The sequence below is a fragment of the Cimex lectularius genome, unplaced genomic scaffold (genome assembly GCF_000648675.2).
Source record: "Cimex lectularius strain Harlan isolate CLEC.00 unplaced genomic scaffold, Clec_2.1 scaffold77, whole genome shotgun sequence".
NCBI lineage: Eukaryota > Metazoa > Arthropoda > Insecta > Hemiptera > Cimicidae > Cimex > Cimex lectularius.
Window position 1 is genome coordinate 764,690 of NW_019392836.1, and position 71,656 is coordinate 836,345.

The 71,656-nt window shown below is 35.3% G+C and overlaps 7 protein-coding genes and 1 non-coding gene across 10 annotated transcripts; 4 read left to right on the forward strand and 4 right to left on the reverse strand.

Moving 5' to 3' along the window:
* Positions 1 to 832: 832 nt before the first annotated feature.
* Positions 833 to 17,800, reverse strand: LOC106669536. Of its 2 annotated transcripts, none has more exons than XM_014399066.2 (3): positions 17,277 to 17,800; positions 2,078 to 2,259; positions 833 to 2,009 (listed from the first exon to the last, which is right to left on the reverse strand). In XM_014399066.2, exons 2-3 carry the CDS (start codon positions 2,153 to 2,155, stop codon positions 918 to 920), a joined length of 1,170 nt encoding a protein of 389 aa, XP_014254552.1. In that variant the 5' UTR covers positions 2,156 to 2,259; positions 17,277 to 17,800; the 3' UTR covers positions 833 to 917. The 2 variants fall into 2 exon arrangements, with proteins under 2 accessions (XP_014254552.1, XP_014254553.1); XM_014399067.2 differs by lacking the exon at positions 17,277 to 17,800 and adding an exon at positions 8,428 to 9,571.
* LOC106669538 lies at positions 12,003 to 13,324 on the forward strand. Its single transcript, XM_014399068.1, has 2 exons — positions 12,003 to 12,113; positions 12,182 to 13,324. Exons 1-2 carry the CDS (start codon positions 12,075 to 12,077, stop codon positions 13,241 to 13,243), a joined length of 1,101 nt encoding a protein of 366 aa, XP_014254554.1. The 5' UTR covers positions 12,003 to 12,074; the 3' UTR covers positions 13,244 to 13,324.
* A 560-nt stretch (positions 17,801 to 18,360) lies between the features above and the next one.
* LOC106669541 lies at positions 18,361 to 19,305 on the forward strand. The gene is made up of 2 exons (XM_014399072.2): positions 18,361 to 18,471; positions 18,537 to 19,305. Exons 1-2 carry the CDS (start codon positions 18,433 to 18,435, stop codon positions 19,245 to 19,247), a joined length of 750 nt encoding a protein of 249 aa, XP_014254558.1. The 5' UTR covers positions 18,361 to 18,432; the 3' UTR covers positions 19,248 to 19,305.
* Positions 19,306 to 19,666: 361 nt separating this feature from the next.
* On the forward strand, positions 19,667 to 20,517 carry LOC106669542. The gene is made up of 2 exons (XM_014399073.1): positions 19,667 to 19,777; positions 19,840 to 20,517. Exons 1-2 carry the CDS (start codon positions 19,739 to 19,741, stop codon positions 20,479 to 20,481), a joined length of 681 nt encoding a protein of 226 aa, XP_014254559.1. The 5' UTR covers positions 19,667 to 19,738; the 3' UTR covers positions 20,482 to 20,517.
* Positions 20,518 to 24,461: 3,944 nt separating this feature from the next.
* Positions 24,462 to 25,376, reverse strand: LOC106669540 (keratin-associated protein 9-1-like). The gene is made up of 2 exons (XM_014399070.1): positions 25,268 to 25,376; positions 24,462 to 25,209 (listed from the first exon to the last, which is right to left on the reverse strand). Exons 1-2 carry the CDS (start codon positions 25,313 to 25,315, stop codon positions 24,487 to 24,489), a joined length of 771 nt encoding a protein of 256 aa, XP_014254556.1. The 5' UTR covers positions 25,316 to 25,376; the 3' UTR covers positions 24,462 to 24,486.
* Positions 25,377 to 30,984: 5,608 nt separating this feature from the next.
* On the reverse strand, positions 30,985 to 40,266 carry LOC106669543 (polyadenylation factor subunit 2-like). Of its 2 annotated transcripts, none has more exons than XM_014399075.2 (4): positions 40,162 to 40,266; positions 33,036 to 33,497; positions 32,509 to 32,589; positions 30,985 to 32,258 (listed from the first exon to the last, which is right to left on the reverse strand). In XM_014399075.2, the coding sequence occupies exons 1-3, from the start codon at positions 40,198 to 40,200 to the stop codon at positions 32,554 to 32,556; spliced, it is 537 nt and encodes a 178-aa protein (XP_014254561.1). In that variant the 5' UTR covers positions 40,201 to 40,266; the 3' UTR covers positions 30,985 to 32,258; positions 32,509 to 32,553. The 2 variants fall into 2 exon arrangements, with proteins under 2 accessions (XP_014254561.1, XP_014254560.1); XM_014399074.2 differs by having other exon boundaries at positions 32,906 to 33,497.
* A 9,773-nt stretch (positions 40,267 to 50,039) lies between these two features.
* On the forward strand, positions 50,040 to 50,112 carry Trnak-uuu. Its single transcript has one exon. It is a non-coding gene; the product is annotated as a tRNA-Lys (tRNA).
* An 834-nt stretch (positions 50,113 to 50,946) lies between these two features.
* Positions 50,947 to 51,886, reverse strand: LOC106669529 (keratin-associated protein 5-10-like). The gene is made up of 2 exons (XM_014399059.2): positions 51,777 to 51,886; positions 50,947 to 51,371 (listed from the first exon to the last, which is right to left on the reverse strand). The coding sequence occupies exons 1-2, from the start codon at positions 51,828 to 51,830 to the stop codon at positions 50,976 to 50,978; spliced, it is 450 nt and encodes a 149-aa protein (XP_014254545.1). The 5' UTR covers positions 51,831 to 51,886; the 3' UTR covers positions 50,947 to 50,975.
* Between the last annotated feature and the right edge of the window lie 19,770 nt (positions 51,887 to 71,656).

Consider the following 71,656-nt stretch of genomic DNA (forward strand, 5'->3'; position numbering starts at 1 on the left):
GAAAAATAAAACAAAAATGCTAGGAAAAATTGGACATATCCATATTCATTTTTAAGCAGTTAATTTTAATTAATTATTCTTTTTACGTAAGGTTTTGGCCGAGATGCAAAGTTAGTGCCAACGAAGACATTAGATAAAAAGTATAATCAGTATTATTAACCTTAAATAAATATTATAAGAATATTATCAAATAAATGTTATTATTGATTCAAAAAATGTTGAACTGATGTTACATGGGAGAGTTAAGTCTATTATCATTTTGGAGCCAAATTTTATAAAATCTAATGATTTGTAGAACTTGAGAGGAGAAAAGATTCCACATTCTTTGAAGTACCTATTAATTTTGGCTACATTCCACTACCCGTGTTTCCAGCATTCATTTATAACTTATTATTCGCTTTGCTCTGGCCAAATTCAAATAATAAATTAAAAACACAATTGAAAATCGCAATGCAGCGTGTGTTTCCTTTGTCATTACAACTTTTTTTAGTATTTTAAGATCATGGTTGACGCAACCTGATTGAACCGGTCATAATCATGATCTGTTATGTTACCCTATTTTCAGAAAATAACACGCGGGCACGTTGCCATTTCGCACTTTCCTATTTTTGTTTTCGATTTCGAACTATTTGTTTATTTGGTTCACTTCGTTGTTTTGAACTTCCTCAATCCCCTTTGCCCTGTTTGTTTTAATTCTATGACAAACATCCACCTGGGTTTGTCCAGTAATAAATTCCTGAACTTTTTCCTGTTTTTAAATTCATAACTAAATCTTTCTATAGTTTACAACGCGTATGTTGTTTTTAATGGATCATATTAAAAAAGAAGACAATTTAAAAAATTATAAAAAATATTTATTAAATATAAAAAGGCCTATGTACACTAGTTAACAACATTTTGGGAGTTTTTTTTATAAGTTATTGCCCTGGTGCGAGCGCTAAAGTAGGTGCTTGGGCGGGTTGGGCGTCAGGAAGAGCACCGGATGGGGGAAGCGGAGCAGCGCCATTGGGAAGAGCGGGCATCTGCGGGGCTCCGGGAGGAAGGTAAGGCAAAGAAAGAGGGAGGCACGAAAGGCCCTGTAGGCCTTGGAGAAACTGTAGCGGCGGGAGTCCTAACAATTGGAGAAGCTGAGGCAGACACGGAAGCGGAGAGGGATGAGGAGGAACGCAAGGAAGATGCGCAGGAGCCGGAGCCGGCGAAAAGCCGAAAGTAGACGGCAATTGAGGGGCTGCCGATCCAGGGAGAAAAGCTGCTAAAGCACCCAAACTGGGAAATAAGCCTCCGGGAGGTAAGGCCGGGAGATGAAGTCCCGGCGGACAGAGACAGCACGGCCCTTGGACAGCTTTCACCCTCTGCTCGACTAGGTTCTTAAGGTACCGCGCCTTCACGGGTACGTGAACGATTTGCTGGTCCAAAACCGGCTTCAGCCGTTTTTCTAAAATTGGAAAATGACGGATCTGTTGGTGCATGACAGGCCTGGTGCGCTTTTCTATGATAGGGACGTTACGGACGATTGTCTCTTCGACGGGCCTCGTGAACTTCTCGGTGACGGGGACATGGCACGTGTAAGGCTCAATGACGGTTTTCGCCCTGTGTTTGATAATCGGCACGTGAACCGTAAGAGTCTCGACGACGGGCCGGGTGAACTTTTGCATTACGGGAACGTGTCGGAGGACGTTTTCTTCTTGCTGGGAGATGGTCTTCTCGAGATAGGGCACTTGACGGGCCACTTGCTCCTCCTCGTTACGGATGGTCTTTTTAACAACCGGTACGTTTTGGATGCACTCGTCGACCACGGGGCGGACGACGCTCTCCAACTTGTGCGTCAAGCAACCACAAGATGCCTGTGGTGGAGAAGGAAGTCCGAGAAGCGCCGGGGTGAGTCCTAAGGCCGCCAGATCGACCCCGCCGTACAACGGCAAAGGCACCTGTGCCGACGGCAATGCGTACTGTGGAAGCGAAGGGGAACACGGATGCCCACACGGGCATTGCGGTGTACAGGCGGTCACCTAAATTCAACAAAATTATCATAAATCCATGTAATAGAACGATAAAGACTGGAGCTCCTATCGGTTACCTTCAGGACGGCCGCTGCGAAAATTATCTCGATAAACATTCCGTTCCGAGAGATAAAGTAGATTGTGACTCGGCCCATTGTCTCCCAGTATATATATACGTGTCTGAATATCGGGAAAGATCACGCTCATCGTGCCCAAACATAAGGCGCTCGCCGGGCCGGCCGTGGCAGGATCGGCCATCCTGTCAACAATTTCCCAAGGTCCGTGAAAAGACAAACAATTCATCCCGCACGCGGGAAAATCTCTAAAACAACCTCCCCTTGTACCTAATATTTGAAAGGGGTTTTTACTATTAAATAAACCTCCGTCACGTTGTTTGTATTGTACGAGTAAATAAAAGGAATTTGATTATTTTTTATTGACTGTTTTTTTTAATTAGCATTCTTTCTCTTAAATTCTCTTGTTTCTAAATACCCCCCTCTCCGCTTTGTCAGTTTCTACTGTTATTTATTTAAATTTTGATTTAAATTTTATCTTGGAGCTTTCCTCTCGTGATGTACCACTCGATGCGTCCGTCGACGCCTCGACGCGTTATAACGCCGATTTTTTAATACAGACTCCTTTTATACCGAAATGTTATCGAAAATCCGTGTGTATAATCATTTAGCTGGATTGTTTAGTCTTTTGACTCACATAGTTCGGATAAGGGAGAAAGACGTGAGGTCATCGAAGAGGCCATCGACCATGCTACCTTCGCCTTTGCAAATAGTCGACGCTTTTTATACGCCAAATCGATTTTAAACGAGTATTTTCACGTCACAATAACATAACTTATTAGGATGAAATATAAAAGAGAACAATATGAAAAAACGACGTTTTTATTTACATAAGATGTTATAATAATAATATATTAATACAGGGCTTACCAAATAAATTTAAACATTCAAACCATCTTTAAAATATCAATTGAACCAGGTAAGTATGACAAAACAAGACTTTCATTATCTCAAACCTGGAAGAATTTTATAAGCAATAATCTTATGTTCTTTTCCTCACCAAACACATATATTAAACGAACTTGGACTTTATTCTTAAAACAGTGGAAAGTCAAGGGGAAAATACATTGACAATACATATCAAATAATGAAATCTAATCAAGGTAACAATAACAAAAAATTATTTTCGGCAATTAGTCGTGTTACTGTAAAAAATTAACTAGTACTGCTAAAAAAAGTACTTAGTACAAAATCTTTCATAAAACATCCATGATATAATAGTAACAGTTGATTACCATCGATATTCAATTGTTCGATCATATCTCATTAACGTTTATTTGTAGGTAGATATTCAGTAAAAAAACATCAACATAATCTTACAGTTATAAAGTAAGGCATTAAATGGACAAGGACGAACAAACTGACAAATCGTAACAACAGGCAGACAATTATTAAAAAGAAAAACAAATCATTGTTGATACAAACAATGTAATCAGAAATGGCAAACCGACGGAAAGCTACTGATTGAAAGGAATGAAGAAAAAAAATCGATGGATCAGGTTGGTCAGGGATGATCAGACTGCTGAGAAATATTCAAAACTGGCAGACGATATCGATTTATAAAAAAGGAAAAATGGAAAAGACGTCAAAGAGACATTCATTGAAGATGGCAAAACGATTAAATGTGCCGGACAGAACAGATGAAAGGGGAAATAGAAGTTAACGGATAGATCAAATGGTGGAAAAATTGACGGATCAGGTTGATCAATGAAGACGAAACTGCTGGGAAATTTTCAACAACTGTCAGAAAACACACGATCAAACAAAAAGTCAATATTCAAAAAAGAAACGACAGGCAGAGGTCCATTGATGGTGGTTGAATGCCGAAGTCCAATTGACTTAAAGAATAAAGAGATAATTGACAAATCAGATTAATCAGGGATGATCAGACTACTGAGAAATCTGTAAAAAATAGGAAGGCAATACACGACCCAACGAGCGATGTACAAAATAGAAAGAAAAATGCAAATAACTCGCGAAAATTCAAGCAAGAATAAAGACCACACACAGACATCCACTAAAGTTGGCAAAACACTAAAAAGTACTGACTGTAACAACGGAACAGAAAATATACGAATCAGGTATGATCATACTGCTCGAAATTTCCATAAAGCAGTCGATACACAACTGTTAAAATCTATCAATGTAGAAAAAGGAAGAATACAACAGACCTCCACTGCCATTGGTCCATCGCCGAAATTATATCCAGTGAAAATTGAAGAGACAATAAACGGATCGAATTGATTAAGGATAATCCAACAGCTTAAAATTAGTTAACGGTCTGCAGATAATTTTGATAAAAGGCTGCAAACCGTTTAGCTAAAGATAGCTTTTTAACAACGCGAGACAAGGAGGACGAGGATGATCAGGGAGGTTCGAACAGCTAGCAAGATATTGTAAAATTAAGGCTACAAACAAATAATTTAAAATTTATTTACTTTTACTGCAACTGAATCTCCAGGACCTAATCTCGACGTTTCAGAAAACTTATGGAAAGCACCTGCAAAAAGGCATCCAATGAAATTATCCAATTCGAAAATGGCACAACAAAGGCTGGGAATAATCTAGGTCGACAAACTGCTGACAAACATTAAACAACAAGTAAAAAAAAAATCGGGTTTAAGTTTAACGAATGACCTGTAAAAAAAGTGACTTGAGAGTAGTTGAAACTTATTTGATATGTACAGTGCATGAAATGGCGATAGACCGTAAGAAGTAACTATGAAAAATTGCAAAACTGGGCTTTTACCTAATCGTTTTAAGTATTAAAATTGTTTCTTTAAAGTGTTTATTTAATTTTCTTTCTCGCCGTTTGTTCATATTTTTACCAGTGTGGTAGCAAATCCACTTGTGTCCTCACGTCGTCCGTGACACTCCACGCTTTGTGGCATTGGAAGGACAACGAAAAGAACACAAAACACTCCATCAATGGGAGATTGCAAACATGACCGAACAACGACGGTTTGAGGTTATTTGGACAATTTTGGATTTGAGAAAAAAAAAGAAAAGAAACGCTACGTGTGAAATGTAAATAAAATGTGTAACCACATAAGGATTATTATTATTATGTTAGAAATTTTACTTAAATTAATAGAAAATAAAGAAAACTACCCCAAAAGGTTTACAGTATCACATTTTAGTGAAGAACTCGCTTTTCACCCAGGTCCGATTTCTCTCTTTGAGGCTAACATTTAAGGAAGAGATTATGTTAATAAAATTAAGAGTTGTTTCCTTAAAAAAATTTACTCACAAAAAGAATTTAATAAATATGCAAAGAAGAGGGTAAGTAAGAAAACATACATAGGAATTGATAAATTGGTACATACGTTCCAAACTATCAATACATTAAAAAAATTAGCCAATAAAATCAATTTACTCAACTATGAGAAAAAACGGATTGCAAAATTAAATAAAATTAAGCATAAATTTTATAAATTTAAATAGTTGTCATTACATGATAAATGATTATAATTCTAGTAGTTTTAAGTTTAATTTAAAAGGAGTGTTAATTGATTTTTATTTCGAGAAAAACTGCAAATTCCTTTCCTCGATACAGGGATTTAAATTTCACGTTGTTGATTCATATTTTTATTTAATTTTCAACTAGGTCTTTTTGTGCTCTTTTTAGGGAGATATGCTGAGTTGTAGCGCCTCGGAAAATAGGTGGTATTCGTCAAACGTGTGTGTGTGTGTGTTTGTGTGTGTGTGTGTGAGAGAGAGAGAGAGAGAGAGAGAGAGAGAGAGAGAGAGAGAGAGAGAGACACAGAAGCAGAGAGAGACAGAGAGAAAGACAAAGAGAGAGAGAGAGAGAGAGAGAGAGAGGGAGAGGGAGTGAGAGAGAGAGAGAGATAGCGATAGAGAGAATAATTTATTCAATGACTAAATTCCTCTTAGTATAACAAAAAGTTCACAATTTTTTTATAAATCTGGCACTTGAATTAATGAAGGACATTAACAATAAGTAAAATAAGTTGTACTAAATCATATAACACAAAATATAAAAAATAGAAATAATAGTAGAATAATAAAAATTTAGGGAAATGTACTAATAACAAAGAATTTTCGTCTTTTGCGAACATAATCGCAAACTGTAACTTTAAAAGTTGAGAAAAGTAAGGTAAAAGCTTTTTAATGTAGTAAAAGCACTTAATAATATTGTGAACTATTTTGTCGTTGTTTGGAGGGGGATGAGGTGTTGGTACAGGAGGGATTTAAAAGAGGTAAGGGAGGCAGCTTAGCGGATTGTCAAAGGAAGAGAATTCCAGAGATTTGTGAGCTAGGATGGATCCCTCCAACGTGCAGACGAGACGGCGAAAGCTGGGACGTCCTTCCGTCCAGACCGAACTACCGCGACCCGGCCGGTGACGCCTTGCGAGCTGCACAGAATGCTGTCAGAGAGCGTTGGCGGCGTCAGTGCACCTGGTCAAAGCACCTGCGAGCACGAATGAACGAAGACTCTCCGAAAGTATGAAACGAAAGGTTAAGATTCGTGCTAACCCGATTCAGGATCGGCCATACCCGTGTGAAACACGGACACCTTCATTTTCAAATTGATGTATTGGATCTTCTTGAGGTCAAGGTTTGAAGATCCAATACATCAATTTAAACTACGGAGGTCGATCAATATCAACTAGAATTCACCTTCACGGGAGCAAGTAGTCATGAGTCCTGACTTAAGATGGACTCGGGCGAGCGGGTCGCTGTATTGTTTCTGAGAGAAACAGGGGGTGTTTTCTCAAATATAGAAATTATATACTCCTTGTGTACGTGTATATGTTTATGTGTGTATTGTATATGTATATTTTATATAATGTGTAATTTGTAAATTTAAATTATTATGAGTTATTCAGATATCGTGAGATGCGGTCGGGTGTGATGTAGGTTTCAGAAAAACATTTTCTTTATCGTGCCAACGTTTCGATCTTTTATTGAGATCATCTTCAGGGCCTGGGATTTACAAACAATGTTTACATTTAACAAATACATTTAGGATGTGGATAAGTGAATTTATACAATGCAAAATATATTTTATATTCAAACAAAGTATATCTACTCACTCAAAGTGTTTGTCTTCTGTGTAATTGTGCCATCCTTGCGTTGAGAGGTGTTTTTCTGAAACCTACATCACACCCGACCGCATCTCACGATATCTGAATAACTATCGATTAACGGTCACTAATCTCTACACATTATTATGAGTGTGTGGGAGGGCCGTTGGCTGAATATCGAGTACGTCAGCGGTCATTCAGTGGATGGGGACTATAATGACTTCATTATTTAAACCCCCCCCCCCTTCAAAAGTATAAATAAAATTAAACGTTGAAATGTGACGGACAGAACAAGTGAAAAGGAAAATCAGGGATGCTCAATCAGCGTGCCGGAAAATCAACAACTACAGCTAATGTTGTACAAAGAATTGATGTATAAAAAGAATGCAACCATCCACCCATGATGGTTCATCTCTGAAGTACAATTGTCTGAAGAATGAATAGAAAATCGACGGATCAGATTGAGCTGGGAAGATCATACTGCTGAAAAATTAAAGATGGCAAAAACACTGAAAAATATACGGATTGAACTACTGAAGGGAAAATAGACGTATTTGATTGACCTAACTGCTGTTGAAAGCTTCAACAACTGGCATACAATTTATAATCATACTTTCAATAAACCATAAAAAATAACAAAAACAAGAATCGAATAAAAAACTCCAATTTTACATTTTTAAAACAAAAGAAAAAAGATCAACGTCAGAGAAAACAGACACAAAAGGCAGTAGTTTAAGGATAAAACTGCTGACAAAGGTTTTAAAATAATATCAGACCATCAAACCAAACTTTGTTTTTGCTTTAACGACTTACAGAATGCTCAGTTGTTGATCAAAACGGCGTTGGTGGTCAGGATGACTGGAAAAGCTAAAACCAAGTAATTAATTGAAAAAAGTAATAAACTATGGCCACATTAACGTCTAATTTACTAATTAATGCCTTAATTAATGCGAGATAAAAACACAGACATTCATTAAAGATAGTAAAACCGAACCATCGAACTAACGTGAATAATTTTAGATTTAAATACGATAAAGCTGGGAGAAATAAAGAGATATCAAATCTAAAAGCAAAAAGAATAAGATACATAAAAACATACAAAAAAATTTAACGTTACATTTAATAAGACAAATTTTCAAAGGGTTGCTCGTTTCTGAATCAATTTAGCCTGCCTATACATGATGTTCTGGCCTGTCAAAACGTCCAGAAATGACAGAAACTCGCAGAACCCAAGAAGACATTTACAAATTTCCAAAAGTTTTCTTCACTAGGAATAAAAAGGAGAAAGATTTTTGATCGACTTACGTTTATAAAAATGAATTTTTTCTTTCCAACAAATACAAAAAGAAACGGACAAGGCATGCTTTATTATCTCAGATAAGGGAATCGCGATTTCAGCTGTGAAGCGTCACGTTCGGCCTTAGGAGATGAAATGTAAATCCGTCGGTTTTGTGGACGTGTGGTCGGGGTGGGTTATAAGTGGGGAAAAGGCCAAAACATGCCTAATTGTACAAACAACCCTGTAAATAGAATAGGCCCCACTGTTTTATCGATTGACGATTGCCAAACAAATTCGAGAATATGTGATCTTTTCTTTTTCAAAATTGATTTGAGAATTTTTCCTTATTTGACAATACTTATGCGTATCGGTGATAATTAGGGGCATGATCGTGTTTTATCGAGGGTAGACCACAAGTTTGAAAATTTACGAAGAAATAAATAGAAGGAAAGAAACAAATAAAAACCATTACTTTATTTGTTTGCATAAAAAATATATTACCAATGTTAATGAATGTACAGGAGAGGCAAACACACATTTGTCCCGATGTTCTTCCTAAGTCCCATGAATTGTACTACATGGACACTCCACTGAACATATAGGGAATAGATGAAAAAAATGGCTGACATACCAGCAAGGCTAAGAGGACTAGTATGATGGTAAAGTGACAGGTGTGTCGCAAGGGTACTTTCTAAGTCCCACACTTTATCACTATGATATTGAAATACCACACATGAACGTACGTATCTTTAACCCTAAATCTCCAATTTACCTGGAGAAAAGTCTGACAGTCGAAACCAGCGAGGATAATGGAGCTAGGATGCCTGGAGTAGAGCCAAACTGCAGGTTCATCACACAGCAGACCCCAGACAACAATGTTGATTATACAATTACATTTTTGACATTCTACCTCTCAGATTGACTTAAAACGAAGAAAGGTAATGAGAACACCGAGCTTAGAAAAGTAAAATCGGGAGTGTCGCAAGGGTACTTTGTAGGTCTGAGACTTTATTAATCAAATTTTATCAAATTTAAATTACAATTGACCACATTTCCATAAATTTACCTCGTAACATTTGCTGCGGTTCTTAATACCAATGAAAATTGACATATCCCCTTCAATATTTTTTGGATTAAATGCCAAACCCTATATTGTTGATGAAGTGACCCATTTACTCTTACTTTAATAGTAAGCAATTTGCTTTCCAAACTTGGGCAAAGTTTAACCGGTAACATTTAAGCCTTTTATATCTAAATACTAACGAAGAGAGACATACCCTCGTTCTTATTTAATTTTTTAAAGGTAAAGCCCAGTGATGATGAACAATATCTCACACTTTACTAATAATCGGTAGGTTTTTGGCACTTGGAAAAATTTATGCCCGTAACTTTTGCACCTGCTGTATTTAAATAATAATGCCAAATAAAATCTATTCATTCCTATTTCATTTCTTAACAGGCAAAACCTAATAATGACGATATGACCCAATAACTCATACTTTACTTTTAAGCAATTGGCTTTCCAGACTTGGATAAAATTACTTCGTAACTTTCGCACTTTTGCACTTTCGCATGTCTCACTACTGAATGAAATACTTCATTTATATATATTTGTTATTTGGAACGCATACCTCAATAATGACGATATGACCCAATAATCCATACTTTACTAGTAAGCAATTGATTTTTCACGTTTAGAAAACTTTACCCCTCAACTTTTCCAGCTGGTATATTAAATACTAATTCATAATAATATATATTCATTCAACTTTAATTTTTGAAAAGGTAAAACCAAATGATGATGACGTGACCCAATAACTCATACTGTCAGCAATTGACTGTCCTGATTTGAAAAGTCACTCCGTAACTTTTGCAGCTGGTGTGTCTCACTACTGAATGAAAACTGATACCCTCATTTTATTTATTTTTTGAAACGCATATTTTTGGGGGTTATATGATATTAAATTACCCATGTAATTGTTTAGGTTTTGTTTATTCCACCTACTAGGAGGCACGTGACAAGAGACCCAAGCCGAGGAAGAGAAGCACCCACCCGTAGATCCCTCGCTCCATGAACTAAGTGACGGTCATATGTACCTCTCAATCATACCTCAATGCCACATTCCCTTATAAAACAATAAATTGGATAGCTCATGTTATTTCTACCAGCTGTAATCAACGTTTCTAAAAAAAAAGGTCGCTCCAATCAAGGATTCGATATCCCTGAAAAGATTTTGCCTAATTTCTTCATAATCTGGGCACTCCATAATTATATGGTTCGTATCCTCTGTGCAGTCAGAAGAAGCACAATAGGCACACTCCGTCAGACCAATTGTACATTTATAATTGCCTCATAAGCCATGGCTACTTCTGAACCGTTCATTTATGTTACAGAAATTGTCTAGACCAGTGTAACCATACGGAACCATTATGAAATGCCTGCCGATGAGACAGCCAATTCGCGTTAAGTACATACTTTATTAGTAAGCAATTAATTTGCCAGACCTGGACATAGTGTACCTTGCAACTTTCGCAGTTGGTATTAGTATGTAATGAATGTTATTAGTTGCATTGAAAAACTGGCATATTTTTGTACATATTATTTGTATGAAACGCACATCTGAATGATGTCCATGTGGTCCAAGGTCCAATGATGTTCAATAACTCATTCTTTACTAGTAAGCGATAGGATTTATGATTTCAAAGTAAGCTTAATTGTAACCCTTGCAGCTGATATGGTTAAATATTTAATCAAAACTGTCCTAATTCCATCTAAAGAACTTTATTACAAATATTTACAAGAGATAAACTGATAATAAAGATTATTTTTAATTGAGCCTAAAATTGAAAAAGTACATGAAATAAACACATTAAAATATGTTGTTAATGTGATGTTTGTCTTCACCTGTATATCCATGTCTTACTACCTAACTCATTCTTTTTTATCTTACTGTTCCCTATACATATGTACATCTAATGTTCTGTTTTTCGTCTCTGTCTTTCTATTAGTTTCCATTATTCTCTCCTTCTCCCTCTCACTCTCTCTCTCTCTCACTCTCTCTCTCTCTCTCATACAACCACAAACATTCACCCAACTTTCGTGTTCGTCTGCCGTAGTTGCTACAAGCCATAAAATACGAAATTCCTAGGCTAAAAACCACAAGAAAAATAATACAAAGAACAAACATTCAATGAAATTAAAAGTAATTATAAACATTCTATCATAATTATAGTTAAAATCCCTATGTCATGATCTTTTGAAAAGAGAAGCAGTAATTATCAATTGGCTTTCAATTATTTTATTTATTTATTGTTGTTTTTATTAACAATTGAATAGGAATATCAAGATTCAAACGGTCAGTTAACCATAAATGATATAAAAAACACTGATAATACAAGAATCCTACGGCTGCACGCCTTGGCAGTGACAGTTAACTATTAATTTTAATTAGAAAGATGGGACGAAGGTCAAAGTTATTATTCGAAATCGGCATGGCTCGAGGTGAGATGAATGACCTATGTTTATCCCAAGTAAAGAGTATCTATCTGAGCGCTCCTGTAAATATCAACATAATCTTCGCAAAGCGATCGTGACATTACATTAAAAATGGCTGTTTCGTTCGAATATATAAGCTAATTGGTTCAATTCAGAAGCAGAATCATCTCAAACGCCATGAACGGTATGATCATCTTCGCTCTTGCGGCCCTCCAGGTACAACAAATGAAATTTCACGACTTTTTTAAATTAGGGTGTAGACATTAAAAAAAATGAAATTTTAGCTCGCTGCTGGTTGCGTCTACCAAGGCACCGATGCCGGTTACGCCAACGACGCCACCTACTTCAACGGAGTCGCCAACGGCCTCAACACAGTCTCCAACGACTTCAACGGAGTAGCCACCGGATTCAACGGAGTAGCCACCGGATTCAACGGAGTAGCCACCGGATTCAACGGAGTTGCCACCGGATTCAACGGAGTTGCCACCGGATTCAACGGAGTTGCCACCGGCTTCGACGGAGTTGCCACCGACTTGAACGGAGTCTCTACTGGATTCGTTAACGCCGCTCCCGCCACCGACGCCGTCGACTACGTCGCAGGCAACAACCTCGATGGTGTTGCATCTGGTTTCGTCGACAACGCCGCCGGATACTACAACGCTCCCACCACTTGCCTTACCCACAGATTGGAACAGGTCGTCCGTCCCGTCGTCGACGAATGCGTCCGTCACGTTCCCGTCGTCAGGAAAACCGTCAGGCACCAAGAAGAGCAATTCACCCGCCACGTTCCCGTGGTTGAAAAGACTGTCTCCCAACAAGAAGAGAAATTCGTCCGTCACGTCCCAGTCGTCCAGAAATACACCCGCCCCGTCGTTGAGACCCGCACCCACCACGTTCCCGTAGTCAAGCACAGGACCAAGACCGTCGTCGAACCTTACACCGACCACGTCCCAGTCACTGAGAAATACACCAGGCCCGTCGAAGAAACCGTCGTCCGCACTGTCCCCGTCGTCGAAAGGAGGACCAAGCCCGTCGTCCATCAACACGTCCGTCACGTCCCCGTCACCGAGAGGAGGTCCAGGCCCGTCGTCGAATCCCACGTCACCACCGTCCCCGTCAAGCAACGCTTCGTCAAGAACCTCGTTGAACAACGCGTCCGTTCAAGCTCTAACCCTTGTGCTCCCTGCCCTCCCGGCTTCTACTCTGGAGTTGAAGGATACGCACCAGCTTCCTACGCCACCTCCTCTTTCGCCGCCCCCGCACTCGGAGACGTTTACACCGGATCTTTCGCCGGACACGCCACCGAGACCCTCCCCGCCACCTACAACACCCACGCCACTTGCTAAGCAGAAGAAAACGGACCAGAGAAGTTTTTATAATTTTTTATAGATGTTTTATATAATAAATTCCGCATATTTTAATTAAAACTAGGCTTATATATTTACCCGTACAATTTTTTATTGTCCTATAACCGACTTAAACCACTTGGCAAGAACTGACAAAACTATCTTAAATTTTCAAAAGGAATTCATCCCGAATAGATACCGCTAAAAACAAAACAAAACAAAAAGTAAACGAACTGCAAAAAACAATAAACAATTCCTAAATCCCGAGTCAAATTGGTACTATCAGTCATTAAATGAATAAAACGCCTAAAGCAAAACAATATCTGATTATTAATGCCATATTAATGATTGGTTGATAATTTTATTTACAAAACCACTAAAAGATTTATTCATGGGTATGTTTATTATTATTTATGGTAGTGTTGTACACCATGCAATATCTAGACTGTTAAGTAATCTTATACGAAGAGGTGATAACATTACTAGACCAACCGATGTATTGTAATTTCAATAAGTAAGCATTGTCATGGCTGATTTTGGCAATGAGATCAATGATGAAGTAATTGTCAACATTTGCGGATTGTTCTACAAGAAATTTATTTATGATTACTCTTCGGTGACCTGAACCTGGTTCTACCATGAAAAAAATGGCAGTAAAGAAATACTATAAACAAAAAGAAATATAATAATTGCTACATTTAACAAAAAGTGACATTGTAGTGTCAATTAAAGAACGAATCTAGATTAACAAACAAATACAAGAAAAAACTTGTAAAATAACACATAAATAAAGAAGAAGGCAAGCATGACATACGAATCCACAAGAAAGACCACTAATAGACAATAATAAACGTAAAACATGAACAGGTACCGAACAAAAAATGATATTACAATAAATCAGTACATTATACAGCAAAGACATTGAACAAAGTCATGTCCAGATAAAGGGACAAATTGTCAGAAAATAGTCGAAATAAAAATAATAACATAAGAACAAGAAAATGTCCAATTAAATCTACACAAAACAAAAAACTCACCACAAAAGAGAAGAACCAGTACATCTTTATAAGAAAAAGGCAAAAAAAAAAAGCGTTCAAACAAGTACAACAAAAAGTATCAAAATGCTGCTGCTTAAGTAATAAACCTTACATACAACCATACATAAGAAAATAAACATAAAATTTCATTTACAAGGGTTTGCTGAAATGAAATATAAATTTGAATACCACGAAAAACCAAACCAAAGGAAGATGAAGATCATGCAAAATGCCAAAACAGAAAATTGTAAAACAAAAAAAGGTAAAAAAGTAAAACGTAAATGACTATATATAGTACACAATTCAACAAAATGTAAGAAGTCTACACAAAATAAAGGAAAGAACACGTTAACAAAACACTTTCCCTAGAAAGGAAAAAGGTGTATAATACTCATCATAAGAAATAAACAGAATAAAAATACAAAGAGATATAGCGACATGTAGAACATAAAACAAAAGACAGACAATGAAGCTTCTGCGCAAGAGAAGACGACATAAAACGGAACATACAAGTGAACACAAGAAAAGATACCAACGGGTTAATATAAAAAATAGGTATAAAACCGCAAATAACAAGTATATGTTAATGAAACTATAAGAAATCAAAATAAACAAAGAAACACCAACGTAGGACGACGACAGATCAAGATTATAACAATAAAGTCAACAGACAAAATACGAAAATAAAACACCGAAATGAATATGCAAAGAAACAGAAGGGGGCAAAATAAGAGGAAACAGTCAAATAAACGGTTATAAAAAATTATAAAACATTATCGATAATATATAGAACAAAGATCAGCAAATTCTTGCACAACAGTGTAAACAAATAAACAGGACCCATCCCGCACAAAGGAAAAGAGGCAAACAACACACAGCATCAAAATATCAACAGGTACCTGGAGCATAAAACAAAGAGCATATACCATAAAACCACCATAAAAGAGAATGCAACGAAAAATGGTACGACTAATATTAATCGTAATATTAGTAGAAACAAGACAAGAGACAAGCAAGGTAAACAAAAAAAGAAAAATATAAAAACAAAAATAACTAACTATATAAGAAACTAGAAGACAAACAGTCACGATAAGACAACGACAGACAGACGTTATCACAATAAAGCCACCAAACAAAACATTTTTCGTAGAACAGAAGAGGACAAATAATGTAATATACATAAAAAAGTGGTACATAAACGGGCTAATATAAAAGAAGGGTATCAAATCGAATGTAGGAAAACTGGCTCATAAATTTGCAAGACCCAAGTTTAAAAGCAACCACACACGCAAAATATTAAAACGGAAAATTATAAAATGAATACAAGAAAGAGAGAGAGAGAGAGAGAGAGAGAGAGAGAGAGAGAGAGAGAGAGAGAGAGAGAGAGAGAGAGAGAGAGAGAGAGAGAGAGAGACAGAGAGAAAGAAAGAGAGAGAGAGAGACAGAGAGAGAGAGAGAGAGACAGACAGACATACAGACAGAGTAGAACAAACAGTTACAACAAACAAAGAACATTCTCCAGGGGCACATTCTCTACAAAGGAAAAGAGACATACACTACACAGTGTAAAAAATAACACCGTCAAAATATGAACAAATACAGCGACCAAGTAGAGCGCAAAGCAAAAGGCATTCATAATAAAGCTACCACAAAAGAGAAGACGATATCAATCAATATACATGTAAACGTAAGATAAGAGGCAAACGAGCAAGCATAGAAGAAAGGTATAAAAGCGAAATTAACAAAAACACGCTCATAAACTAAAAGACACATAAAAATTACACAATACGACTACAGTAGATCATTTGTATTACACAATAAATCTAATAAAGATTAAGAAAGAAATACAGACAAGGTAATAATTGCTGTAGTAGATAAAAGACGAAAATACTTTATCTAAAAGATTTAAATTATAAAAACCCCAATAAATACACATGTTAAGAACACATCAGACCAATAGTGTTATTTCATTAAGGAACATTCAAACATGTTACTTAAAAGAATATTCTTGTAGAGCTAGATTTATGTAATTGCTTATGGATCTACGAGGACGAAAGCATGAGATAAGCAAATATGCATCCATACCAACTAAGAGAAGAATATTCTCATTGATACTCATAGATTACGGTCAAGCTGATCAAGGAAAAGCAGTAATCTAAAAGCAGGAAGGGACAATGGGACAAAGTGTCAATTTGTAGAACAATCTTGTAAACATTCTCCGGTTAAAATTACTATAAGATATATTGGGGTGTTTTACATGATCCGGCCGTTTTTATTAATTGAAAAAAATAAGTGAAGAAGTTTCCTGCTGTGTACTACCAAAACGTATATACACTAAAATAAGCAGTTATTACTTATCGATGCTGTTCTCATGCTGACTATGGAAGAAATCCTTATCAAACTGTTAGGTGACTCTAAATAATTGAATTCAAGTTCACTAATCGTTTCAAGAAAAAAAAACTATGGGAATAGTAAACAAAGGTCGATTTTTGAGTGGTTAACTCACTGGCTTGGAACAGTTGAAAGAGAAATGAGTTTCGTCGATTTTAGTCAGTGGTTAAAAGTAGACGAAATGTCAAGTTATAAGTCATTACCAAATTTACGCACGAAACAAATAAACAATGGCTGGTGGTGTACGAATGAGGTGAGTCCACCTTGTAAGACCACGACTACAGCTTATTGCAATGTAATTGAACAAATCTATCAAAAATTTTGCAAAAACCAAACAAACCTCATTGTCTTGTCTCTAACCCTACTTAACTATAACATTTTTTGATATTTCATATAAAACAACCCGATATATTCTTCTTCATTATAGTCTAATAAAACATATCTTTCAAGAGGGGTTATGAGCTTTCAGGTTTCAAGATAATACTTCATAATTGAACAAAAGTTGGTAGTATCGATAATTCTTTAAGTGGATTCTAAAAGATTCGATTTTTTGTTTTTTAAATTAAAGTTTAGGTATATATAAACAACTAATAAATGGTTCTTACAAAGATGTCAGTTTCGTTCAAGTATGGCCCATTCTCTGAAGCGATCACAGCAAAGGGCTCAACAGGTCATCCGTTTAAAAGCAATATTTCTTCCGGAAAAGACTTCCAGTTAAATTTATAACCGTTTTCCTTCCGTTTGTAAACATTTTACTCACTCAACGACACCGGCACACTTCTGAAGAAACTGTTTTGAGGACAAACGAGGCCCCACCATTTTTGTCTGTCCCCTCTCAGGTGGCGTTCGGCCTACACCGCGCTCCCTCTCATTGAGATCAATTGTCAACATAAATCTCATAATAAATAAATATCACAAAAACGGTATAAACAACGAAAGTAACTTTTACCTATCTTTCAATTGTTTGACGTGACTTGTTCGTAATAGAAACTAAAACTTTGCAGTAAATTCAACGATAGTACGTTGTATACACAAGATAATATGTCTGATTTATCGATTTCTTGTTTTGTTTATTTTTTAATTTCCATTTAGACAAACAAAAATTCTAATAACAGATTATAAATATTTCGTATTTAAATTACACGGCTTTATTTAAATCTCCTGGATATAAGGTTTTAAATTTAAATCTCTGAATCATTTCAACCTAAAAATCATTTCGACCAAAATGTCGACCTTCCAATTCTTTATTCCAGCAGAAATGGAAAACAATGCGTCGTTATCGGTCGAGTGTTATGTTTGTTAAATGTAATGCGTTTTGCGCATAACACAGGTTATTACTATTAGTTCCCACGTCATCAGAAAACTATTTCTGCTGTTTTCAACGTCTGTTTACACGTCATCTACGCTTATCAGATTTTGTGAGCTGTTTAGAAACAATTTTATCCATTTTTCCTCTAAAGGTCCTTGCAATGTCAGCGAGATGGGTCTTATCGAGCAGGTCGGAAGCAGTAGCCCCCACCATCTGTAGATAAGTGTAGGAGAAGCCTGGTCGTGGCACGAGGCGTTAAGTAAACAGAGGGTCCTACGTGAATTTTCAATTTTGGTTACGCGGGCTAAATTAAAAACAACGGAGGATAACGACCGGTCTTGGAAAGAATTCGATTTGTTTACCTCGATGAATCGTGATTAAAACCCTTAAGAAATTTCTATATAACTGCATGCTCGATGGATTGTTCACTTAGTCCTTAATAACCGTTTGCCATGTTCGTCAAGGTCCTTTGCCTTTTTGTGGCCGTCCAGGTAAATTTTCATTAAGATGTACTATTCAATATAAAAGATGGATAATTTACTGTTTTTGAATGAAGTGCGCCTATTGCTGTGATACGTTATGCGGAGTCTCTCAATTTGACCGATTGCCCACTCCCTGTTGCGAACCAGTCTCGTGCAGCGCCCCCAGTTGCGTCACTCACCACCTCGAGAGTTGCGTCCGCCCAGTGGTCCAAGAGTGCGTCCGTCATGTCCCCGTAGTCAGGAACACGGTCAGGCACCAAGAAGAGTGCCTCACCCGTCACGTCCCCGTCGTGGAGAAGACCGTCTGCCAGCAAGAAGAGAAATACGTCCGCCACGTGCCGGTCGTAGAGAAGTACTGCCGTCCTGTTGTCGAATGCCAGACGCGCCATGTCCCCGTGGTCAGGCACAGGACGAAGACCGTCGTCGAACCCTACACATGCCACGTCCCTGTCACTGAGAAATACACCAGGCCCGTCGAAGAGACCGTCGTCCGTAACGTCCCTGTCGTCGAAAGGAGATGCACACCCGTCGTCCACACCAATGTGCGTCACGTGCCCGTCACCGAAACAAGATGCAGGCCCGTCGTCGAATCTCACGTCTCACACGTCCCAGTCAAGCAACGCTTCGTTAAGAACCTCGTCGAACAGCGAGTCCGCGCTGTCTGCGAACCCGCTACTCCCTGCTGTGACCAACCCGCTTCCTATAACGGATGCGGATGTGGTTGTGGATGCGGCGGATACACCAACTACCAAACTCCATTTTACCAAGGCACTGGATGCTGTTAACCCCATCATTCTAATCTGTTTACATACCAAATATAAATAAAACATTTTTATTCCAATAGTCTATCTCTCTATATAATACAATTAATTAAGGCTTTTAGTTGAGATGAAAAAAAGCTAATGGCACGAGCGGGATCCTCTATATAATCTTACTAACTTACTTGAATTAGGCTGTGTAAAATATCGAATTAATAGAAAACTACTCTTAGAACATCACAATTATAAAGTAACATTTGTGAGTGCTTTGCCCCATGCGCGTGGTGAGCGTTATCTCGGCTCTCCGTTATGATATTTCCTTGTAGTAGATAGCTTAGGGAACCTGCCGAATCGTCCGTTGTCTGCAATTTTTTTCCCGTTATCCGGTGCACGCACGGAAATACAAGGGCTATCATTGTCGGGAGAAAAGGATAACCGAGATGGTGAACGACAACTGTATTTAAACCTCCACGCGAGAAATTTTACCCACATCTCACTGGACTCTGAAAGAGGAAACGATGAAAGTCATCGCAGTTGTTCTCGCTTTGTGCGCTAATGTAAGTCCTAGATATCACTTAACTCGTGTAATATCACGTTCAATTTCTTATCCGAATTTCAGGCCGCTTACGGCTGTACCTACGGCCTCCCCGTAGTCGGACACCATGTCGACCAATGTGTCCGCCCTGTATGTGAAGAAAGTCTAACAGCCGTGCCCGTCGTCCGCAACGCCGTGGCCCACCAACAGGAATACTACACCCATTCTGTTCCCGTCGTACAAAACCATGTGGGCCAAGTTTGCCACGACCACGTCACAAACGTACCTGTTGTTTCCAAGCGTTGCCAACCCGTCGTCGAGACCAGGATGACCCAAGTGCCCGTTGTGAAGCAGATGGTCCGTCCAGTCGTCGAGCACCTCGTCGAAAACGTACCCATGGCTGAGAACCACGTCCGTCACGTAGAACAGACCTTCGTCAAGAACGTCCCCGTCGTCGAGAGGCTATGCAGGCCCGTTGTTCACCACTCTGTCCATCACATGCCCGTCACCGAAACAAGGAACAGGCCCGTCGTACATCAGCACGTCGACCTTTTACCTGTACGCCAAAGCCACTGCAGGCCCGTCGTCGACACCTACGTTCAACCCGTTGCCGGCGTTCAGTGCTACAACCATGACGTCGGATGTGGATACGGAGGTGGATATGGAAGTGGATACGGAAGTGGATTCGGAAATGGATACGGATGTCCATCAAACTGCTTCTGCTAAATTCACTCAAGGGAATAAATTGTCTTTAATATTTTACATTCTCTTTTCTTTTTATCCCTCTTTCCAAGAGAGTTCACACCACCTATAATTAGTTTTTTGGAATTTTATGACAATCGACTTAAGACAACACTCTTTCAAAAATGTCATTGGACATAGTTGACTCTAGTTCAAGATAGTTTCAATTTATGCTTTATACCAAATTAAGTGTATGCATCGACAATCACACTGAATAAGGGGACACAAAAAAATTGAAATGCACTGGGCAATGCACACTTGTTCCACAATAGAGATGAAAACCCCACTCGATCTCCCACTCTTATACATATAAGATCAAAAGCTGGCTTCCGTGAGTGTCAACGGACTCAACAGATTCAAAGAAATATAGCCCAATCTAAGGAGAAGCCATCAAAAAAGGTGTGAGCAAATTTATATAAATTAGATGGTTATAACCTAACAAAATGAGGGGAAAACTCAAGTATGTTGAGAATGACCTTAAGTTGATAATTCATCAAATTCCAAAGAAAGGAACACTCAACTTTGACAGACCATTACAGATGGTCATGGATAAAAGGGATGCTTAAAAAAAGTCAACCCAAGTTTCGGTAAAAGTCCCTGATATACTGATGGATCAAAGATAGAGCAGGGAGAAGTTGTTAAGGTTTAAAAGAGCCAAAATACAGTTTAACGAAATCCCTGAGAGCTGAGGACTCTGGACCTCTGTCAGGAATATAATAAAGAATTTTAAGAAAGGAGATCTACATACTTTCGGACAGCCAGGCAGCTATAATGGCATTAAATATTATCTTTTTAGATCCAAACATTTTTAGGAATGCCTAACTTGCTTATTGGCACTTAAGGGTGATTTAGGGCAGATGTTCCCATCTTTACTCGTGGGTGTTGAGACCCATGAGGATCTTTAACTTCCGGACTTATCCCCGAGGGGATGCTCAGAATGTTCTCAAAGAGATCACCAGGAAGATTTCACATGCATGGACTTGTCACATTCCTTGGCTAGAGAGGTGGTGCAGTGCTAACCAAGTTCAGAAGTGCCCTGAAAAGGGCGCATCCATACATGTGCCTTGAAAAATGCAGTTTTGTGGTTTCTGGCACGACCTTTCAGCCGTGCCTTTCGCCACCCCCGGAGAGATAGAGAAGGCAGTCTAACTCCGGCTCCGATTGGCCTCCAGCTAAGGTACGATTTGTTTACAAACCACGACCACCACGAGTCCAACCTCAATTAGTAGAGCCGCTTGGATACTCTACTCCCGTGGTTCAGTATTATTTTTAATGTGGGACTGATCGCCCACCCGGGAGTTCATACGCACCCGTTGCCTGAGGAGTGTGGGTTCAGTAACCCAGGAAGCCTCTACCAAAGCAGCGAGGGGAGGGGGAGCGAAGAGGAAAGGGGTAAGGAAGGATAGGGACGGTAAAAGGGAATTTTGCCTCCATCATTGGTTACCCCCAGGCACCAGGGTTGATGGTCGAACTTTGCCCTGGCCCATAAGGAAGGTATCCCTTTGGGTAGAGTGATTTAGGGCATTCCAAAAGACCAACTAGGTAAAGAAGAGAAACTTGGGGCTGGAAAGAAAAAGAACACAAGCAGTGGTTTGCGAAAGAAAAACTCAGCCACTGGGCAAAATACTATATGATGCAAGCTAAGGCATTTATAAATCTCTTAAAAAATAAGGTATAGGAACTTCTCTAACAAGCAAGTTTTTTTGGAAAATTATCGGCCCCTATACCCGCCACTATCCTGTTACAACGTAAAGAAAATGGACATACCAGTGATATAAACCTGCCGATTCTGTCCGGAAAAGCTAGACAGCGGTATCCTTTTGGAACGTGATGCACTAGCCAGTAAATAGTATAGCTTTTTGGTAACGAAATTCCCAAACCAAGAGTGTTTAATTTTGTCGGAAAAGTGCACATTCCAAAGTATAGTCTTGATCATAACGTTATAATCCTTACTTGGCCCCTCTTTCTGTCATACAGGAGGTCTAGACGTCTTAACTACCCGCTGGGTGTTACTGGAGAGTCAAATCACTTTACAATACTTTTTCATATTATTCTCAATTAAAAAGCCATGAGCTTTGCCGAGATTCGAGTCCAGAATCATTAATGCGGCCAACACTGATTCTATTCGGTCATGGCGGTCCTCAAAATTCACGGCATTTTATTGAACAGCCGCCATAAATATTATCATTTAATAGCTCGTACAAATATAGTTGCAAATTCCAAAAATGCAGTTTTGAAATTATGCAAAGATTTCACGTAGTTAATTGCCATAATGTTTGAAAGTTTTTGTTTGTTCAATGAGGGAACTTTTATTCTTTTAGTCTGAATTAGTCTTCAAATCTAGCGCAGAAAAAAAGGACGTAAGCGAGATAAAACACGCAGAAAAAGAACATGAAAACTGCTGACAAACAGTCTTTGTAATAATTAAATATTCTAAAAAATGCAAAAATTATAGGAAAGTTTTCGTTTTCGTTATTATCTTACAATCTGATTTTTTAATCTTCTCTGTATCGAGTTATACTGGTATGTTATGAAATGTAAAAAAGATCACATTGAAGGAGGAACATGACCATGTAAACATGAAAAGCAGAAAATTTTCTGAAATATTTTTCATTTTCCATTTCATTCAAGAATGAATTTCTTGGTTCACAAGCTAATCTCCTAATGTAGGTTTATGTAGGAAAATTGATCTTATATTAATTTTCTTTTCCTCCTTTCAGTTGACATTTTTACTTTATTTATTTTTTAGTTATCAACATTTAACTACATTGTAACTAAATGTTATAAAAACGATACATGATGGTTTGGGTTGATGGTTGATTACTTATATATAAGTCTCCAGCTGTCCAAAATTAAAAAAAAAAAATTGTTGTGCACCGAATGATACCTAAGGCTAAATGTATCCCGTGTAATAGGTTTATCTGCTACCTCGTGGCATACCAAAATGATCCAAATTTATTTGAGCTCTTATTTTTATATGGCTCCAAATTTTTTCCTTCGTAACGGATTTATTACGTTTAACGATAAAAATCACGCTAATTGGTTTACAAAATTGTTAAATTAAAACACCCTGGTATTGCTAGCAGACTGATTAGCTAAGGACGTCTGTAAATGAATATTGATTTCAAGGGATGTCCCCGATCATGAATCATCAATTGATTTCGGAAGCATGGAATCATCAAGTCTCAAGATGGTTGAGAAGTTCTTCATCGCTTATCAGCCTTATCTAGTATTAGATATTAAATTTATTATAATATAATAACGACAAGTCTAAAAAGCGTAACAAGAAAGTTTAACGATTGTTTAAAAATATTTTTACAATATTGCTGAATCGGCGCTTCTCGTATCTCTTTTAAAACAAGACAAACTAAATCATTTCCGCCTTTATAACTCCAAAATGATTAAGCATGCAATAAAGTTGTTATTATTATTATATTTGACATGACGGTAAAAAAACTTTTTTTTTAAATCTGTCAAAAAAGAAAAATTTTGAGAATATTTCATCGACATTTATTCTTATATTTCCTTGCGGTTTAAAATGATCGACAAATATAATAAATAATCAATGTATTGTATGGTGTACGAGTGAAGATTTGTCAGTTTGTTCGTTTCGTTCATAGTGGTCCGCCTGTTTTCGCTAAATATCGAATCGCCTACATCCTTTGTCAGTTTAAGTCTTTTGACATGGAAAATTAATTGGTATTGAAATTGTTCACATGGGAATCTGAAAAAATCAGGAGAATATTGATTTTCCTTGTGAGCCTAAAATATTTTTTTTAAAGTGTTTTCCCTGTAAGCTGCGTTGTAAACAAGAATTGCTTTCTTTTGTTTAAAGGATGTTATGCCATGTGGCATTTGTTTTGTGTTTAAGTATTATAAATAATATGAAAAAGTGAGTTAAAAGATTACAAATTGAATTGTCCTACGTTTGTCATTGAGCGGGAAAGGTAAAAGAAATAAATTAATTATAAAAAAATAATTTATTTAAAATTAACACCATCCGTTGCATCCGCATCCACATCCGTTGCCGCAGACAAGACCACTGCCGCAGTTGAAGAGAGGGCAGGAACATTGTTTCAAACATACGTTGGGTACGGTAGTGCAGCAAGTCTTTCCGCAGCAAGGGAAACATGTATCACAGGGGTTGGGAAGGGTGGTGCAAGTGGTGGTTTTACCGCAGCAAGGGTTCACAGCGGGGAGAGTGGCGCAGCACAGCGTCTTGACAGGGTGAGGCATAGTCGTACAAGTCGTGGTCTTGCCGACGTTATGAGGGACAGTGGTGCACGTGGTGGTTTTAGCGACGGGGAATCCGCAACCACAGCAGCCGCAGCCGTTGTCGAAGCAACCGCACGCGAGGGGAGAACAAGCGGGAAAGGAAGTGCAGCAAGTCTTGCCGCAGTTGCATCCAAATCCGCACACTCCGGGCAGACCGGCGAAGCAGGTCTTTCCGCAGCAGAGTCCGTAAGCTCCGGGAAGACTGGTGCAGCAGGTGGTCTTACCGCAGCAAAGTCCGCAAACGCCTGGATAAGAAGTACAACAGGTTTTGCCGCATCCGCAGAGTCCGCATGTGTTTGGATAAGTGTTACAGCACGTCTTAGTACAGCCTAACGCGCAAGGTCCTGGATAACTCGTACAACATGTTGTTTTACCATCGCAGTTGAACAAGGAGGGTTTCAATACTCCAAATCCACAGTCGCACTCAAAAGCTTCAGACTAAACGAAAACACATCAGTTTTGCTACTGTCATCCATTAAGAAAAATAAATTTTTACCTGAATGGCCAAAACGGCCAAAGCCAGTACGATGAATGTACATTTCATGATGTTCAATGTATCCAGGACTGGAAATGCAATTGATCCATGGGAAGCAAGTGGGTGGTGTTATATAGAACCAGGAAGTGGTCAAAGTTTTTCCCGGGTGGACACGTTCTTCCTGTGCCATCACGTAATCCATACGCACGTCGGCAAGCACTGCTGGGAGAAATAGCATTTGCCCAATTTCATTTCTAAACAATTTCAGGTTTGTGGAATTGTTTTCCAACCTCGCCCGTGATGTTTGCCCGACGTCCGGCACTCCTTCGCCTTTTCGCATTTTACTCCCCTTCTCTCCAAAATTGATGACAGTTGGTGCCGTTTTTGCATTTGACCTACGTCCTTTGTTAACACAATTTATTTAAATGATTGATCAATTTAAAAAATTATTAAAACGAAATCAGTACAGGTAATTTATTCAGTAAAAACAATAAATTCATAAAAAAACTGAAACGTACATATTAAATAGCAACGTAAATAAATCTGTAATAATTGTGAAATAAAATAACTCATAGATATTGTATATATTTATAGTACTTAGAATATATAATAATTTTTAAGAATATTTATTTATTTTAAACGTTATTAATGACTTAAATTAAAAATAATCAGTACAGTTCAATTTACTGTTGTCATAAACATTACGTACGTTCAAGGGTGTTGATTTCAAAATAATGTTTTTGTTTTAACATTTCCTTGACAGAGAAGTTGAAACAAAAAATTCCAATATTTCTGAAAAGTAGCAGCTCAAAACCTGATCAAATAAGGCATGAAATGTTAAACTACATGAAATACATATAAGCCACAGTCTTTTAGTTATGGTTCAAATGCGTACACGCATGGCTGTAGCCTACAAGCTGAATAAAGAAATCTGATTTTGCAATTATTTTTAAAAAAATTGGGAAAACGAATTGGTTAATCTTATTAGCAAAAAGACTGATCGCACTAAACAACCTGTAATTGACTGCCTCCGCAGAGGCAATCTTGGCGTCTCCCTCTCAATTGATTTTTCGATAAGAACTACAAAAGGGACGATTGGACGAGATGGCACATAACCATCTACAGAATGTGCTGAAAATATCAGCAAGTCAGGCTTGGATCATCTGGGATCGAACTGTTCAACAACAAAACAAGCAGAAACATTTTTATGTATTTTAACCGTATTTTGTACGAATGTTTGTTCAGTGAGAAAATATTCTTCACGTCTTCCTTTACAATTCTGTTGTATTTTAGATAATTTGCCATTTTGTCTTTTTCTTTCCGTTGGATATTAGTTTCTATTTGTTTTACAACTTTTGTTATATTATTTTATTTGTACTTTTGTGTTTTCTGCCTGTCCTTGCTGCTGCGATCTGTCAGATGCATTAAGGTTTTTTGCCAACAGTCATATTATTATGTTATTGTTTGTGATGTTTATGCATAGTTTATGCATTGCGGAAGGCGTCCAGACACTTTTTTTAACTTCATAAAGTGTTTTATTTTATCAGATTTCAGTAAAACGAGTATAATTTACAAAAAGGACACCAGATTGTACTAAAAAATTATTAGAATGGGAGTTTAAATAAAAAAATCTTTATAGTATGTGCATATCAAAATACTTGTACAATGCGTTATACAATAAACTATTGCTAGTTAGAGTTAGACAGGTTAACAAACCAGTCAACGCTGGAATTAATCTGAGGGATAAAGGGGTGTGGTTTTAAGGCTGTAAGGCTAGGATGGGTTGAGGGATTAGTATGAAACTTTTATAAGTGGGATCAGATGAGTCTGTTGACATAATAGTGAAGTTAGTGGCATAACTTTGAAATCCTATAGTCCGTAAGTCCAAAAAGGTCCAAAATTATTGTCGCTGATTCGTTATTCCAATCGCAAACCACACTCTTCAGATTAGAAAGATTTCACCTTTTAGCTGTTCATCTTTTATCCAATAACATATATTTTCAGAAATTATGCATAATACAAGTACGCCTTTGAATCAAGATTTTTGGCTGATGTGGTACGAGAACCAATCAACAGGAAATACAAATTTATTAAGTTAGTTACATCAGTGAAGGGGAAATAAATACAAACCCAACTCTCTACATTTTGAGCCGACTCCATTTTGAATTTTTAAGGCAATAAATTTAATTATCTAGTTTGATGATCAGATGAAGTACATCAATTATGACATTTACAACCTGCTAAAAATAATTATTATCATGTTAAAATGAGAATGTTAAATGATATTTCATTTTATTATCAGGTTTGGATGTTTCTATGCATTTTTATTGGTCTGTACATACTGTTTTGGTCTGTCAGATGTGCACTGGTCTTTATATGAAAATGATCGGAAATGTACAAACTACAGGTATATCACCTTGAAGTGCTCCAAGAGAAGAATTTCCCATTGAAATTTGATGATCATGAAATTGCAAATCGTTATATTTATTAGTTTAGCTTAGAAGTTGTAACCTACGTTACAATTATAATGTACAATGTCCCGTCCATTTTACTAAGCTAAATTCATGATTTAAGTCATAATTTTTAATATTGTAAGTAGACATTTTATCAAACGTTTGTAAAAGATGTTCGGTCAGGTATACAAAATAGATATTTTAAAAATATATATTAAAGAATAAATATTAATAGATTTTTATTAACCGAGTAAATCATTAGAAATAGTCCTGATGAACGAATTGAGTGTTTTTCTTTCTTCAAAATATACCGGGTTCGAATGCAGGGCTGCTGGATTCGAACCCTGGACCTTTATCTTACAGTGATGAGCACCGTGTCAACGCCTAAACTTTTGAGACCAACGAGGCCCCCTGTAATTGTAATTAAAAATTTTTAAATTAGGAATCTTAATTAATAAGTCAGTCTCTCTCTCTCTCTCTCTCTCTCTCTCTCTCTCTCTCTCTCTCTCTCTCTCTGTCTTTCCATCTCTCTGATTAATTAAAATTAAAAGTTTTGCAAGTTCTTTAACTGGATCATAATCACTTATTATTCTAGTATTTATTAATTGTAGTAATATTTATTACTAATATTTACAATAATGGAAGTAAGTAGTAATCTAATAAATGATATTAATAAAAATGAGAGAGTGAAATTGAGGAAAATACAGAATAAAAATGAAAAGATATACTTTCTTGGTATGAAATTATTTATTTATTTGTCGAATTATTGGAAAAAATATAAACAAATTTTTGTTTGTAATAAAAATACCACGTACGATAAAAACAGTGCTGAGAGAAATTAGTTCCTTTTATATTACACAGGTAGCATTCCAAGTGGTACACTGAGTAAGGCAATTTGTGCTACATACTAAAAGTTTTAAAACGATTAAAAAAATTATTTAGCATATTGATTACTATTTAAAATTGAATATCAATGGAATTGGAAATAAGCGTAAAAGTATATTACGATTTTTTAGCCAGTTTGCAAAAATATTGTACTATTATATTTTATCTTAAATTTTAATTTTTTAAAAATAGTTATCCTTAAAGATAGAAGTAATCATTTAATAGCCTTTTTTGTCTTTTGCATACTTCTTTAAAAAATGAATTAAAAGGAAGGAAAATTTCTCAAACGGGAAATGGGCTAGGATTTAAATTTTTCACTGTTCCATTGGGAATCATAGGGTATTTTTTTTAAATATTATTGACTTAGCCATGGTAATCAAATTTCACAATAAAATTATGACTATCAATTATAATTTTATTGTAAAATTTTTGGTAGATGACGACTGTCAAGATTCAATTTGAATGACAGTGATCATGAGTCGACGATATTTGAAGTCAATGTTCCAATTTTCTTCGATTTTCTTCTGTTGTTCAAAGTATTATCTGTAAGCGCTGTTTTTGATGTTTTATGCTTTGGCTATATGGCCNCACCGTGTCAACGCCTAAACTTTTGAGACCAACGAGGCCCCCTGTAATTGTAATTAAAAATTTTTAAATTAGGAATCTTAATTAATAAGTCAGTCTCTCTCTCTCTCTCTCTCTCTCTCTCTCTCTCTCTCTCTCTCTCTCTCTCTCTCTTTCCATCTCTCTGATTAATTAAAATTAAAAGTTTTGCAAGTTCTTTAACTGGATCATAATCACTTATTATTCTAGTATTTATTAATTGTAGTAATATTTATTACTAATATTTACAATAATGGAAGTAAGTAGTAATCTAATAAATGATATTAATAAAAATGAGAGAGTGAAATTGAGGAAAATACAGAATAAAAATGAAAAGATATACTTTCTTGGTATGAAATTATTTATTTATTTGTCGAATTATTGGAAAAAATATAAACAAATTTTTGTTTGTAATAAAAATACCACGTACGATAAAAACAGTGCTGAGAGAAATTAGTTCCTTTTATATTACACAGGTAGCATTCCAAGTGGTACACTGAGTAAGGCAATTTGTGCTACATACTAAAAGTTTTAAAACGATTAAAAAAATTATTTAGCATATTGATTACTATTTAAAATTGAATATCAATGGAATTGGAAATAAGCGTAAAAGTATATTACGATTTTTTAGCCAGTTTGCAAAAATATTGTACTATTATATTTTATCTTAAATTTTAATTTTTTAAAAATAGTTATCCTTAAAGATAGAAGTAATCATTTAATAGCCTTTTTTGTCTTTTGCATACTTCTTTAAAAAATGAATTAAAAGGAAGGAAAATTTCTCAAACGGGAAATGGGCTAGGATTTAAATTTTTCACTGTTCCATTGGGAATCATAGGGTATTTTTTTTAAATATTATTGACTTAGCCATGGTAATCAAATTTCACAATAAAATTATGACTATCAATTATAATTTTATTGTAAAATTTTTGGTAGATGACGACTGTCAAGATTCAATTTGAATGACAGTGATCATGAGTCGACGATATTTGAAGTCAATGTTCCAATTTTCTTCGATTTTCTTCTGTTGTTCAAAGTATTATCTGTAAGCGCTGTTTTTGATGTTTTATGCTTTGGCTATATGGCCACCATGAGTTTTTGTTGGATGCAATTGATTTGAAAATTTTTTTTAAAGGTTTTGATGAGATCTTGCTTCTCTCTACGAACTTAATGATTTGTTCAATTTCGGAATTTAATTTGGACGAAGTTTTTACAATAGTTATTCTTAAAGATAAAAATAATCATTTAATAAACTTTTTTTTGTTTGCATCCTTCTTTAAAAAATGAATTGAAAGGAACGAATATTTATCAATCGGGAAATGGACTAGGGTTTGATTTTTTCACAAATAATATAATATTAGTGACTTAGTTATGGTAATCAAATTTCACAATAAAATTCTAATTACTATGTGAATAAAAAAAAAGAGAGGGAATTTTTGATTGATGATGAAGATTCAATTTGAATGACAGTGATCATGAGTCGATGACATTTGAATGTTCCAAGTTTCTTCGACGCGATTTGGGAAGAATGTTGATCCAACTGTGAGCACTGTTTTTGAAGTTTTGTGCTATGACCATATGGCCATCATGAGTTTTCGATGTATTTAGTGAGAAATGTTGAGGCGAAAGACCATGTTTATTGGATAAAAATTTCACTGTTTTGATGAAATCTTGTCTCTCTCTACGATCTGTGACGTCGGTCCTTCGACGGCACGACAAACAAACATCCAACACTTCTTAACCGGGGATAATGATGGGTACTGGGGAATTAAAATGAAACAAATAAAACACACTCGCTAAAATAAACCAACTAAAACATAATGTATTTACAAGACATAAATATATATATACAATTTAAACCAAAGTTATTACAAATGAAACCAAGACGTTCCCTAATTCCAGTCTACAACCACGTTACAGTGTAATCGCCCAACTCACCCTGTGGTAACTCAATTAAGGTATTTTACGCTTAAGCAAACGTTGACGAGTCTGGAACACACCTGACCTCTCTTCTCCAGCTCCAGTCCAACATCTCCCCTCCTTCGACCATCCCCCACCCAGCATTCCAATGCGCCCCATTACACAAACAGTGACATCCTCAAAAAGTGAGGGTGACAGATCTTAAAGATTTGTTGAGACTTAGCTATGGATTAATTTCTTAGAGGTTTTGGTTTAATGTTTTTGTACTTTTTCTATAAGTTCAATGTCTTTTTGTAAGTACGGGCTCCAAACCTACAAACTTTAGTATGGATCGAGCATAGGTAACATAATTTTCAAGAGGTGATGGAGATATTCAATTAACTTTGTATGCAAGAATGCTTCCTTTTTTGATGGTGCAGAACATGTTACTTTATGACTTCTGATATTGTTATCCTTAAGTCTTGTTGAAACAATGTAGAGGTCAAAGCCAATAGAACAAGTTGACTGGCTCGATGGAATTAATGCGATGGGTAGCAATGGGAAATCGGGGAGATATTGGGCTTCGTGGGCAAGGTCCGATCGAGACCAAAAGTGATGGTGGGACGGAAGAAAATAGGATGATTATTAATAATAAATGCAGAGATAAAAGGTCATGAAGGAGGGAGCTGGATCTAGCAAAGTAGCCTGTGTTTATTCTACGTTCAAGTCTATTTTCAGTAGCAGATTGAGTTTAAGTCGTTTTGAATTCTTACAATTACATCTTGCAAGTCAGGAAGGTGGGAAGGAAAAGCAAATATGAGAGTCATCGCACACAGAATGTATTATTGTATGATTGTAGAAGGATTTTATTAATTTAGATCATTCATGTAACCCAAAATAGGTAAGAGATTCGATTGAGCATTTAGAAATAAAGGATTAGTACTACTTTATTGATGATTTAAATTTAATTAACCAAGCTTGGCACTGAATGTTTTAACATAAATTTAGTAAAAAAGGTTATCTCAAAAGAGGAGAAGGTCGTTGAGTGGAAAAACCATTTTCAAATTACATTGTTGTAAAGTTTTCTTTTATTAAAAAAACACAGAATCATTGGAAACACTGCATGATCTGCAAAATGAATTTCCTGTTATCAACGAGGATGGTTGGATAGCCTGCAACGTCAACAAACAAATACAAAACAATTGTTAATAATACGTATTGTTATTAAAATTATATGTGACTGAATTTTTATTTTATTTTAGAAAAGGAGGAGTTATTTCCAAAGCAAAACAGGACGGTGGCGATTGCAGAAAAACGCAAGATCGCTACTTCTTCCTTGTTTTGAAGGAGTCAGCAGATTAAGTTATCTTGAATAAGAGTTCTTTAACCATTTAAACAAAAAAATGTTTTTCTTTTATTTACCTTAGAAAACCAATTAACAAAAAAGAAGAATCTCGTGTTGTTAACTTAATCAGAAGGCTTTACCCTCACAGCATTGGCAACCTGAAAATAATTATAACTTTGTAAAATATTTATTAAAATGCAATTGATATTTTTTGAATTTAATTATACAGGATGATTAGTTTTGAAATATTAGGCAAAATAGTTCAAAATTTAACCAAACGTATTGGGCATTTGGGTTGTTTTTTTATTGCTGGTATCTATTCGAAATTTTCTTTAATTTTAGCTGATTAGAAATATTAAAAGTTTGATAGATATCGCCAATGTATCTTTATTTTTAACTTTTAAATTTAATGTTATTCAGTATGAAATTGAAATCTTACATCCCTTGAATAATATAAACTAAAATGGCCCTTACATCTTTGCTGAGGTAAGTGGAAATTATTGCACTTATTTGCACAACAAGATCCAGATCTATCGCTAGTACGATCAAGCGTCAAATCCCCTGTTGCCTTTTGATATGGACCATTTGGTGTGTTAAAGCATACCCTGGTTGCAGGGTAGACGCATGAAGGACATCCATAGCAGCCACAGAAGCCTCCTGTACTGCCGTAGTTTAAACCTCCGTAAGTCTTCTCGTTACCTCCCGTGAAGCCTCCGTTGTACATGTCATAGTTGGGGCTGGAAGGCCTGCTTACCAAGAAGTACCTGGGCCCGGTGGGCTGGGCTGGTTGGACAGGAACCCTGTTCATTGATTGGTAGTAGTTATCAGGCATAGCGTTGGGATTTTGAACCAGCGGCCTGTCATAATAGTTGTCAGAGCTGGGAAAGTTTGGTAGCATCGGGTAATTGTTGCCATAGTTGCTGGGGTAATTCACCATATTGGGTAGATAATTATTGCCATAGTTGCTTCCTTGATTGTTCATGGGTACGGTAGGCAAGTTTCCACCTGGACTCCCTGGCCCATACGTTCCAAACGGTTGGTATGGAACATGATGCGCATCAATTAGCTAAAATTACAAAAATTTGTACTTTATTAATAAATTTAAACCATAATTAGATTCACTTATATTTACTTATGTAATGTAGAACAGTCATCTGACTCAGAATTGACTCTAACTATAAAAGAGGGCCAAGAGAATTAAATTTCGAATGTAACACCCACAGTTTTTATCTTAACTGATTAAAAACAATTTGATTGTCACTTTCTTGGTTTCACGACCTAACATAGTGTGCATTTTGATGTATATTTCTGGGATTTTTCTCGGGGTCGCTGGTGGCCAAAGGCCGTTTCTTCCCTAAGCGACCTAAAAGATCCCTTGTGGAATTAACCCTTCTTTATTTCGAAAATTGTCCAACACTTAAGACATTTTCCAAACTTCGTCTTCGCTTATTTCTTTACGTCACTTTTCGCCTTTCCAAACTGTATTGTTTACGGGCCAAAGTTTTGCAGTCACAAGAACATACTCTGCCTCTTGTGTCTCAGTTTAATAATTTTTTATAGGCGGTAATTAAATAGGCTGTGGCCAGTATAAAGACTTGTTATCTTCCTTAATTCCTGTCAACGAGAGGTAGATTTTTGTTTTGAGTTAAGATATTAATCAACTTCTTTGATTTTTTATGCATCCAGTGTACTGTCATTACTTTCTCCTCCATTTGCTAGTTCTGCACTTTTTTGCAGTTTCGAGCCCATGGGTATGAGGGCAATTCCTACATTTGCTAGGTTGTAAGCCACGATCTGGCAACCACATTATCTGATTATGTTTTACCAGGACCTGAAGATATCTTAGGAATTCCCAGAATAGATTTGAATTGAAGGTAAGGGAGGGTAATGATGATATCTTGGGTGCCAGGGCACAGGGGAATTCTGGGTAACGAAGAAGCAGACAAACTGGCCAGAAGAGGATCTGCAAGACCATACATAGGCCCCGAACCTATCCTTGGGATAACAAAAACAAACATAGAATCCTCCATCGCAGAATGGATCCAAACAAAACAAAGAGAGAAGTGGATAAACTCTAGCGGTGCTAGACATAGTAAACTTATGCTGAAACAACCCTCACCAAAATTGGCAAAAACACTGCTGCAATTGGAGAGGGCAAAACTCAGAGGAGTGGTGGGACTACTAACCGGTCACTGGTATCTGAGAAAACATCTACACAACATGGGTATATACAGCGATGACCCCATTTGCAGATTATGTAATGAGGAGGAGGAAACAGCCACTCATATCATCTTCGAATGCGAAGCAACAGCTCAATGGAGGTTTAACCTAGCGTACGAAAAAGACACAGGGAACCAAATTGCAGCAATAACAGTCAATGACTGATACTTCTGGGAAGAAGGATTGAGTCTATTGACTAAACTAGGAAACTCGGAAGGTACAATAAGCCAGAAGGCTGCAGTGCATGGGGAATACAAGCCCCGCTTCCCAGCATCCCTTCCACCATACCATACCATACCAAGGGAGTGAAATGTCTTCAGTGCTGCTTCGCACTTTACATCCTTTTTTAAATATTACTTGTGCACAAAGTTCTATTTCATAATTTTTTATTTTCACCTTGGAAAATTGATGGTATGGCGCCTGGAGGTTTCGCTACGTTGTAATTTCAGCCTGTACGTCCTACTTGTATGCCATAGGAAAAGTTCCTTGTACAATCCAAGCTATACAGTCGTTAGAACATTCAAATCGACTAAATCTGAGCATCAACAAACACAGTGCGTAGAGATTTGGAAGAAGCAGAAGAGACCCCAATATTAACAGACTGTGGTGCTAAAGTTATCCGCAGGATAATATACTTTTAGACTTTGGTTTAATAATGTATTTGGTTTAATAATCAAATTGAAGATTGGAGACTCATCGATATACTATAAGCACAGAACGGGATATATAGCTCGCAGGGTCATTATGTCAGATTCTACCTGAATTTACACCTACATCTCTATATTTAAAATGAGCAAGTTTGCATTGAAATAATCATAAAATGTATTTAACATATTTATGAGACTAGAAATAACATAGCACTTATAAAACTTAAGTCGTCTACAAGCTGTTAGTCACATAATGTGCCTTTCACACACATTTAAAAGGCTTTGCCTATGTAATAAATAAATAATATTTCTACACAGTGTTGTACTATATTGCTTAGATATAAAAAATAATGGTACTAATACTGGCCCCTGAGGTAAACCCAATATCACATTTTTGATTTATTCATTAATTTGTATGATGAATAATGTCAAATGACAAGGAAATCTGAAGTAACTTTGCAGCTAGAAATTTTTATTTTTTATTTTTTTATTTATTTTATATGTATATATTAATGAGGGTTTATTAACTAAGAGATTATAGGATCTGTGGGTACTGCTGTTAAAAAAAGCTTATTTAACATCTAAGGCTTTCCCTTTCCCTCTTAAGAATTTTGATTAATTTGTATGATTCATTAATTTGTATGATCAATAATGTCAAATGACAAGGAAAACTGAAGCAACTTTGCAGCTAGAAATTTTTATATTTTATTTTTTTATCTATTTGATATGTATATATTAATGAGGGTTTATCAACTACGAGTTTATAGGATCTGTGGGTAATGGGTACTGTTGTTAAAAAAAGACTATTTCCATGCCGGTTTCAAATATAGGGCCAATGGATTCGAACCCTGGCCTTTTACTTTACAGTGATACCAATGCCTAAATCATAGCAACCACCGACGCCCCGCAGCTAAATTTAATTGCTTTGATAATTCTTCTTCATGTGAAAATAATCTGAATTAATTCAGCGTAGTAATAATTAAAAAGGGAGAGACAGGAAACAGCTTGTATAAAAGAGAGAAAGGAAGAGAGAGAGAGAGAGAGAGAGAGAGAGAGAGAGAGAGAGAGAGAGAGAGAGAGAGAGAATGAGAGAGAGGGAGGATAATTTTGAAATTTGAGGCAAATCATTGAATTTAATTACATCTTATTTAAACATAAGCTCTCAAATTGTAAACATTCTGCAAGTGAATCGGTTGGAATAAAATGTGTTCCTCAGGGAATGGTATTAGGACCATCCCTTTTTTTAATGTATATTAACTCATCGAAGTTTCAAATGAATTTTATAGAATAAGTAATTTCTTTCTGATTACTGTTAGTATAATTTCTGTACTTCCTTTTTTTTTTAATGGATAGAGGAACAGTATTGGTTTGAATTGTTCTGAAGACATCTCATAGCATAAAACGTTGATGTAGATTGATTTATCCCAAATTTTAAAAATTTCTGATTATTGCCAATATTTACGTGTATGCTTTGACTGCAATTTAAAATTTAAGTTCCGTGCTGTGAAGTTGATGAACAGTGTTAGATTACTTTTTTAAAATGTAATAATCACTAGAAAGATTCTTGATAATGGCCTGTTAAATTTATTATGCCCTGTGCCAGTCGATTAAAAAAAAAAAAGGTATTATTGTATGGAGTAATGCAGATTAAAAAAAGAGTAATTATACACATATAAGGTAAACAAACATCCTCATTTTAGTACTGGTTAAAACCCATAGATATGATACCAGGTCGTTTAAAATTAATGTTTCTTTCTTGGCTGTAAAGGAGTTTCATGGGATTTTTTGAATTTATTTATATCTTTAATTTATGTACCTCACTGTGTGAGCATGTTTTAGCCATATCAAATCAATACTTCTGCTAGATAATAATGAAACGCTATGGATGTATTTAGATAAGATATTTCAGCAATGTGGGTCGTGAAAAATAATTATTTCTGTTCTCTTATTTAGTTTTTATTAAGTGCTCATATTGGAATTTAAAAATTGAATGCTTCTCAAATAAATACAATTAATTGGTAATATGTTGATCATCCCGCTAATCCCAATTTAATACCGTTAAACTGTAACTTAATTTTTTGTTTTGACTATGTTTTGCCGTCAAGTCAAAATTATTGTTTTCTGTTGTTCCCCGAGGCCTTTGTTTGTACAAACACGAGTCTGTTATTTTAAATCCGACCGATTTTCTTTTTCTGCTAATCCGGTCAATTTTCTAGTTAACTGGGTTAAATCGGCCAGGTGCCCTAATTATCAGCTCACCATGATGAGTCGCCAGTTGTGAAACCATTTTAAACATTTATTTCATGGCTACAAAACATTTCTCGAAAAGATAAAAATGAGGAATAAAAACAGTCATTGACACCGAAAAAGAGCGATTAATTATATTTGTTATTATTTTAATTGTTAAAATGAAAAAATGAGAATTTTCCCCCTTTAAGTGAGAGAAATGAATTTTATATTATTGAAATGAAATTTATATTATTATGAGATATCATAATTAATTCTTCCTTAATAGTATAACATAACAAAAATTTAGTTATTCTTTCTTGGCTAAGAGAAAATAATAATGCATGTATGAAATGCAGTGAATGGAAAACTCTGTCACACCTATAATATTTATGCTTGAGTGCATTTAAAAAACCGAATTGTGAAAACTAGGCTTATTTCTAAAACAATGACCACAGTTTAAATTTCAACATTTTTTAAATTTCCTTTTTTGTTTGAATGCTGTATTTATTCTGAACCTGATAACTGAAGATTTTCAGTTTTGTGTAATATTTCTAACACGATTCTTTTCTACCTCGCATTGCGTTAGTTTTTGAAAAACCTGTCTCTTTTTTCCAAAAGCCAAGAGGCACGTAGATATCAGATCGGCGGAGGTGTTGTTAAAAGAAAAGCGAAAAGCAATTTTTGCACATTTTAGAAAAGTGTTCCAGAGCAATTTAATCCAAAAAATATATAATTATTTGTTGTTATGTAGGCCAGTTTGTAGAAACGATTTGTTCTTTCTATGAGTAAATGATTATCATTAGAATAAAATGAAAAAGCAACTTTGAATCTGAAATTGTTTTTATAAATTAAAAACAGATCGAAGGGAATTAATGAATGGAAGCTAACACGGAATCATCTGCTCTCAAAATTCTCGGAGAATCACAATAAAATTTTTAGGAGGCATGAACGCCTCCAAGTCCTCAATGCGCGCCTCCGCGGTTCGTGGTATCATAACTAGTTCTTGTAGTTTTATCAGATCAATTGTCATATTTTTGATCCGAATTGTAGATATCACTTCACTGACAATTGCAGGAAATAAGAAAAAGTTACTAGAGTGAGAGAAAAACATGCAGACATCGAGTGGCTTGTTTGGTTTACGTTGGCAAAGACTAATGCGAGAATAAGCGCCAGTAAATATAACTTTCGTGCATAAAATATCAGTCACTATTTAAATTTTATGTGTGGTGTTTAGTGACCGTTAGTAGTGGGCACTCTCAACACGACGCACAAGAATGACACATCTACACGGAACACAAACATTTCGAGCTCTGAAGGTGATCTCAATAAAGATCGAAACGTTGGCACGATAAAAAAAAGTTTTTCTAAAACCTACGTCACACCAGACCGCATCTCACGATTTCCGTTTAAATTTTATTTTCCAACAATCCACTTAACTGCTCTCATTTCAGTTTTGACAGGGACTAATGAGAGGTAAGACATGAAGACATGTCAGGCCCAGGCCGTAACCCCCATAACAGTCAGGCAGGATGTTGTGGCCAACGACTTCGACGCGGTGACTTTCCTGGAGGTATGAGTCGGGAGGCGCCCTAGACCGGGTGGCAGACGGAAAGTGGCGAAGTATAAGGTATTACAAAAAACCCTCATGACGGCATATCAGAAGCCCTATTTTATGGTGGAAGCTGCCGTCGTGGGCAACGTACAATCAAAACGCTCAGGTCAATGGGGTCAATAGCTCCCCGAGATGTTCCTCACCCTGTCCTTAATGGCACTCCGTTTGTCACTGAGGATTGCGTGCGACGCCATGGATCGGGAGACAGCTCATAGGCGTGGAATTGGACCATAAGACCTGACGGCGAAGAAATGGTCCCACGATTGACCTGATGGGTGGTCGAAAGTAAGGGCCGGGAGACCCGCACCATCTGTATTTTAAGCTTAACCAGATTTTAAGTATTTCTAGTCAGTCTATCCCCCAAATAATTAATTATTTAAATAGTTAAATATTAAAGAATAGAGGTGTGGAAATAGAAAATAATGGGACAAAAGAACAGTCATGGTGGAAAATTTATAATGAAGAAGTTTTCAGCTTAAAATTATTTAACTGCTTTAATTTTGCAATGATTTAATCATGCCAATTCTAAAATTTTATCAAAGAAACATGTATTTTATTTTATGTAGAAATAGTTCAAATTTGATTTTAATTTTACAGTCCAATTTTTGTAATATTTAGAGTTAAAAAGTGTAGGAGTGAATGTGTCACCCTGTAATACTCCTATTTCAACTGAAAGTCACATTGTCATTTTATTCAGACATATCTGTGACATTTTGTAAGAATAATAAGAGAAATATAATCAGCAACAGGAATTTTATTATTTAAATTTTAAAAAACACATGCAGAAAACACATGCAGACGGACAAACAGTTTCAATTTCTGAAGTTTTATCGAGTCTTGCAAAGGTTGAAAAGAAAAATAAAGGCGCGGTTGATATTTTCCAGACTTTTCCAATTTTCTGGAGAAAAAGTTCGAAAGGCAAAACAGCAAATAATTTCATACTTGTTCTGCTCATTTGGTGTAACACACATCCTCAATCTTCAAGAATATACTCAATGTAACGTATTTGTTTATTTACTTACTTGGCTCACTGCGAGGATGGAGACTATGACTATGAACATTTTGGCAACTGAGAGTCTTCTACTTCCGAAACGACGTTAAATGGAAAACCGCGGATGGAAAGATAGGAAAATCACGTCCTTTTGTATCTCGTTGAGTACCGTTTGGCGTTTCTTTCTAATCTCAACACCACGCCAATTACGTTTCGGTCTTTTTATTTTATCGCATTACTTATTTTTTAAATCACGATTGCGCTTAAAAGAAAAAAACAAAACGGGTAATTTCATCTTCAACGACTTACCTGTTACCCAAAATTTAGCGACAGTTTTTTTTGTGATCTTGCAAAAGCTAAAGAATTAAGATCATTTAAAAACCGTCAGTGGTTGTCCGCATTTGTTCCCTCAAAACAGCGCCTTTAAAATTCTAAAGGTTACGCTAGATTTGAGACATCACACAAAAATTCACGTAAGAAGGGGAAGAAAACTTCACAAATTAATAAATTTTCTTTTTTAAAAAATAAAATATCATTTTAAATTCTAAGTTTCTCATCGCCTGGGCAGGATGGGCTGATGTCTGCATGTTTTCCCGTGTCTAGCATTTTGGAAGAATGTCTACGTTTCAGAAGTAGAAGGAAGGCATGAACAAAATACTTCATGCTGACCAGAGAAAAGTCAAAGAAAATAATTAAAATCAGATACTTTTCAATATTAAATAGCCTCAGTGGATGTCCTCATGTGTTCTCACGAGGTAGTCCAGGGGAAAACAGACGGCGCGATTGGCCACACGCACAAAAATTTACAGAATAAAAGAACAGAAGAAAGCATGAAACTCTTTTTTTTTTTTAAATAAAATATTATATTAAGTTCTACGTCTAGTGGGCTGGGCTGGATTACTGGAGGTCTGCATGTTTTCCCTTGATTTGTATTTTCCAAGGTATGGATAATGGCAGGTAGATAATTGATAAATACTGATCAGTAAAAAGCTAAAATAATAATATTAATTAAATCAGGTAATATTTTGTCTAAAGTAGTACAGTCCATGCTATGGAACTCCATAATAGAGAATCTGTGTTTGAACAAAATTTCTTTTAATTCCAGCAACAGTGCTGGAACTAAAAGAAGTTTTATTCAAAACAGATTCTCTTAAATCAGGTACTTTTCAATATTAAATAAACCTTGTGTTCTCACATTTGATCGAGGGGAAAATTCAAATGATCGGGTTTTTGTGGTTTTTCATCTATTTAAAGAAATACCAGAACTGATTTGATCCAAATTGTAGAACTAGTTACTTTTAGAATTTAATAAGTGCCAGTGGATGTCCGCATTACTCTCTGCACACTTACTAACTGTATTACCGCTAGTTACTCTCAAGGAAAACTCATATTGTGACAAAAGAAAAAATCGATGGTTATTCTTATGGTATTCATGATTGCTAATGGTCGGCCTATATTGCCGAAGTCCTTTGACATATTTTCTAGATGCCATGTTTTATCTCTTTCTAGAATCTAGTTCTGAATTAGTTTGAATTTATCAAGGAACTTGTATCGTCGATTCGGGATAAATATAAAAAATGACCGGTCAACAATGATCAGTTAGCTTATAGAACTTAACCATTATCAGTGGAAGTCCGCATGTATTACCACTAATTAGACTCTGTCAAAACTGAAATGAGAAGAGTTAAATGGATTGTTGACAAATAAAATTTCACTAGTGACACATATTTTATTCACGAAAGTTATGTTTACTGTTGGTTCGCTTATTCTCTTATCTTTAGCCATATTCACTGGATGTCTGCATATTTTTTCTCAAATATTACAATTGATCTGATACATTGCAAGAACTAGTTACGATTTAGAATTAAACAAATGTTCATTGGATGTCCGCATGTATTCTCCCAAGGTAGTCCAGAGGAAAACGCAAATGGAAAGAATTTTCTTTCTTATCGAAGCACTTTTACACTCTTTTATTATATCGAATTGGGATTTCTATATTAATTAATTTATGTTATAGATGGTCTTATTCCCGCCGTAATCATTTGCCATATCCACTAGATGTCTGTAAGTTTTCTCTCGGTTTACATTTTCTTTGTAAATTCGATTAAATATATCTAAGAAATTGTATACTTGGTTTTGAATAAATATATTGTAACAAATTATCTGATGAAATAGAAGAACCAGCTACTTTTAGAATGTGATAATTGATAATGTATGTCCGCATTTGTTACCACTCGTTGGTTCCTGTCAAAACTGAAATGAGAGGTTCCGTTCCCGAGAACTCATCGTCAACAAGACAAGAGGATCTTGAGCGTCCGCACCTGGCCTTTTCGGCCTTATCGGACGTTTTGATTCTCAAGATGAGAGCTGACGCACCTCCGCATACGACGGAAAAGGTGTAGAGGCGCCCCAGGCCCTAAGGGCCGAGGCAATCTCGCTCTCCGCTTGTCCACTCCGAATGGTCGGGCCCGCATTGTGCATCGGGTCGTATGCCGCACTCAAAGGGCTAACAGGCCGAAATACATCAGCCTGTTCTCCCGCGTACTCCCTAGATAGAGAAGGCCACTCTGTCTCCCTGAGTATAGGGGCTCCCCTAGCGTAGAAACTTCCGGGAACGCCCCGGCAGCGGTTTAGTTTAAAATGGAATTGCTAACCACACCCTAGATGAGCACCGCCTACGGTAAAGTCACTTATCGAGCTCAGCCTACACCTGCCATGCGCATTCGAGGGACGCCTAGGCTCAGCCTAGGTGGTTCGATCCTTCACTTTCCCAAGGGTACCACGCCGGTCATACGCACAACAAGCATACTCGAGTCAGAGACACCGATTCACTACCCGTTTCCGTTCGCTTACTCACGCATTCGAGGGCCTATTCAGCATGATCATCGCGTCCTCAACGCTTACACGAAGTCGTCCGGTCGCAACGTCTTCCGTGAGGCCGCGGGTAATTACGCTGGCCATACGCAAGCTTCACGAAGGTCACAGATAGGAGACAGCCTCTGTCTAAGTTCCCGCCAGGACGTGGACGCCACCACGAATCCGTTCCCAGTGTAACTAGAGCTGAATTTGGAAGGTTTAGTTACCCCGTGGTACAGATGGCCATACACCCTCCCCCGTCTATGCAGACAGGATCTAGTGCACTGGCCCTCGTGTGAATCTGCTAAGGCACCGCCGCCCATGCCGACACGAGTACAGCTTGTGCTTTAGAGAGGTTGCCACGCCCTCTGGGTTGCACCTTTATTTTGTGCCCGGATACCCCCCTAACAACCAAGGGTTGGGAGGGGTCACAGGATAGAATGAAGGAACTCGGATTGAGAAAAAAGGGCCGTGGGTGAGAACACGAGGTGAGCCGTTTCGGGGTCTCGAGTCTCAAACCACACTATACCACCTGTCGTAGTCGTAGTTCCACACATAGTGGGTCACGACTCCCAGGGTGGGTTGAAATGAGATGTATGTACTTGATTAAATTTTTTAAATTTAATTAATGATTGATGTTTTAATAACGACAGGTTTGTTACTCATTGTCTGTTTATTCACGCCGTAGTGTTTTGCCATATCTCTGCTAGATATCTACAAGTTTTCTCTTGATTTAGTGTTTTTTGTCATTTCTTTTGAATATCATACTAGAATTAGAATAAATATTTCAACTGATCTGATAAAATTTCAAAAACTAGTTACGATTTAGAATATCAAATGATCTTTGGATGGCCGCATGTCTTCCCGAAAGGTAGTCCAGAGGAAAACTCAAACGGAAATAATTTTCTTTGTTTTATAACATAATTGAATTGGGATTGATATATTAATTAATTAATTTATGTTACTTATGGTCTTATTCTCGCCATAATCTTTTATCGTATCCACTATATGTCTGTATGTTTTTCTCAGTCTAGTGTCTTCTTGTCGTTTCTTGTAAATACCAGAGATGTATTCTATATTTGGATTAAATATTATAACCGATATGGCAAAACATTCTGGTCTGACTATTTTATCTTTGATCCTGGCACACTATCAGTGCATGTCTGCATGTTTTCTATCCAGTGTCATCATGTTCCTTGTTAATGTAAAATGAATACAGGAGATTTATGACGAAATTCCAATGGAAGAGAGCACAAAGTTATAGGTTTAGTCACTTCTGTATTAGTTCGTTCGCTTTTTACTAAGCAGTGGTGACATTTTCGCATGTTGTCATTCACTCTCTCTAGTATCTTTTTTCTATTTTCTGAATATATTAACAATAGTATGGGTTATGTAGTAGTAAAAATCAATTTTGGCGTTGTTCCAACTTTGCGGACGGTTAAACTGAAGATGTTTTGATGTTGAAATATTCTAAGTACTTGCAAAAACCTAGAAAAATTATAAATTTACGTAAAAAAGCATAACAAAAGTTGAAATTAATTGCTGCCAGGTTTTGGTTTGATAGTCTTTTTTCTTCATTCTTAATTTTTATCATTTATTCTTTCAGCGATATGTACATGACTTCCATTGTAGAAAGAGATACGGTGTATATATGGTTTTGTTTAGGTGTAGTTAAAAAAATTAATGGGTCATGATTTTTGTTGAATGTCCTTAGCTCAGTGTCTCGAATGAATTGTTCTACGTTTGGCGTTTTCTTTAAACGTTTGCATTTACTCTGGATATTTAGTCCCCTGGAATGGAACGAACGAATAACATTTCTAATTTAAAAAAAAACCAGATTAATCTACATAAATCGTACAATCGTCGAGAGATCATTGTCTTTATTCGAGGACGAGCCTGGTTTCTCAGTCGTCGCGTATCTTCACGCAAATTTATCTGAAAACTTTGTGCGACAAATTTATTCAGTTCATACGTGCCGTCGTTTCTTCCTTTTAAAAATATCTTCTCGGACCGTGTAAAAACAGTCATAAACTTTCAAAAGAGTTTTCTCCATTTGGAGTCGTAGGCATACTGCCTTTTTGCAAGAAATTCCCAAATGACCAGTTATTTCAGTATTGACAGTTTAGTCAGTTGTGAGTTGATCTCGTATGCTTTGGATCTTATTGATGCACCCTTGAGATGGTTGTTATTTATTTCAAGTCTATTTAGACCATTTCCTATGTCTGAGCCATCTGTACACCATACAAGAGCTGCAGGTATTGACTTGCATATGGTCATATAGTGGTATGGAAGTCGTAAGGTATGACGCATAAAGCAATTTTAGGATTTAGTTGACAGTTCTATCACAGAGTCTTAGGCATATCCGTTGTCACTTTAGTGCTATGTTGTGGTTCTTAAGGTGTGATCTTTGGAATGCTTTATTTCATGGTTTTACATGGTTAGAGCTTCTTTTTCTTGTAATGGCACAATTGTTGACTTGGAGGTTTGTTAAATTCTAAATCGTAACTGATCGTCGCATTTATGTCACATAAGTAGTACTATTTATTTGAAATATTGGACACCACTTCACTGACAATAACAGGAAATTGCAGAAGGTCACTAGATCGGGAGAAAACAAGAAGAAAATCAACAGAAATGGCAAAAGACTACGGCGATAACTGGAGGAAGACCGTCAATAACAACAATAACACTTCAAGTAGAAATTTAAATTCTTAACGTTACTAGTCCTTGCATTTTAGTCAGATCATTATGTTATGTATAGTCCAAACGTACGATACAATTTCCTTGATATACTCAAACGAGTTTAAAAAAAACACTAGAACGAGAGAAAACATGCAGATATCCAGTGGCTATGGTGGAAAGAATAAGTGGACCAACGTTAAAAAAACTGTCATGAAGAAAATAACGGTCACAATTGAAACAGAATATTTAAAAAATTCCCTCCTCTATTTGAGTATTTGAGTTTTGACAGGGACTAACAAACGGTGACACATGTGGTCATCCACTGGTAGTTATACAATTCTAAACGTAACTGATCATGTTTGACAGATCTTTTTTTATGATTATATTTAGTCACGAATCGTTGCATTTTGTCAAAACAGTTGTAATGTTTATTGTAAATCTTGGATGCCGTTTTGACGGTATTTATAAGAAATTACAAAATGATATTAGGTCGAAAGAAGACATGCAGACATCTAGTGGATATGGCGAAATATTACGCTGAAAATAGGCGAACCATAAGTAACATAACTATCTTGAATAAAATATCCGTAATTAATTAAATTGTTTACAATCGATTGAACACCTCTCGTTTGAAATTTGACATCGACTAACTAGCAGCAAGACACGGACATTAATAAGTTAATAAATTCTCAAAGTTAGTGGTTCTTGCATTTTTTAAAAATGTTTTATTCAACCATTCAGATCATTTGTTATGTTTGTTCTAAATGTACTATACAATTTTTTTGTAGTGCTTGTAGACAACCAGTCTTTATTCTGTTCTGTCAGAAATCTGAATTTTCTTGTCGTTTCTGTTTTCTTTTAAACAAAAGCATATGATTTTTAAACGTACTCCTTATGTGGAGGTTATACATATTATCGTGTGCCATGAGTGTTTAATAAATTTAGTCAAAGAAAACTGTTGACACCAAGGAATAAAACAATGGGGCAAAGTATAGCAAACAAATAATGCAAATGTTTTGAAACATGCCTATCGGATGTGCAGGCGAGTTTACGCGACCCAGATTTTTCAAAACATTTCTTTCCGAATTTCCCAACCACCGATGAAAATGTAGAACGGTTTCGAAACCAGTGTACAATGTGGATCCTGGTTGCAGAATTGCAAAAACGGAGAAACGAGGCGAAAAAAGGAAAACCCGGCTGAAGACAAGGTCGTGTTAAAGACCCGGTTTGAAAACACTCGTATTTTACAAAAAAAAGTTGTTACTTAAATAGGCTGATTTGCATAAAAATTAAACATAAGAATATAGTAAGAGGGTCAAGAAACGGTGACGTTGCTGGTCTTTTGTCTCGACGAGATGTCTTTTCGTCATTTTTAGTGAATGGCACCAAAATTTTATTCTATATTTCGAATAAATATTACAACCGATCTGATAAAAATGAAAAGGTTATTAGGACAAGTTACTTTTTATTAAATAACGAATCTTCAATGGATGTCCGCGTGTGCTACCGCTTGTTAGACACTCTTTAAACTCAAAAGAGAAAGATTTTGTGGAATAGCTTTCCTTTTAAATAAATTTCAGTTTTCATAAGAGTTATGCTACAGATAGTCCGCTTACTCTCGCCGTAGTCTTTGGTTATACCAAAGTAGATGTCTGCATGTTTTCTTTCGCTCTGATGACTTGTTTCTTTACGACGATTGTCAATGAAGTGGTATCCTTAATTTGGAATTAAAATATTACAACTGATCTCATAAAAACGCAACGATAAGTTTTAGAGTTTAGCTAATCTTCAGTGGATGTCTGCACATGATAACAAAAAATAATCCAACAGAAAACGCAAACGAGTTGGCCAGATTGCAAACAACATACGAATTCAGAAAAGAAAATAAGAAAACTTTATAAATTAGTATATTATTTTTCTTTCTGAATAAAATATCATATTCAAAACCACGCGGCCCGCCTATTTTCGCTACGGACATTGGATATCTGTATGTTTTACCTCTATCTAGTATTTTTTGAATCCTGTAATATAGCAGGGATATTAGGGATAAAGATTAGATACAGATCAGACAGAAGAGTAAGGATAATTATAATGAGACATATTTTATCGATCAACAATATTGAATGTCCGCATGTGTTCACACGAGGTAGTCCAGTAGAAAATTAATATGGGAGATAACGTACAAAAATCCATAAAATAAGAAAAATAAAACTTGATACATTTATTAAGTATTCTTATTCTTTTTAAAAATAAGGATTGGCTGTCTGCTTATATTCCCTCAGTCTAGGATTTTCAAGTAGGATTTAACAAATTTTCAGTGATTGTCCGCATGTGTTCTCCCAACGTAGATCAGGATAAAACTGAAATAATTTGGTAGAGTGTCTTTCTTTTATGCTAAAATTCGATTGGTAATTTTTGTATCATCATTCATTTGAGCTTTGATACGTGAGATTTCTAATAGTCAATCTACTCTCGCATAATCTTTTGCCATATCTATTAGATGCCTGCATTTTCTCTCCATCATAAATTCGTTTGAATCTATCAAAGAAATTTTATACTAGATTTGGAGTGATTATTACAACTGATCTGAAGAAATGCATGTACCAGTAACTTTTAAAATTTAATAACTGTCAGTGGATGTCCGCATGTATTTTTCCAAGGTAATCCAGCATAAAACTGAAATAATTTTGTAGAGTTTCTTCCTTTTATGTTGAAATTCAATTTGTAATTTTTGTATCATCATTCTTCCTTTGAGCTTTGGTACTTGTGATTTCTGATAGTGAACCTACTCTCGCATAATCTTTTGCCGTATCCGTTAGATGCCTGCATGCTGTCTCTTGATCTACTGTCTTTTTATAAATTTGTTTGAATGTTTCAAGGAAATTTTGAACTTGATTTGGAATAATTATTACAACTGATCTGAGGAAATGCATGTACCAGTAACTTTTAAAATTAATAACTGTCAGTGGATGTCCGTATGTGTTTTCCCAGGTAATCCAGCATAACAACTGAAATAATTTTGTGGAGTTTCCTTCTTTTATACTAACATTCAACTGGTAATTTGTCTATCATCATTCTTCCATTGAGTTTTGGTACGTGAGATTTCTGATAGTCGCCTGTTCTTGCTGTAATCTTTTGCCATATCCATTAGATGCCTGCATGTTTTCTATCGATTTAGTGTCTTTTTATAAATTTGTTTAAATATATCAAGAACATTTTATAGAGTTTCTTTCTTTTGTGCTAAAATTGAACTGGTAATTTTTATATCATCATTCTTCCATTGAGCTTTGCTACGCGAGATTTCTGATAGTCGCCTATTCTCGCTGTAATCCTTTGCCATGTGCATTAGAAGCCTGCATGTTTTCTCTCGATCTAGTGTCTTTTTATAAATTCGTTTAAATATATCAAGGAAATTTTATTCTAGATTTGGAATAATTATTACAAATGATCTGACAAAAATGCATGTACCAGTAACTTTTAGAATTGAATAACTACAAATAAAAGTCCGCATTTGTTACCACTAGTTATTCCAGTCAAGCCTGAAATGAATTAAATGTATTTAAAAACATTAAATATAATATTTATGAAAGGTATTGGTTAAGATAAAAAAGCCAGTGTCATGAGCGGGATTCGAACCCACGACCTTCAGCTGAATACACAGCTACCGTACCACTTGAGCTACCGTGACTTCGATCTGCTCGGGCACTAACTTCCCATCTCAACCTCACCTCTCGAATTTCCCCTCCTTTTTGCCATTTTTCAATTAGCTTTTTTTATCTTAACCAATACCTTTCATAAATATGAATTAATTGAAAAATGTTAATTGGTCAATCGGACCACGAACGGTAATGGATTTAATAATGAAACTGAAGAAAAAGCCTTCTCGAGCATTCGACAAGATGTACTTCCGATTGACCAATTAACATTTTTCAATTAATTTATGAAAGGTATTGGCTAAGATAAAAAAAGCCAATTGAAAAATGGAAAAAAGGAGGGAAAATTCGAGAGGTGAGGTTGAGATGGGAAGTTAGTGTCCCAGCGGATCGAAGTCCCGATAGCTCAAGTGGTTAGAGCAGCGGCGTATTGAGCCAAAGGTCGTGGGTTCGAATCCCACTCGTGACTCTGACTATTTTAACTCAACCAATACCTTACTTAGGGATTAATTAAGTGAAAAGAATTTATTTAGTCAATCGGACCACGAAACCCTATAGATTTAATAAGCAAAAAGAAGTAACTTTACTAAAGCTCTCCGTGGCCATATCATTTGCCGCGAGAATCAAATAGATTACACGACATTTGAAAAACGGCAAAAAGGAGGGAAAATTCGAGAGTTGGGGTTGAGATGGAAAGTTAGTGTCCGAGTGGATCGAAGTCACGATAGCTCAAGTGGTAGAGCAGCGGCGTTTTTAGCCAAAGGTCGTGGGTTCGAATCCCGCTCGTGACACTGGCTTTTTTATCTTAACCAATACCTTTTAGAAATATTAATTAATCGAAAAACGTTAACTGGTCAATCGGACCACGAACTGTAATGGATTAAATATAATTATTGATTGATGAAAACTGTGATTGTCTGTGACGTCCTATCCACGATTCGGAATGAATATTACAATTGTCCTGACAAAACAACCATTGATCAGTTCCGATTTAGAATAACCAAACATTCAATGGATTTGACATTGCGTTATCAATCCGTAGTCCAGGGGAAACCTAAATGAACAGGATTTTTAATAGTTTTTTAAAATATAATTGAATTCAAGGTTGAAATATTAATTAAGAGTTTTCTCATAGACCACTTATTATCGCTGTAATTAGTTGCCATACCACCTATATGTCTGCATGTTTTCTCTCGCTCTGGTGTCTTTTGTCGTTTCTTGTAAATGTAATTACTGCTAGCTACGTGGCAGTAATTATTACAACTGAGAATATATATTATATAGCCTATTACTTTGATACTGCGAAATAATCAGTAAATATCTGCTTGTCATGTGGTGACATTTTCAGTTTTTACCGAATGTTGCATTTTTCTATTGAATGTGCATATTAAAAATAATCGGTTATTTTATAGTAACGATAACTTTTGACGTTGTTCTTTACAGATGATTAAACATGGGCTAGCTCGATATGAGAGAAAACATGCAGCCATCCACTGAAGTTATTGCTGTTGAAATAGTCAATATTCTGCTTAGAATCGTCTCGAATATTTTTACGTATTTATAACTATTGTACTAAGACTAAACGTAAGAATAAGTGAGAGTGTGTAAAGAAAATTATAAAGAAATATTGCTTTAGAGATTTATTGCTGATGCTTTATGCGCAACAGGGAACGGTTACGCAGCAGGTCTTGTGTCCGCAGCAGCCTCCGAAGTTTCCACACCCGCAGGTTCCGAGACCACAACCGCAGTTTCCGAGACCGCAACCGCATCCGCAGTTTCCGAGACCGCAACCGCATCCGCAGTTTCCGAGGCCGAAACCGCATCCGCAGTTTCCGAGTCCGCATCCGCAGTTTCCGAGTCCGCATCCGCAGTTTCCAAGTCCGCATCCGCAGTTTCCGAGACCGCATCCGCAGTTTCCGAGACCGCATCCGCAGTTTCCGAGACCGCATCCGCATCCGCAGTTACCGCATCCGGTGGTGCAGGGCACAGTTACACAACAGGTTTTACGTGCCACTGGACAACAGGAACCACATGGCTGGGCACTGGTGTACTTTAATTAAAAAAAAAAAATAATTTCCTCATTTTCCAGATTGATATACCATAAACCTATAATATGTGCATACTACTTTCTGTTATTTCGAATTTTCAGTAGGTCTGTGCGTTTTAGTGGGCTTCAATTGTTAGATAAAAAATATTAATTAAATGTGCAAACAACAAATTGAGCACTTGAAACAAGTAAAAAATTTTAATCGATAGAATCTTTGCTGTTAAAAAAGAGAAAATTATCACAAACTAAATAGGAGTGCGAAAAAGTAAATTATGGATGTAGAAGAACAAATGCCAAAGAATTTAGCTAGAAGAAGACTCTTTTGAAACTTTATGTTCTAACTCAAAATAGACCAGAATCTCTAAAAATACTTATATAATCCAAAGACATAAAATCAGATATACTTACAGAGACAGCGGCGAGGGCGACGAGGGCGAGGACGAGGATGGACTTGAATGCCATTTTTTATGCAAGGGCTTTTGTTCGGTTGTGTTGGAACGAACTCCATCTGCAAATCAATTTGCTCTTTATATATGAAAATTAAATCTTTCCCAATGGAGATTTTCTCACGTTCAGGGTGTCCTGATCTCAATTATCCTCAATTTTAAATGGTTCACTGTCATTCTGTTACCAATGATAGTGAGAGATATAGGACAAATGTGGCTATCGCTCATCGTGTTCTTCTAAATATAATTCGATTTCGAGCTCGTTAAACAAAGGCCTGATCGACTTTTATGCTCAATAATAATTTTTTCAAATAAATTACATAACATAAATGTTAAAAGTCAATCTATCAAGACCCTGCAATAATGTTCATAGCATTCGACAGAAAGATAAATTTAATAAATGAAACTTCTCACAATTCAGAGTGGGGTTTATCGATTCAGATAAATGTTGAAAGGCTGAGTCAAACGCCCGAGACTCCAGGAGGAAAGTCAGATTTCAAAAATTATCTTCTCAAAAACTAAGCCAAAGTTAAAATTAAAATGAAGACATTAATTAATCAAGGGCACATAATTTTTATTTAACGTTCAAAATATACAATTTTTTCTGTCAGTTTTTCCACCACATAAAAAAACTTTAGAATTTTTCCAATCGCTATAACAAAACCAATAAACAAATAAAAATTATGAATGGTGGAGTGAATGCGGTGTTCAATCTTTTTTAAAAAGATAGTTTCTACTCATAGTAAGTTGTTTTGCAACGATCCGGATTTCGAGCCCTTAGCACATCATCAGGTTGTAGAACGCCTTCAATCTGATGATGAGCTATGGGCTCGAAATCCGGATCATTGCAAAACAACTTAGTGTGAGTAGGAACTATATTAAAAAAAAAAAAAACCAATAAACTACTTAAATGTATTTTATAATGGCTATAAACGTCTTCTACATGAAGATTATTTTTCTTTCTCTTCCTCTCAAACTCACTCTTTCCCTCATTTTTATCCCTCATCCCACTCTTCCTCATTCTCTATGTCTTAACATCTCACTTTCACTCTCTTTATATATCTGTCTAACTCTCTTGTTCTCTGTCTCACATTCTTACTCTCTCTCTTCTATCTTTCTCTGTCACTCTCACTCTTCCCGAGAATTCTTTTATCTTTTTCCTTCCGATACTCTCTCTTTCCCATCTTTCTCTTGCTCATCCTACTCAAACTCTCTCACTTTCTCTCTCTCTCTCTCTCTCTCTCTCATGGTTTTACGTAATTTAAGTATGTGGTTTTTGGCAAAAAATTCAATCATGCTCTTGTTTTTTATATTATTTAATACTTTTCAAAAATTTTTTGATTCCACGTGTATTTTAAGGTAATCCATTTTTGCCCAAAAATGTATCTCATCTTTAAAATAATTTAATTTGATCTTCTTTCATAATCTTGGTATGTATTTGCTTATTGATTTTTCAAGTGGCATTAGATTCTTGTGTGCCATCCCTTGTTTTTGTCTTTTAAGTTATCCATAAATTTGCTGATAAATATTCAATTAGTAGTAGATCAACCGGGAAATGTCAGAAATCAATTCAAAACCAGTGCATTTTTTCATTTTTCCTTAAGAGCATTAATTACAATATATGACGACAATGGATGACCAGAGATAATAATTTTACAATTCTCTGACCAATGAACTTCAATTGTAAAATAAGTAAAGAAGCTACAATTAATTGATTAATTGTTTTATGAAAAGTTTAGGCAATTTGACCAGTACTTTTTACCATCAAAGAATAATGCATATTCTGCTTATTAATGTGTAATCATCATTGGCATTTTTTGAGTCTTGGTCGCTTCAGCATTTCATATTTTACATTAGTTGTTTTAAGTGACAATTTTTTAATAGTTTTTCTGACAACAGGTGGCTTTTCTTCTTCTTGAAGTAAATTCAAGAAGTTTTTAGAACATTTTTGTTGAAATGTCTTAGATTTTTAGGTCAGACAGATATTTGTCTTGTCAATTTGTTTATTCTTTGTTCTTTGGTTGTTTCCAATAATTTTAACGTGTTAAGCTTGTACATTCTCATATTTTTGAGTTTATTGGTTCTTACTACAGAGGATTTAAAATTTTGTCCTCACTCTTGTACATTCAAGAAGGTAGTATGTTCTAAATTTGAATTATGTAATTAGTTATATATTTCAATGAAATGAAATGTAAGATGTATGCTTCACAAAAATAGAAACATAGTCAATACATGTGTGGTGATTAGTGACCGTTAGTCGATGATTATTCGAAAATCGTGAGATGCGGTCTGGTGTGATGTAGGTTTCAGAAAAACATTTTCTTTATCGTGCCAACGTTTCGATCTTTATTGAGATCATCTTCAGTGCCTGGAATTTACAAACATTGTTTAAATTTAACAAATACATGTAGGATGTGGAAAAAGTGAATTTATACAATGCAAAAATATTATTTTTTAATATTCAATCAAAGTATTTCTACTCATGGAATGGCACAATTACGCAGACAACAAACACGTAGTAGAAATAGTTTGATTGAATATTTTAAATTTTTTTTTGCATTGGAAGAACATATCAAAAATTGATTTAGGAGTAAATGTGTAAAGAAAAAGTGTTGCAGCTGTGGGTGTGAGCGAGATGATTTTAACCGCACATTTAAAAAACAAGTCTGTCAAACTACTGATGATGGCAAAAGGCAGAAATCTGACATCTGACAAACCAAAACAACAAGTAAAGGTGGACTGAAAATGATGAAAAATAACCAATTTTATAACTCTATAGACATCAAGAAAAAATCTTACGATTGAAAAAATGACAGAATTGTAATCACAGAAAAAAAGAAAAATAGTAAGATAGTAAAATTTATTGGGAAAACTTTATAAGTAAATAATTAACATAACCTGCCAATTAGGTAGTAGATTTTAGAATTAGGTAGATCAATATAAATCTATACATCTTTTTTATGAATTGATATTATTTGCAAAGATATTTGTTCATTTTTATATGTTTATTGTTCAATAAAAAAACTCATTAATTGACAATTCTAATTCTTTCTCTATATAATGCACTAGGTTATTATAAATATTATTATTTTAACAGTGTGCTATTATAATTTTTAAATATTTATAGCTAAATGTGCCAGCAATCTCGAGTGTAATTATTTTTTCTGCTTACACCTCACAATATGAACGTGGTTGCGTACTGCATTTTCCATTTTCCTTTTTATCTGCTGACGAACATTTTATGGTCTCTTTTTTCGCAAAGACTGTTTTTAATAATGGTTGTTTCATAAATATTGTTTCGTTTTTCAGAATACTCAGAAGAGTAGGATATATATTTAACTATAATGAATACAATTTAGTAATTAATCTTTTAATTTCTCGAAAAATTATTGCTTTACTGCAGAATTTAGAATGTACTGGCCAACTCGGTTAAACAAAATTCATGTGTGGAAGAAGTTAAATCAAAAGAAGGGTAATATATTTTTAGAAAACATCCATAATCCTCAACCACGGACAAATTTTTCCACTACAGCTCCTTGCTTTAGATCAAAATTTTAGAAAAAACTGTCCTTCGTTTTCTAATTTATTTTTACTGGTTGATAGTTTATCACATTTTATCAGTTGAATACGTTTCATACGCATTTATTTAGTATTAACTCACAAGGGGACGACAAGGTTGGTGTGAGACGGATTTGGACCAAACTTTTTTGGTAATTCTACATTCCAAAATATAGGACTTGTATCCGCCACTTCTTGTGAATAAGCCCTGGTGAAAAACTGATGAAGAGGGATGGTACTTTTTGGCACATGATATCGTACTGATCTCGGATGTTAACTATGAAAATAATAGAGTTTTTCACTCCTGACGAGCTTTCCTGCTGGTGGAAAAATAATATAAAAATATAAATAAAAATAACAAGGGGACGAACTGGTTCGTGTTTGGATATGTACCTAACTTTTTTTGTTGATTCTACACTTCAAAATATTGGACACGTATCCTCCAAATTTGTGTGAATAGGCCTTGGTTTTGCCAACAAATTAGAAAGTTCAATTTTTTGATATTTTATTTCGCCGTTCTACTTACTCAAATTAGCTATGTGAATAGATCATTGTACAGTATGGTTTTATGCAGATTGCAGTAAAATATACTAACAGCTATCAAAGTTCGCATTAACCAAATATTTCTCAAGTAAAGTAGGTCATAATTTTTTTTATGAAACTAATACGAAATTTTGTTTTAACACCTCATTAAAAACAAGACAAACTTAGCTTATTAACGACGTATATACTATAAAAATACATAAAAGAGTTCTAAAGAAAATCCATAAAATAAGAAAATTTTTGTGATTATGTCAAGGATCAGTTTAATTAAATCATAGTTGTTAGGCCATTAAATTTGAGGATGAGTAAATTAATTAGTAACTTACTCAAACCAACTATGTGAATATATCACTTTACAGCATTTTTTTTATCTGGATTCTAACAAAAATATAGTAAAAGCTATTAAAGGTTATTAATAACCAAAAAATTTATAAAAACAAAAAATATGAAATTTTGTTTTAGCATCTCTACAGATCCCTAAGTATACATTTTGGTTTGAATTTAAATTTATCTGGGAATATGAAGCCTTCCTACATCATCACATTGTATGCTGCAAATTCTTGACTTCAATGGCCGTGACTGGATATAATTAATTTTGAACAGACTCATCCAAAAAGTCTTTGGCTGGCATTTGTTTCATAGCTAAAGCATGTCTATGGAGAACACAATGACTACTGCTGCAAAATAAATTTAAAAAATTTCGTTTTGAGTATTCATTGTTAATAGTTCTGTGTGGTGATTAGTGACCGTTAGTCGATGATTATTCGGAAATCGTGAGATGCGGTCTCGTTTGATGTAGGTTTCAGAAAACCATTTTCTTTGTCGTGCCAACGTTTCGATCTTTATTGAGATCATTTTCAGGGCCTGGGATTTACAAACATTGTTTAAATTTTACAAATACATGTAGCATGTGGAAAAAAGTGAATTTATACAATGCAAAAAAATATTTTTTATATTCAATCAAAGTATTTCTACTCACTCAAAGTGTTTGTTTTCTGCGAGTAGAAATACTTTGATTGAATATAAAATTTTTTTCTTTTTTGTGCATTGTATAAATTCACTCTTTTCCATTTGTTAAATTTGAACATTTGTTGTTGTAATCCCAGGCCGTAAAGATGACCTCAATAAAGATCGAATTTTTGGCACGATAAAGAAAATGTTTTTCTGAAACCTACATCACACCAGACCGCATCTCACGATTTCCGAATAATCAGTTAATAGTCCTTTTAATATTATTTATCCATTCTCCGTTTATTTTTGTGATTATTTCTTTTTCTCAAATTTCGCCGCGTACCACAATTTGAGAACCCCGTGTTAGAGATTGCACTAGGAATGTCAGTCAAACACATCGTCAAAATTATCAGTGAAAAAATTAATTTACACCGATTTCCACGAAAGTCAGTATTAACTGGTTTTACCACGGTAGAATCACGACGATGATATCAAATCCAAGTTTCGTCCATTTTCCGACCTTCTTGGCTTACAGAATGTTTTGTTAAAATATGGAAAAAACAGTCCATTGTTTTATATCTTTTCAACTTATACCAAATTTGAATACTCTGCGCCAAAGAAAGTTTTGTCATTCCTAGTGCAAGATCTAACATCATTTTTCTCAACACCTAGGAAACCGATTTTCATGGTTGATAATTCGTTGTAAAGAAATTATCAACTAGATTTTATAACTGTATCAAACATTAAACTCGGTCTATTATTTCCACTTAAAAACGAGATTAATTTTGGGTCAAATAATTTTCATGTTTTATGTGTTTTCTTACAGAAATATTTTATATATTTTTATAATATATACATCGTTAAATAGCTACGTTTCTCCTCAGTCAAATGGTATGTTTGATGTTAGAATCCTTTCCGCCGTTTTTGCATTATAGCCGTTTCAATCAGGTACTCTATTAACGACTTCTTAAAAATCGGAAAAACTAAAAAAATTGTTAAATTTAAGTACAAATACAAAATTATATTTAGGGGTCTCAAGAAGTGCTAAAACGAAATTTCATATTAGTTTGATTTAAAAAAAATATGACCTAGTTCACTTGAGAAATATTAAATATTCTAATTTGTTTTTTATAATTTTTTTGGTTAGTAATAACATTTGATAGCTTTTAATATATTTTTATTAGAATCTAGTTAAAAAATGCTGTAAAGGGATATATTTGCATAGTTAGTTTGAGAAAGTAGAACGGCAAATAAAAATATTAAAAAAAGGAAAATTTCAACTTTCAAATATTTTTGGCGAAACTAAGGCCTATTCACAAAAATTGGCGGATACGTGTCCAATGTTTTCGAGGTGAGAATCACCAAAAAACGTTTGGTTCATATCCACACACGACCCAGGTCGTCCCTTTGCTATTTTTTTTATATTTTCGATATTACAGTATTTCTACGCCAGCTACGAAAGCTCGTCATGACAGGAGTGAAAAAGAAGACCTATAAAAGTGACATGTAAGCAAAATACCATGCGTTTTTAGATCTGCTTTGGCTCATTAAATATCCTGTTATTAATATAATCAGTATTACAATTTCATTAATTTTGAAACTCAAGATAAAATAATTCTCCAGCCTTCCATTTTGATCTATCATTTTCACTTTTAACATCCTAGATCAGTACGATATCATCTGCCGGAATTGACCATCCCTCATCATACTATTGACTTTTTATTCGTACTTGCTCATTTGTACTCACTTTTGAATTAGACTTACAACAAAGAGCAAAGATACAACGTAGAAAATATTCAATTATTCTGACTGTTCATCCTCATCCAAAATCACACTTCACTCAAATGCTAATGCCCATCTGAATAAAACGGGATTGTATATTGGATATAACTGGCTTTAAAAAATATTGTAGTTTCAAAATTTAAAAAATATATATTTCTTTTTTGCCAAACAGCTATGGTCGTAGCCATAGCTAATCTACATTTTCCCTTTTTCTGCGTTTTTTCCTATACATCTATGGTTATAGGTTAGTTGACTCTCAAGGGTTTACCTTCAACTGAAATTACGTAGCAATACATCAAAAATGTAGTTTCTTTCTTCATAGACATCTCATTCCACACGTAGTAACTGGCCCCAAGGCAATCAATATAACAACATGCATACATTCACGCACACAGAAAAAAAACAACAACTATTTTATACCTAACCTAACTAGTTTGACAGGTCTGCGGAGAACTCTATATTCAAACGCTTAACCACTCATGAAAATAAATACATTCGTATAGGTAGAGCCTTTCAGGCCGGATGTATAATTAAAAATAGATATAATTACAAATAGACCTAACTGAGTTGGAGTGGGATACTCTATATTGCGCCACAGACCAGTTCATTCACACTTACCATTCACGGAAATAAATACATTCATACCAAGAAAAGACATAAAAATGACATATGAGGGGTTATATATAGCCATCTGCGTTGATCGATTTCAGATATTCAATGAATTTATTTTTATGATCACTGTTGTCCTTTAATACTTGTACTTTAATGTAAATCGTAGGCAGACCACACTGAATCCTGTGCGGTGCTAGGCGTGTACACTTTTCTAAAATATGTTTGTCACAGCCACGCAGTACAGGGGCACCTCGTGGGTCTCTTTCCGATGAGGAGGTTTTCATATTGGCCTTTTCAATCACATATTCCGAGAACGACTTCTTAAAAATCGGAACAATTTTATAGTCAAACGAATTGATAAATTTAAATTCAAACAAATATTTATGTTAGGGTTCTATAGACGTACTAAAACGAAATTTCATATTAGTTTCGGAAAAAAATGTAGGACCTCGTTTTACCTGAACAATTTTGGTTTTTAGAAATTTGTTATTTATTGATAACGTTTGATAGATTTTACTATATTTTTATTGCAATCCAATAAAAATGTTGTAAAATGACATATTAACATAGCTGATTTGAATAAGTTTTCCCGCACAGGTGCCCCTTGTGCAGAGAAAGGTTGCTCGATGTGTCCCACATAATAGAGGCGTGTCATGCCTTGGCTCCACACAGAGAGCGTGTAGGCATGCCGTCGGACTTAAGAAGAGTTCTCGAACACGGTAGCGAGTTTCAGAGTCCCCTGTTCCGCTTTTTAGGGGAAATTGGGTTTTTTTATTGTATATAATATGTCTTATGTGTTGTGGTCTATATGTTTTGTCTGAGTGCATGTATTTATTAGCGAGAATGGCGAGAGGTGAGGGTGAAATATAACGTCATCATTGCCCCTCGAACTTGAGAGCGTATGAATGTGTGTTTGGGGTCGATGGCGGAATATTTATAAAAGTACTCCATCGACCCCAATCTAGATTAGTTTAAGTATAGGCCGGTGGAGGAATATCAAGTACTCCACCGACCAAACGGAATGAGTGTACTGTATGGATGTATTTATGTGTATGAATGTATTTATTTGTATGAATGTAGTGTTTGAAAGGGTAAATAGAATATAAACTTAGTTGGGGGCTGAAATGACCTAGATGTCAGACGCCCGTCAAAAAAAAAAAAAAAAATAAATAGAACGGCGAAATAAAAATATTAAAAATCGGAAATTTATGTAGAATCACCAAAAAGAGTTTTCTTTTATCATTACAATTTATCATTTCTATAATATAAGTTTTGTCCAACTGATACACCAACCTGGCTGTCCCCTTGTCAGATGTAATCACAGCAAAGAAATCCCAACAGCGATAATATCAGTTGGAAAGCATTTTGTAATTAAAAAAAGATTATTATTATGTTACAACAGTGCTAGAGTGCTAAAAGCAATATTGTCTTTATACATTTTATATAATAACATTATAAGAGTGGAAAAGTAATCCATTAACATCTTGAGACCATTGACATTTAGGCATCTTCGACGGTTATCGAGAATAATTCAGGATGAAAAGTGTTGGACTAGAAGATTGGAATGAGGGTCCAAAGTTTTATGAAGACGTTTGCATTATTTTCTATGACAGAAGTGATTTGCAGATCTTTGTAGATAGTAAGGTTGGATGCGAAATCCTTGGGCAAGATTGAAAGGATTTTGGTCTAGATTTTTGAAGATTGAAACCAATAATTCAATTCTGTTCAGATTGGTTGTCGTAGTAATGTGTAAATGAGGCGTTGGTTTTGTATTGAGAGTTTTTATCCGTAGACAAGTATTTTTTTGAGTTGAATAAATCAAATACATAGTATTTTCAGTTCTTCTGTTGAGTGTGTAGAGGTTCAAAATGTCTTTTATTGACGTAGAGTGCCGAATAACAAATTACATTGGTTGCTGGGAGAGTAACAATGTTTTATTACATTTGAACAGTGGTAATGTAGGGAAGGTTGAAGGTTATTTGTTATGATTTGGTTTCGTTATGTCTGGCCCTCAATTTTTTGAACCATTATTCAAAACAGGAGAAATGGTCCTGATGATTTCTCAAAGTTACTGGGTCAGGGTTTACTGAAATGATAGCGCAGCATCGTATGTCATGGGTTCTGTATCTGGGTTGACAAGAACGTCTGGAGTTATACTAAATAAAGAATGGGATCCAAAATGCTACCTTGTGGAACATCCACTTCGGAATAGTGAATGGCGAAAAGGATGTTTTAATTTGAAAGTATCAATCGGACAGATAAGATTTCATGATGAGGTGATAAGTGGAAGTTTTTGAATTTCCAAAGCATGCCTGGGTGTCACACTTGATCGAAATCTTGCCTAATGTCTAGGAAAACACTCGAGTATTATGGGAGGGTGCGATGATATCTACCACACTGTGAGTGATGATAGGTAGGGTTGTCACCAGAACCAGAATTTATAGGATGGAATGAAATTAAATCTTTCGGGATATATGTGTGCCAGGAGGGGTTTGTCAAGGATTTTACCAATAATGATAGCAAACTGATTGAACGATGTCACGTTGGGAGAAGTTGAAGTTATTAAGGTTCGGGAGTGATTTTAATATTAACAATTTACATTGGATTGGGAAGTAGGCAGTTCTAAGGACTGAGTTGTAAACGGTGGTAGGGAAAATTATATTTTCCATTAGAAGATTTTGGAAGATGTTTATTTGGCGTAATTAATACGTTTATGGTTTATTTTTTACTTATTTGATCACATTTTAACACTTGTATGCTTTTAATATTTAGTTGTCTCCTATTAACTCAGTTATAATCAGAGCTAACTACCTCTATTGTCGTTGCCAGTTGAAAAACCTTTAGAGAATAAATTTTCTTATTTTTGATCTTGTCTGACTTGTGTTGACGTCTGTGTTATAAATTGACAACTTTTACAAAGAATTAATTATAGTTATCAGTAACTAGCCAATAATGCATCATAAAAACAAGCAAGAATTACACGAAACATATTTCCGTCTTGGTTTTTTCAAAGTAAATTATGAACAAATGTAGAGAGAGCAAGGAGGATGAACCTTCAATTTGACACTCATAAATCTCTGCAATTTAATAAATCAATAAATCTAACAGGCAAAATAAAAAATAAGCAGATCTGACTTATTAATGATCGTTGAAAGTCGTTTTTTAAAAATGGTAAGAAAATTTCATTGTGGAAAAAACATGATGGTGGCTCACTCTATCGATATATCGCTGTGCCAACTGTGGCATTCGTTTTGCATTGACAGGATTGAAAATTACAGTATCTTTAATTGATATATATCAACAATTTTTTTGATGAATGTTATCTTGTAAATTTAAGTTTATCGTGCCAGGCTTTGTTTACTTTATTTCTTGTACGTTGGTATAAATTGTCATTTAGCAGACGGAGATCCACGAGGTGTAGCCTGGCCTGTCTTTTCCAGAAGAAATTGAAAATCTTTCCTTTTACGTCTAAACCCATTTTGTTGTAAAAATTAATGATGTAATAAAGACAATAGTACATTTACTACTGTTGTATATGTCTTCAGACCACAATTTTGTTGGTAAACCCTTTTTGCCGATTAAAAGTAAACAAAGCCAACTTCCAAATGATCCAACAACCTCAAGTTTTTTAATATTTGAGAACTAAATTAATAAATATTAAAATTTATGATTAGTGCAGATTTAATAATTAATTTGTGTTTAAAAAATATTTTCTATTTATTTAAGATGGTTTAAACACTTTACAAAATTATTAAACAGTCATCTAAATTAATTATATTTTTTATGCCGTATCACCTGGACACCCAAGTTAGTCCAGGGATATTAAAACCGCATTGAAAAGTTTTAACTGTAATGACTGGCAAGTCCGCTAAAACATGACCGAAAAATTAACATCAATGCAACCGACTGTGAAACCTTGCGTCACGGAGAACAGACAAAAGAAAGAATAATTCTTTCACGATTAAGGATAAGCCTCACCCGCCTAACACTTGAGCATCTCATCGTCGGAAAGAGACCCTGTGCGGCGCTGCTGTAAAGTAAAGTAAAACATATTTTATAAGAGTGTGCACGACTAGCACCGCACAGGATTCGGTGTGGTCTGCCTAACGAGAAGTATTAAAGGACAACATTGATCATAAAGATAAACTCATTGAATATCTGAAATCGATAAACGCAGATGGTTATATCCTCACATGCCATTTTTATGTCTTTTCTTGGTATGAATGTATTTATTTCCGTGAATGGTAAGTGTGAATGAACTGGTCCGTGGCGCAATATAAAGTATCCCATAGACCTGTCAAATTAGTTAGGACTATTTTGAATTATATCTATTTTTAATTATAGATCCGGCCTGAAAGCGTCTAACTGTACGAATGTATTTATTTTCATGAGTGGATAAGTGTGTAAGGACGGGTCTGAGTGGGATATAAAGTTCCCCGAAGACCTGTCAAACTAGGTAGGTTAGGTATAGAATAGGTCTTTTATTCTCTGTGTGCGTGTAGGTATGCATGTTGCTGTAATATTGATTGCATTAGGGCCAGTTACCACTTGTGGGATGTGAAGTCTTTCTATGAAGAAAGAAACTACATGTTCGATGTATTCTTATGTAATTTCAGCTGAAAGTAAGCCCATGAGGGGCTACTTAATTATAACCTTAGATGTGTAGGAAAAACGCAGATAAAGGGAAAATCCAGAGTATTGCCGGCTATGAACTGTTTGGAAAAAAAGAAACGTATATTTTTTAATTTTGGAACTGGAATATTTTTTTTAAAGTCAATTATCAATCCAAGCCTATTTTGCGCAGACGAGCATTAGCATTTGGGTATAGAGTAATTTTGGATGAACACCCAGAATGATTGAAAATTTGCTACCTTGGTTCTTGGTTCTCTTTGTTGTAGATCTAATTCCAAAGTGTGTAGAAATGAGCTAGAACGAGTAAAAATGATGAGGGATTGTCATTTTTGGGAGATGATATCGTACTGATCTAGGATGTTAACAATGAAATAGCAAAGCAGAATGAAAAGTTGGTTAAGTATTTTATCTTGAGTTCAAAAATAAATTATCTTATACTATTAATTATATTAATTACAGGTCATTTAATGAGGCAAAACTTATCTAAAAAAAGCATGGTGTCTCGCTTATTTGTCTCTCTTATAGGTCTTCTTTTTCACTTAAATTACAAGGGGCTGACCATGTCCGTGTGTTGATTTGGATCCAAACTATCGGAGACGTATACACCAATTCTTGTGAATTGGCCTTGGTATTCTAAAAAAAAAATTGAAAGTTCACATTTTCCTTTTTGTTTATGCAGATTGCAATAAAAATATACTAAAAGGTATCAAAGTTTTTTATTAACCAAAAATTTTTAAAAATCAAATATTTCTCAAGTAAACTAAAGCATACATTTCTTCATGAAACTAATATGAAATTTCGTTTTAGCACATCGAGAGACCCCTAAATAATTATTGTTGTTTGAGTTTAAATTTATCGATTTTTTACCCCCAAACTTTTCAGATTTTTAAGAAGTCGTTAACAAATTATGTGATTGAAAAGGCTACAATTCAAAAACGCCTGAAAGGATGCTAACATCAAACGTACCATTTGAAAGAAGAGAGACGTAGCTATTTAACGACGTATGTATTATAAAAATATAAAAAATATTTCTGTAAGAAAATACATAAAATATGAAAATTATTTGATCCCAAATTAATCGCGTTGTTAAGTGGAAATAATAGACATTATTAATATGTCTATATTATTTCTATATATGTCTATATATGTCTATATTATGTCTATATATATATATATATATATTAATAGAGTTTAATGTTTGATAGAGTTATAAAATCCACTTGATAATTTCTCTAAAATGAATTATCAACCATGAAAATCGGTTTCCTAGGTATTGAGAAAAATGATGTTAGATCTTGCACTAGGACTGACAAAACTGTTCTTTGGCAGAGTATTCTAATTTGGTAAAGTTGAAAAGATAAATAACAATGTTTTTTCTATAATTTAACAAAACATTCTGTAAGCCAAGAAGGTCGGAAAATGGTCGAAACTTGGATTTGACATCATTGTCGTGATTCTACCGTTATAATACCCGTAAATACTGACTTTCGTGGAAATCGGTGTAAATTAATTTTTTGACTGATAATTTTTACGATGTGCTTGACTGACATTCGTAGTGCAATCTCTAACACGGGGCTTCCCAAACTGTAGTACGCGCTGAAATTTGAGGAAAAGTAATAATTACAAAAATAAACGGAGAATGAATAAATAATACGAAAAGAACTAATGACAATGAGGACTAAAAACCGACCGTTAGTCGATTATTATTCAGAAATCGTGAGATGCGGTCTGGTGTGATGTAGGTTTCAGAAAAACATTTTCTTTGTCGTGCCAATGTTTCGATCATTATTGAGATCATCTTCAGGGCCTGGGATTTACAAACATTGTTCAAATTTTACAAATACTTGTAGGGTGTGGAAAAAAGTGAATTTATACAATCAAAAAAAAATTTTTTTTTTATATTCAATCAAAGTATTTCTACTCGCAGAAAACAAACATTTTGATTGAGTACAAATACTTTGATTGAATATAAAAAATATTTTTTGCATTGTATAAATTCACTTTCTTCCACATCCTACATGTATTTGTAAAATTTAAACAATGTTTGTAAATCCCTGAAGAAGATCTCAATAATGATTGAAACGTTGGCACGACAAAGAAAATGTTTTTCTGAAACCTACATCACACCAGACCGCATCTCGCGATTTCCGAATAATCATCGACTAACGGTCACTAATCACCACACATGTATTCACTATGTTTCTATTTTTGTGAAGCATACATCTCACATTTCATATCATTGAAATAGATCAATACGATTTCATTTGCCAAAAATGTCCATCCCTCTGCATCAGTTTTTGGCGAAACAAGTCCGATATTTTGTAATGTAGAATTACCAAAAGAAAGTTTGGTTTAAATCCGTCACACAACTACCTTGTTGAATTAATAAATTGGAATATTTGATTGAAACGGCTTTAATTCAAAAAGGCTACACGGATTTTAACATGAAACGTACCATTAAAAAAACTCGGCTTTTTAACGACATACATATCACAGATATGCATAAAATAATTCCATAAGAAAATCCATAAAAAAAGAAAGTATTTTTGGGATTACGTCATTCGGTGATCATTCATGATCAGTTTAATTAAATCACAGTTGTTAGACCCTTTATTTTGAAGATGGGTAAATTAATTAATTAATTAGAGGTCTTATTACAGGTTTATCACTTTGCAGGTCTCTATAAAACAACTCAGAAGTCGAATAGGAGAAAAACAACATTAAAAAATTGTTTCGTTTTTGAAAATAATATATATATATATATATTTTTTTTTTATTACAATTGTATAAGTTTAAATACCAGAACAGGTCATTTTGGCTTGTACTAATAATATAGACTCCAAAATGAACCCTATTTTCTTTCCATGGCACACCATTTTGTGTTTGCTTTATCAGCTTCTACATTCTTTTCCATTGGTTGTAAAGCGGTTCTTCTTTCTTCTTTCAACGATTACAAGATTTTTCACCAGAAGAGTTTCTTTAGTTTGGAATCTTCCTTGGATGCCAATTTATCTCCTGCTGTAGTCCATTTTTGCGAGAAATAAATAAATTAATTACATTTCATTCATGTACATCAAAAGTTATTAATTATACATTTACCTTTTTACTAGATCTTTTATTAGATTTATTTATTTTATTTTACTAGATTTATTTTTTATTACCTTTCGATTACCTGTTTAATCTAGAACTGCTAATTGATACATAGCGTTATTTTTTATGCAAGTCTCTCAAATTAGGCACAAGCTAAAAAAGCCAGACCCAATAAGTTCCATTTATATAATTCTTTTTCCAATTTTCGCTTTATCTGCAATTTCAATATGCTTTTGCAATGCTGTCATATTTAATTCGTTAAATTCTGAAAATCAGTCCTTATTTCACCCATCACGGCGATACCACCGGCTAAAGATTTATGATATTATTCCTGTATTTATTACTTTTAATGTTACTATGTTTTTAAATCAAATTATAATAACTTGTTTTTCTTCTGTGTGTGTTGCCGCAACATAACCCCCCACTTGTTAACTGACGAGGCGTGTTTTGACTTTCCGGACAAACACCGACTGGCCCAGAAAGCAGAAATTGTGCTCATTGCATTCTACTGACCCAAATTGGAGTTCCTGCCCTCAAATAAGACGACCAAACCTTGGCCTGTTACAATTGTTCTAATTTAATGGAAAAGAGATCGAGAATGTTTATTTATTTTACAAGTTTTAACAAACGTTAATATTTTGCCTTGGTACAAGACAACTGCAATGTTTGATACTGTCAGGTCATTACACCACAAGTTTCGTTTTTTGGTTTCAATTATTATTTTCTTTTAATTAGAAGTCAGCAGGACGTTTTATTTTAAATCATGACATTTTATGTTGATGTTATGTGGTATGATGAATCTGTAATTTCGTCAATTCATATCGTCTTGGTCTGCCTACAATCGCTGGCTTATCTGTCATTTTATTTTAGCTTTAGTTATAAAAGAACTTTACTGATTATAATAGTTGGGAAAATATATTATTTTAAACCATGACAATTCTTCTTGACTTTATGTGAGATGGTGAACCTGTAATTAGGTCATTTCAGATCAATCTAGTCTGCCTAAAACTAGGAAGGAATTTTATTTCATCTTCTCCTTCTTCATCTCTTGATATTATTCTTCTTTTATTCTTTTCTATTCTTTATATCATATTTGGAAATAAATTAATAAACCCACCAAAAAAGAGAACACACAGAGAAAATATTTGGGATAAATTGATTACTGATTAATAGCACATGGCAACTTGCAGATATTCACTGAATATTTACAATCACGTAGACCAAATGATCAAGGCTGATAATCATCAATGGGGCTTATCGCTTGTTAATTTGTTACTTTGTTAACTCTTTTCATCAGTATCTAGTCTGATCATATTGGATTTGAATCAATGTTGAAACCCAAGACGATCTTTAACGTCCGGACTTATCCCCGAGGGGACTTCTCAGACGCCCAGTGTTCTCAACGAGAACACCAGAAAGGCTTTACATGCATGGACTTGTCACATTCCTTAGCTAGCGAGGAGGCGGAATGCTAACCAAGCTAAGAATTGCCCTGAAAAGGGCACATCCATACATGTGCCTTGAAAAAGGCAGTTTTGTGGTTTCTGGGTACAGCCTTTCGGCCGTGCTTTTCACCAAACACCGGAGAGAGAGAGAGAGAGAGAGAGAGAGAGAGAGAGAGAGAGAGAGAGAGAGAGAGAGGGAGAGAGAGAGTGAAAGAGAGAAAGTGAGTGAGTGATCTCTATCTCATCCTCCGGTTGGCCGGTACCCTCCAGCTAAGGTACAATTTGTTTGCAAATCACGACCACCACGAGTCCAACATCAATTAGTAGAGTCTCTTGGATACTCTACTCCCGTGGTTCAGTATTGTTTTTAAGATGAGACTGATCGCCCACCTGGGGGCTCTTACGAACCCTCTACTGATGTACCAGTTGCCTGAGGGGTGCGGGTTCAGTAACCCAGGAAACCTTTGGCAAAGCAGGGGGGAGGGAAATGCAATGGAAAGGGGTTAGGAAGGATAGAAAGTTAAGGGGAAAATTTTGCTTCCATTATTGGCTACTTCTAGGCACCGGAGCTGATGGTAGGTCTATGGCTTGCCTATGGGATGGGCAGGGCACATACAACGTATGCTTCTAAAAATTATAGGATAATAAAAGTTATTTTCAGAGTGATAGTGGCCACACCTGAACAGCGCTGATGGTGTCGCCACTATGGTCGTTGTCATGTCAATACCAGGACTTTTTTGTTTAGAATGAAGAGTTTCAAATTTGTTATTTAAAATGATGTTAAGTTTATGAAATTGTGTGTTGCAGTATCCCCAAAAATCTTTGGTCTACCAAAGATTCATAAATTAGGATTCCCTTTAAGAACTATTGTTTGTAATATTACGTTAATTTCAAATACCCCTGGTTCTGAATTGTCGCAATTTGTGCTAAGTATACTAAACGAACTCGATACTCACAATACATATAATTTGTTAAATTCGTATAAATTTTTTCCACTCCAAAATATTTATACAGCCATCATTTTTACATCTTATTTCGTAATTATTATTATTTTCTAAAACATAAATATTATAATACTAATGTACACTTTATACATCATTATTTACACAATTACATTAATATTCCTTAAAAAACTACACAATTCACGGTATACAACTAATTCGGTTGAAGATATTAGAGATTTTTATCCATAAGGTGGTTGCTGATTTATTTCTCTGGCATTTGAGGGTCTTTCGAACAAATTTCTTCGTTCATTTGTTCATTTCTTGCAGGGCATGATGATGTGTTCGAGATCCGAGATCCATATGTTCCGCAGTCCTCACTGTTCGGTGACGGGATTATATTAAATCTGATGAGACATCCCTTGCATAGTCCGAGATTGGATCTTAACCTTACTATAATTTTGCAAAATGCCTTGGTTATATTAATTTATTTGGCGAACCAAGTTTCACGTGCTGCCAACGGAAACAAATTTGTGTACCTGATCCCTTTGTTATTTGAAAGGTATTCTATTTACCAATCTGCAGCTCTAATCTTAATAAAGCATGATGATCTTTTCTGGGTACAGGCGCTTTTAAAGAATTGCTCGTTGGAATGGCGTCTTTGGCAAGCCGATCTACATCTTCCTTGTATGGCCTTTGATCCAGGTGATTACTATTTTATGCCCTTTAGACCTGATCATTACTGCAAGTTCAAGGATTTCTATAATGATGTAGTCCACGTTATACAACTTTTTGTCATTGCAAAGTTTTGCACGTACAGCTAAGGCAATCTGTACATATGACCACTTTCGGGAATTGCTTGTTGTTCGCAAACTTCATACGTCCCTTATAGCAACCAATTCTGCGGTGTATACAGATAAATACTGAGGGAGTGAAAACTTTTTACTGTAGTTCTGTACAGGATCATAAAATGCACAACCTGCTTGTCCATTTATGAGTGATCTGTCAGTGTAAGATGTCCGTCTGGAAATCTCGCATAAAGATCATTCAGATATTATTGGGTGACTTGGGTTTTATTCAAATCAGTGTATGTTTTGGAGATGTAAGTAGGTAATTCGTATAAATTCCAAGAATGTATTACCACAGTCGATAAGTGAAGACGAGATTTTTGTAGCGTTTGATGTAAAATCATAGTTCGCGATTGAAATTTCGCAATTCACGAAAATCCCTATAGAAACATTTTTAGACCTAATCCATTTCACTGCTTTCTGTGGATATTTTAAATCCAAGGACAAGTTGTATGAACAGGTAAATGGTGTTGCGATGGAAGAGAGCCTCTTACCTATTCTTGCAGACTTGATCATGAATGATCTTCTGGATTGGAACCACCTAAGTTTTGATTTTGATATTCAATTAGGTAAGAAATATGTGGATTCGTCATTATTAAGAGATCTCAATTGGTGGATATCCTTCATGCTTTTAATTCATATCATCCCTCATTGCAGTTTACGCATGGACTGGAGAGTGAAAAATCAAAGAATGCACTGCTTGACTACAATGATATAATCCATTTAGTAACAAATCTTCTTGGCAACCCATATTATGGGTGTAGTTTAACTTGGATCAAAAAATAGATCATATCCTCGTTGATGAGCCCTATATAGTTGCCAAATTTAGTCCTTTCTGTCTGTGTTGTGCCATTCTGTGTCTATAACCACAAGTACACACCTCTCGTTTGATTACATACGTGTATATGTATATATATACAAAACAGCTATCATTATGTTTTACGATTATTTGGAGATCGTGAGATGCATCTGATGTGACGTAGGTTTTAGAAAAACGTTTTCTTTATCGTGCCAATGTTTTGATCTTTATTGAGATCTGAAGATGATCCTGAAATTTTAAATAATCATTAACTAACGGCCACTAAACACCAAACATAATATTTTACTTTTAATATTGTGACGTACTTTTAATATTGTAAGTTATCCATTATTATCTGAGAATATTGTGTTACTTATTATTTATTAATTATTAACGCTAATATTACTTCCATTAGGTTTCGTGGTCTGATTGACCAAATAAATTCTTTTCATTTAATTAATCTTTAAGTAAGGTATTGGTTAAGATATAAAAGTCAGTGTCACGAGCGGGATTCGAACCCACGACCTTCGGCTAAATACGCCGCTGCTCTACCACTTGAGTTATCGTGACTCGGACACCAACTTCCCATCTCAACCCACCTTTTGAATTTTACCTCCTTTTTGCCATTTTTCAAATGTCGT

Coding starts and splice junctions, on each gene's coding strand:
- LOC106669536 (XM_014399066.2), bottom strand. CDS start 2,155: ATGGGCCGAGTCACAATCTACTTTATCTCTCGGAACGGAATGTTTATC. Junction 2,010..2,077: donor TCGCAGCGGCCGTCCTGAAG/GTAACCGATAGG, acceptor TGTTGAATTTAG/GTGACCGCCTGTACACCGCA.
- LOC106669538 (XM_014399068.1), top strand. CDS start 12,075: ATGAACGGTATGATCATCTTCGCTCTTGCGGCCCTCCAG. Junction 12,114..12,181: donor TCGCTCTTGCGGCCCTCCAG/GTACAACAAATG, acceptor ATGAAATTTTAG/CTCGCTGCTGGTTGCGTCTA.
- LOC106669541 (XM_014399072.2), top strand. CDS start 18,433: ATGTTCGTCAAGGTCCTTTGCCTTTTTGTGGCCGTCCAG. Junction 18,472..18,536: donor GCCTTTTTGTGGCCGTCCAG/GTAAATTTTCAT, acceptor TTTTGAATGAAG/TGCGCCTATTGCTGTGATAC.
- LOC106669542 (XM_014399073.1), top strand. CDS start 19,739: ATGAAAGTCATCGCAGTTGTTCTCGCTTTGTGCGCTAAT. Junction 19,778..19,839: donor TTCTCGCTTTGTGCGCTAAT/GTAAGTCCTAGA, acceptor TCCGAATTTCAG/GCCGCTTACGGCTGTACCTA.
- LOC106669540 (XM_014399070.1), bottom strand. CDS start 25,315: ATGAAATGTACATTCATCGTACTGGCTTTGGCCGTTTTGGCCATTCAG. Junction 25,210..25,267: donor TGGCCGTTTTGGCCATTCAG/GTAAAAATTTAT, acceptor GTTTTCGTTTAG/TCTGAAGCTTTTGAGTGCGA.
- LOC106669543 (XM_014399074.2), bottom strand. CDS start 40,200: ATGTTCATAGTCATAGTCTCCATCCTCGCAGTGAGCCAA. Junction 33,498..40,161: donor CCATCCTCGCAGTGAGCCAA/GTAAGTAAATAA, acceptor TTGTAATTTTAG/CTAATTGATGCGCATCATGT. Junction 32,590..32,905: donor CCACTTACCTCAGCAAAGAT/GTAAGGGCCATT, acceptor AATTATTTTCAG/GTTGCCAATGCTGTGAGGGT.
- LOC106669529 (XM_014399059.2), bottom strand. CDS start 51,830: ATGGCATTCAAGTCCATCCTCGTCCTCGCCCTCGTCGCCCTCGCCGCT. Junction 51,372..51,776: donor TCGCCCTCGCCGCTGTCTCT/GTAAGTATATCT, acceptor TTTTAATTAAAG/TACACCAGTGCCCAGCCATG.